Source organism: Beta vulgaris, chromosome 1, assembly GCF_026745355.1.
Source record: "Beta vulgaris subsp. vulgaris cultivar EL10 chromosome 1, EL10.2, whole genome shotgun sequence".
NCBI classification, from domain to species: Eukaryota; Viridiplantae; Streptophyta; class Magnoliopsida; order Caryophyllales; family Amaranthaceae; genus Beta; species Beta vulgaris.
Genome location: NC_079202.1, coordinates 56617807 through 56688737, shown reverse-complemented (window position 1 = coordinate 56688737; position 70931 = coordinate 56617807). Strand labels below are relative to the sequence as shown.

Below are 70931 nucleotides of genomic sequence, written 5' to 3'. Positions count from 1 at the left end.
AACCCCAACAGTCCAGCTTCATGGTCGGAAGGTGCAATCGTTGCCAATATGCCAAACTTAGCATGGTATAAGAACATTTAGAGATGATTCTATGCTTTTTATATCTCATTAAAAGATTTTTACAAGTATTTAGATACCTAACCTTTTTAAGATAATAACAAAAGACTATTATAGACATGAACTCTTACTCCAATTCCTTGTAGAAAGAATTAATCTATTGCTTTCATCCCCCAAACTTTTAAGAATTTATTTCTAAAAATCATTCTATTACTTATCATGTCATTACATCAAATTTTCCTCAATTGACAAAAAGTTACGAAAAGTAACAACTCGAAGCATCGTCCGGGACACTCACTTGTAAATATATTTAAAAAAACGGTTTTTTCACCAAATGCCCCCGAGTTTTCACGAAATTCACTGGGTACCCCCGCACTTTTGAAAATACACGGGGTACCCCTCAGTTTCAACATAATATACCCCAATACCCCTAATGACTAACGGCGTTAACTGTCGTTAACTGTCGTTAACTGTCGTTAGTCATTATCCCTTATTTTGCTGTTTTTAACCCTAATTAAGCACTAACCTAACCCTAATCCTAACTCTAAACCCTAACCTTAATCCTAACTCTAAACCCTAACCCTAATCTTAACTCTAAACCCTAACCCTAACCACCCTCCCCACCACCCCTAGCAGACCCCCTCCCCAACCCCACCCTACCCACCACCCTAGCAAACCCTCCCTCCCCCAACCACCAGCCCCCCCTCCCCTAACCACCGACCGCCCCCCTCCCCATCCCCCGCAGCTCTTTCCCTAACCCCCTCGCAGCCGCTCATCCCACCGAGCCCCCACTAGAATTTCGATCCCCTCCCTCACCTCCGACGAGTTTTACCCCCCCACCCCGTCGAGTTCCGATCCCCTCCCCCACCTCCGTCGATTATCGCTCCTTCCTCATTGCAGCCACGCACTGGAAGTGCTGATTCAATCCCAGAAAATCGAAACTTGACGGGGGTGCGGGGAGGGGATCAGAACTGAACGGGGGTGGGGAAGGGGAGTGAGACTCGTCGGGGGTGGAGGGAGGGGAGCGAAATTCCAATGGGAGTGGAGGGAGGGGAGTGAGACTCGCTGGGGGTGGGGGAAGGGGCTGTGGAGGGTGGGAGGGTCGGCGGCTGGGGGTCGGGGGACGGGGGTCTGCTGGGGTGGTGGGTAGGGTGGGGTTGGGGAGGGTGGTGGGTGGATGGGGAGGGTGGTTAGGGTTTAGTGTTAGTGTTTAGGGTTAAGTTAGATTAATTAGGGCTAATTAGAGTTTAATTAGGGTTAAGTTAGGTTAATTAGGGCTGATTAGAGTTTAATTAGGGTTAACATTAACGGCAGTTAACCCGTTAGTCATTAGGGGTATTAGGTGTATTATGCTGAAACTTAGGGGTACCCCGTGTATTTTCAAAAGTGCGGGGGTACCCGGTGAATTTTGTGAAAACTCGGGGGTATTTGGTGAAAAAACCGTTAAAAAAATGTTCCTAAACAAGGAACTGTGCCATGTGACGCTCTAGGGAGTTTAAGTTCATGTAATTTATGTACAATAAAAAAAGTTAGAAATTGCATAATATAGGTTTTAATCTCGTGACCTCTAGTTCATATGCTAAAGTTTTAATCATTAGACTAAATTGTATTTAGTATTATCATTCTAAAGCATAATATTAATAAATGTAATTTTTTCCTATCCTAAATATTGTCTGGATTTAATAACTAGTGTCTATTGAGAAATTGTGGTTGTATTGTAGTCTTGTAGACATAGTAGTCTTGCAGTGGAACATCCCCAAAGGCCAAAACTTTTTCATAGGAACCCATATTAAAACATACTAATCCAGTAATCCTATTCCTATTATCTAGTAAGGGAAAATAATCAGTAAGAGATGAGTTCAACTAACTTCTGTTGGTTAATCAGTAGCAAAAATTCATCTTCTTTATCATCTTTCCGACGCTCTCAATCATCTCCGTACCAAACATGTCCTTCAAATTCTACAAGTTGGGTAAAAACCCATCAACATAAAAAACCCAAGAATTGCATTATAGTGAAATCCCTTCAAGTTCATGGAGTGGATGAGTTTCTCTCTCCTCTTCCTCTTCCTACAATTGAACCAGAAACTGTAGAAATTGAACAAGAATTGAGCGATTTTGAGGAGGAAATCGAAGACCCAATTTCTATTTCTTCAAGAGAGAGACAAGAGGAAGAAGAAGAGGAGGAAGATAGACGCTTTAAGCTTAGAAATGGAAAAGAGGTCATTTTCTTACCTTTGTTTTTCTTTTTATGTTGTTATTTTTGGTTTTGATTTGCTTTTTTTTGCTGAATGTCTTAAGTATAATGTAGATGAGATAATTCACTTTTCTGTTTTGCATGGTTTAAATTTGAATAGTTTTAATATTTGGGGTTAGGGGAAAAAGTTCAACATTTGGAGCTTATGAATTTGTAGTTATAGGAGTGAAACTGGAAATTGAGGCAGCTGTAATATTGTTCAATGTTCTTAGAAAATGAAAAGTTCATTTTATTTTTCCTCTAGTTGGTGATCAAATTCTGATTGTTATTTGACCAATATTCAAGTGTTGAATCCCATTTGGAGAAAGAGGAGAGACTAAATCACTTTATAGCTTCGGAGTTATTCCTCCTATCACCAATTGGTTTTAAGATGGAACCTCCTTGGGCTTGTAAGTGGGCTAAAACTCTCCTCCTCGTTATTGGGTTACCCAGGCCCATTTCATCTAATCTGAAAATTAACGTCAAGTACTAATAATTGAGAAAGTGCAAATTTATATAGAATATATGCCTATGTATCATGGTACCTTTTGTATGTAGCAAGTAGTAATGCTAATAAGTATATACTATGATGTGTGCATGGCAGAAAAGGGGTGGGGGGTGGGGGTGGGGGGTGGGGGGTGGGAGAGGGATTGATGATGGGTTATTTCCAAATTCCAAATGATGGGTTAATCATAATAAGCTCTTCGAGGTTGAAAGGACAAGGCTTAAAGAGCCTCTATGAAATTGTATTGGTAAAAGTTGGCGCCTTTTGTGTACCCATCCTGAATACAGCTTTGTAAGAGTATTAGGGTAATGCTGTGTATGGCTTTCTGTTAAGGAAGAGGGAAGGTTAATCAATGTTTACAAGGCTTTTGGATAGAGTGGCTGTCTGGTTGATGACTTGATGTGGATCTTAACCATGCCGAGTAGAAATCTGCTGACTCTTTGGCAAAAAGCCTTGTCGCACCATGTGCTATTGCTTGAGGATCTTGGAGAAAAAGCCGAATGGCTTAACATTGTTGATATTACAAAAGTAAATGTCGAATATTAACTTTGGTAATATATATTATGTAAAGATATACACCTAGTCATGTTTGGTATATATATTATGATAAACTAGCTTCCGATTAGGTTTGGACTCTATCTCTGCATGTATACTTCAATATACAGCAAACCACATTTGGGGACTCTTCTCATGCTCTCAAAATTGTATTTTCAGGTTCTTGCGGAAAGAGCTTATCTTGTGGGTGTAGAGCAAAAGGGTGTTAAAGTTAACTCTTTTGGAATAGAGGAGTCTCTGAAAGAATTGGAGCAACTGGCTGATACAGCAGGGCTTCAAGTTGTTGGCTCTACTTATCAAAAGTGAGTATGTTGTGGGTTTGACTTCTGCATATTATAGTTACATGCTCAGCTGCATGTTGTTAGGGCAGAGCAATCAAGGTTCTATAATGTTTTTAGGTTCAACTATTTTAAACTTTGTACTTTCACTAATGGTCTTCAATTCAATTAAAGGCTTTAGAATTTCTGTTTTAACTTTATATGATCCGAGATTGTTAAACGCTCCCTTTCTTAGTGTGTAATGACTTGTGAGTTCTTGTCTGAGGGCATTATCAGTTTGAACTCAGCCAAGTGCATTCTTCCCTTTATATTTTCAATTTTGGTTATGAAAAATGATCGGTAAATAACACCAGTTTCTGCTGTATGATTTAGGCTTGCTGCTCCAAATCCAAGAACATACATTGGCTCTGGCAAGGTTTCTGAGATCAAGAGTGCAATTCATGCATTGGATGTTGAAACGGTGTTATTTGATGACGAGCTTTCACCTGGGTGAGAATGGAACTTTTAACTGATATTTGGTGCATGTTTTAGTATAGCTATGAACATTTACACATACTAGCTTAAGACTGATATATTTAGATTTATCATATATTTAATAAATTGTTAATTTGTTTTCCGAAGAAGGTTTTGATTAGACTCTAATTCCAAAAGGGTTGTATATCTGAGTGGTAACAATTAGCAAGTAGCAGAAGATCCTGTCAGACTAGTCTTCCCTCATCAATATCCTCCAAGATTTTTATATCTAGAATTCCAGATGACGTTGGATATAAATTATAATGATGCGATGTTGCTAGTTTATCTTGACCTCTTTTTAGAGTTGATTGAGAGTTGGGTCTTAATGACTAAATTGCTTTCTATTGAGTGATTAATGTGTAGTGGCATTGAACAAATATCTTGGTGGGTGTAAACTTTGCTGTTACTATATATGTGGAATTGTTTGGTCCTAACTGTTAGCACATTGCAGGCAATTGCGTAATTTGGAGAAAATATTTGGAGGAGATGTTAGAGTCTGTGACAGGACTGCACTTATTTTGGATATCTTTAACCAGAGAGCAGCGACACATGAAGCTGCTTTACAGGTAGATATCTCTATGAGTTCAAGTGTGAAAATGGAAGTTACTATACTGGTGTTTTTTATAATGATTATAATGTTATGCTTCACTCCAAGGTTGCACTGGCTCAAATGGAATACCAATTACCTCGCTTGACAAAAATGTGGAATCATTTGGAGCGTCAAGCAGGAGGCAAGGTGAAAGGTATGGGTGAGAAACAAATTGAAGTGGACAAGCGTATTCTAAGAGACCAAGTAAGTGTGTTTGTAGAGACCACTTGCAGCAAAGTATACATATTTTATTAATTATGTGAGTGGAGTTTTAAGATCAAGATGGCACCCTGCCTTTCATGGTGTTGTTTGAGGCCGACTTATCTTTTCTATAGTTTTGTCCTTTTGCTGATATATTCTTCTATCCTTTTTGTTTCCAGCAATTCTTTTATCGCTTATTTCTAACAAACTAATAGTCTGGAACGGTAATGAATTATGTGTGTATTTTGGCATGGCAAATTCTAAATACATATGCAATTCTTTAATGATTTACAGGACTTCCTGAATACCCAATCACACATGATCTCCATAATAATTTTGTTTATGTTATTATTACTCTATTCTTTGATCTAGCCTTGGATTAGTACAATCTCACTGAGAACAATTTTTAAAGCTTTTGTGAATCTTTATTGGCATGCTTAGAAAAATTAATGTTGAACTTTAATTCTCATCAAATGTGATGCTAAAAGTCACTTGTATCTGTCTACATGGATTCTTACCATAACCTTCTTTCTATTTGTTTCTAATTTTTTGGTAGATTGGTGTTCTGAAAAAAGAACTGGAATCTGTTAGACGTCATCGGAAGCTGTATCGAAATCGTCGTGTCTCAGTCCCTATTCCAGTTGTATCTTTAGTAAGTTGATGTCTACTTGGAGCAGTTGTACAAAAATCCTTGGAAAATATCTATCCAGTGTTGATGATGAAGCTTGCATTTATTGTGAAACTAAGGTAGGATATACAAATGCTGGGAAGAGTACATTGTTAAACCAATTGACTGGAGCTAATGTGCTTGCTGAGGATCGATTGTTTGCTACACTTGATCCAACAACCAGAAGGGTACAGGTTAGTTCGATAGGTCTAGGGAATTTTCCTTTAGTTTATTTTCATTTTTATCTGAGCAAATATTATGAGTTAGGACATGGCACCTGTATTAATCTTCTTAAACCTATTTATCTTTTGTTTGTTTAAATTGGTGTCTTAAATTATGTCACTAGTCACTTCCAAGTCTTAGCAAACAGCTCATTCTTTATGTTCTTTGGTTATCCTGAAAACTTAACATTTAGAGCGAGTTTGCAGTTTGAACATGTAAATCTCAAGCTTAAGTAGCTTTCTTGAGATTCTTCTTTTAGAAAATTAATTTTTTGGAGTATATTGTTGCTATAATTGTACAACTGAACGAAAGTGAAATACTGTCTTCTGCTGACCACTCAATCATTGTGATGTAATTGCCTTGTCTCTTGCTTTCAGATGAAGAATGGGAAGGAGTTTCTACTAACGGATACTGTAGGATTCATTCAAAAGTTACCAACTATGTTGGTGAGTCCTCTCCCAGTAGTGTGAATTATGTTTCAAACTCTGGTTTTCTAAATTGAATTTTGTAAGTTACTTGTTCCAGGTTGCTGCCTTTAGAGCCACTCTGGAGGAAATAGCGGAATCGTCACTTTTGGTACATGTGGTTGACATTAGGTATCAATTTGATCTCATGCTTGGATTCAACTCTTCTTTCCCTCGTCATCTCATTAAGATGCTTTTGACAGTCATCCTTTGGCTGAGCAACAAATTGATGCTGTGGATGAAGTCCTGTCAGAATTGGATGTTTCGTCAATACCAATATTAATGGTTTGGAACAAGGTACGAAGAGAAGCTCTTCTGGATCTTAAAAACTGCCTCGTTGTCTCTCTTTCATTACTTATATTCTTTTGGAGAGAGTCTGAAATTTTAATATTTGTCCAAGAACCTTCGAGATGAGAATGCGGTCAGGATTCTGATCAAAATGAGTGAACGTCTGAAAAGGCCCAACCTTAAACATGTAAATTGTGGTTTCTGAGAATCAGATAGTGGAAAGGTGGTAAGCCCTTCCGAGTTCTGTCAACCACCCTTATGGCAAAGGATCAATTCTCATGGGGAGTAACTTTGAGGCAGTTATGGAAGGCTTTTGAATGGGGTTATACTTGAGAATAGGTTGAGATAGGTGCCCTCACCGGCCACCGAGGGTCTATGTGTATCAACCCCACCAAAAAAGCAAATATTGGTTCGTAGAATTCTCATATATTTGTGAAACTTTTGATTTATATTCCCAACTTTTAGAAATTAATTGTCACATCGAAACCTAATACAACCTTTCCTTAAAGCCTAAAGTTAGGTATTATGTCATACTGACGCTAAGTAGGCTTTCCTTTGTTACTGTGATTTTGTAGCTTGTGTTAGGCCTGGATAGTGTTATGGTGTAATTCCCTCTTTTGATAATGATATCTTAAATTCCTTGCCCAAATTTTTTTTTTTACCATCATTTCATTAAAATATCCCTTGTAATTAGTATGATAGTTGTTTCCTTCCTATCCACTCTGTATCATTCCATTGAAGTTGATCTATGCACGGAAATCTAATCATAAGTTATTTTTATATCGAATATTTGGCAATTACTTTCACATTAATGAAAAAGAGAATGCGACAATTTTTCCGGACATCCAAAAATTATGTTCTTGTCTATCATTTACAGAGGGAGTAATTACTAGTTTGAAATTTCAATTCTTGAAAGAAAAATATGATGTTTGGTTGTATAGATAGTATAATATTCTCTACTGTTTGTCTCAGGTTGATAAGGTGAGTGATCCAGAGAAAATTAAGGCAGAAGCGGAAAGACGAGGAGATGTTGTCTGTTTATCAGCTTTGAGTGGTGATGGACTGGATGATTTTTGCAAGGCAATTCGGGAAAAATTGAAGGTTGCTTTGATATCTTATTTTGTCTATTGACAATTGGAAGCTATAATACCTTCTAAGGGTCTAAGTTCCATTCCCCAGTTTGGATTTAGGCCTAGTCCAATATGATAAAAACATTAATTCGGTTTTTGGATTTGGGGTCGAAATCCAATCCGAATTCCTTTAATTAAGTCTATTCTGATCTAATCTGGATTGAAACTTGGTAGTTCTGATCCAGTATGAAATCCATACTAATAAAATTAAATTTTTTTTTTGTGGGTGTTTTTTTGGGGGGGGGGGGGGGTTAATTGCTAATGGACCCCTTACTCTCTAATACAGGCTGATATATTTATATATAAAAAAATCATTACTACCTGCTCTTGAAACAGTTATTAAGAAACTGGCTTTGGTCCTAGGAAGTGTTGCGTTTGTTAAAAAACAGAGACTTATATTTTACAGAGAATCTCTTCTGATAATTTTATCGAATTAGAGGAAATAAATTATCCTTATGTTCTCATTTAATGTTTTCTGTTTTTAGTTAAACAAAATGAGATAAAGTTTAGATGTTGTGTAAATTTACAAGTTTGTTGCAACTCTACAAGTGCAGGTGGTCGCAAATCTCGCGCCCAATGTATAACTCAATGAAAGAGGATTAAGCTCCAAGATAACTTAGTAGAAAACCTATATGTTTTTACAATTTTAAACCAGTTCAAAGTATAGAGGGCAATGCTATAAGTTCAAAGTATAACTTTGGAAAATAAAGGTCTGATAATAATGTAGCAGTTGTCACTTTAAATGGAAGATGGAAGTTGAAGGTAGCTTCTGTAGAGTTTAATGACAACTAGCAAGCTATCATGCCAAATTGTAGCTAGTATTTTCTAAGTTATATTCACAGCTTCCATGCTTTGCCTAACCACCGTGTTTGTGTTTCTGTGACAGGACTCTATGGTGTGGATTGAGGCATTGGTTCCATTTGACAAAGGAGAACTTCTCAGTAGCATCCACCAACTTGGAATGGTAGAAAGAACTGTGAGTGAATTTCTCCTTGGGCTTTGACCTAGTATTTTTTCAAATAATGCCACCATTTGAATAAGAGTACAACTATTTACTGAACTGTTCTCCACTGAAAAACAAACGAGCGGGGGCTTATTATGTAATTTCAGTTTGGAGTGAGTCCCACTACCCTCCTCTTGCTTGTGTTTGCAGAGGACTTGTTCGCTATATAACTTTTTTCTTAGAATATAAGCGGTTTAATGGAGTTTTTTCAAAAAAAAAAAGAACTGTCGAAGAGTTTCATGTCCCATAAATAATGTATCTACTGGTTGTTGCTTGCTCTTTTAGGATTTCACTACAGAATGGATTGAAAAAAACCCTCTTATGTGCATTGTTCCTACAATCTTTTGAGATGTGAATGTTGGCCGAACTGCTAATTTTCTGGATTCTGTTTAGTTTTACTCTCGTTTCTCTTCTACTTAAATCAATCTTAATCAGTCAAAGTCGGTTTTCGTTGGCAAAATATCATTTTCGTTTTTAAAATCAGTTTTTGGTAACTAAAAGTCGTTCTTAATCAATAAGTTTCATTAATAGCTCATGAGAAAGCACTACAATTTCAGTGGAAAATAAAAGATCAATTAAAGAGAGTTTTAATCAGTGCAATTTAGATGTAATCACTAATAAACAGGTGTATAGAAGCATACCTTGATTATCAATTTACTAAGGCATTTCATGGGAAGTGTATTTGAAACTCATTCACTATGTAAAAATTGTGAATGAAGCAAACATGTCCTTGTCATATATTACTAACCTCTAGGATCAGATCCAAGATATATAACTACTGATTAGAGAGCCACTTAATTTCTGAGTCTTGATCTCTTATTACAGGATTACACAGAGAACGGGACATTGATCAAAGCATTTGTGCCACTTCGCCTAGCAAGGCTCCTTACTCCGATGAGACAGTTGTGTGTATAATCGTAGATTCAGTAGATATGTGACCTGGAACTCGACCTCCCAGATTTTACACATTTTCTTCAACAGGAATATTATGTTAAACAGGAGCTGTAACGATCAACGAGGGAACGCAACGCTTCACTTCTGTACATAGTTTCATCTGCATTCTTCAGTGTACATAGTCTTGAAATCATGTTTTGTAACATAGTTGGTCTGTTATTAGACCGTCTGGCACAATTAAACCACAAACTTTTTTCTTATGTATCTTAGTTTACGTTTATGATGTTTTAAGTATATTTGCATTACTTTTAAACTTGGTTCCGAGGGTTTTTTATATAAATTTTTCATAGGTTAAATTTATGTCTAATTTTTGCTTGACTGAGGGCGTGTTCGGCAACAGTAGCTGTGGTGGTAGCTTTTAGCTATGAGAGTAGTTGTTAGTTGTGCTGTTAGCTGTTAGTTGTCCAAGTAGCGGTATAAAATATTGATGTTCGGTAAAAGAAGCTGTCAAAGTAACTGTTTAAGAATAACCAGTTAAAAACTCAAATAAAACTTGAACATATAATTTATACACCACTAAAAGCTACCCCAAATTGTAGCTTTTGACAAACACTATTAAAACACCACTATCTCGTCGAACACTATTATTTTTTCTAATTAGTATTTTGACCGAGTCAAGACACTAAAAGCTACTTAAAAAGTTTGTGCTGAACACACCCCAAAATTATTAATCTAATTGGGTCGGACTATTTGATACAAGAACTTTGCCATCTTACCAATACTACACCTACTTTTAGTAATCAATCTTTCTTAAAATTGTTTAGCCCAATTCATCAATCTCTTTCAGTTTTGAAAATGTAGTCATATAACTACTGAATTATTTGCTTTTAACCAACTTTGGTCCGCCCTGAAGACTTTATTGTTCTACTATTGTTGGGGATGATGTAGTTTGTGTTTGTACATCTGCTGCATGAAATCACTTGCTATTTCTCCAGATTGCCGAACAAGTCAACGCGTAAATACAGGAAGGATATTAGTGCCAAAAAATTGTTCTTATTTGTGAAGTGAAATTCATAGTTCAGTTACTTGTTAACATCTTTTGTGGGGTTTTGTGATGCAAATTTAGCAATGAAGCCATGTGATATGACATGTGACGTTGAAAAACTGTTAATACTTGACCAAGCATAATGTTAAATGGAGCATAGTAATAGTGTAACGAATTTTGTGGATGTCAACTAGCTTAGTTGGTTAAGTTTTAGTAGGTGGCGCCTAAAACCTGAGATCAAATTTCATCTACATCAACGGTCCTTGTGGCTCTCTCTATACCAAGGACGTACAAATAGATTTGTGATATCTAACTACATATCATAGCTTAAAGATTAGTAAAATATAGTAAATGAGGTACTCTATATGTGTCTTCGGTCTAAATGCTAACATACTATACGGTGTGATCAAATTAAGGAGAAGAATCTTGACTAGATTTCAATTCTTACATTTTGTTAGCCTAGTATTAGCGAGTCAAGTGCTTGAGAGTAGGGATTAGGGAAGAATGGTAAAAGATTCTCCACCCCGAAACGTTCTCAATTTCTCATTTGATAAATCCTAACCTAAAACCTCTAATATACTTCCTCCGTTTAGAAATAGTTGCACCATTTCTATTTTGTGCACTATTCACATCTTACACTTAGATTGTCTTTGGTGATTTATATTTTAAGAAAAACATAGTCATGTGGGATCTTGTTAGATTTGTCTCGATGTAAATTTTTTTAATATCAACTTTTTATAATTTTTACTTATTGATAATTAAAGATATTAATGGTTGAAATCATACATCGGCATGCGTGAAAAGTAGAAACGGTGCAACTATTTCTAAACGGAGGAAGTATAAGGTAAGAATTTTGCCAAATGAGTCAAGCCTTACTTGATAATCATTTTACATGTATGTTTGCACAGATTCATCAATCCACATTCCCTATGGCCTAGGATTTTTTTTTTCGGCATAAAACAACTAAACTGAACTGAACTGAATTGATATGAAATGAATAGTGATATGTGAGAGTAAATGTGTTGTCTAGAGCTGAACTGAACTGAATTGAATTGAATTGAAAATAAGTCGGGAAAAACATGCCCCTATACCATGTGGTTTATACTCCCTTCATTTCATCGTACCCCTCCTCGGTCCCCCACCAATGTTTTCGTCCCTTAATTAAAGGGGACACATCGTGCATAAATCGATTAGTTAGCTCAATCAACGTACTTACCACTTACCAATAATAATACTAATTACATGTTAAGTATGAGAAAATTCCGATTAATCCGTGAGTTAAAGCTCGACAACCCTGATTTTTCCGTCCACCAAACACAATTTTATAGTACTTTAGCCTCATTTATCAATTCACTAGATCACTGGAGCAGGTGAAACTAGACCACCGACTACAAGTCACTACATCATGCACTAATCATTAGCATTTAGCTAGCTAGTGGAGTAAGTTTCAATGACCAGCCGAATAATGAAGTAGCCCAAACATAGGCTAATTAAATCTTATATCTACTACGCTACATAATATTTCTTTTATAATCATTGTTCTTTATAATCTTAAATCTTGTTGTCATATGTAAGATAACTTGGTCTCGCACCTTGTTATGTGTAGAAATAAGTACTTTCTGATCCTTCCCTTCAGAATTAATAGATATATACGCATGTAAAAATTTAGAATGTATGGAAAAAATTGTCACTTATATTATATTTAGGAAAAAGATTGTTACTTATATACATTATGAGAGGCCGATTGAAACAATGTAACAACTAAGTTTGCACGAAGGGAAAAAAATTCCCAAGGAAATCACTAGTTTACAATACTTATATGGTATATTCAAATTGTCAATCAATTTTGTTTTTGTCCTATGATCTGTTGTGATTTGTGACTTAGGAATCATATCATGGGGTCCAAAGTCCTAACCTTAGCTTATGATGGTGTGTTAATACTTCCAAATGAAGCAGGTAAAACCAGAGCACTAACAGTACTATCCCAAATGGAGTAGAGGAATCACTTTGATATAGTCATACAAACAAAGTCATACTATCAATTTAGGAAAAATCTAAAAGTTTTGGTTAGATTGTAAGATCATAGTAGGTTGATTTCTTTACAATATCACCCACTCTTTTCAGTCTATAAAAACGAACCATTTTACTACTCCTAAATCCAACAGTTCTACACTCAAAACAGAACTTAGTAGAATAATAACTTCCAACTTTTTTCACATATGGCTTTTAAAATGCAAATAGTGCTTTTGAGTCTCCTCTGCTTAACATCAACTTTCACAGTCACTCTAGCACAGCCTGGTTATGGCTATGGCTGGGGCTGGGGTAGCCGCGGTGGCAGTGACTATAGTTCGCTCTCTTCGTACTTCTATGACTACTCTTGCCCGCAAGCCAACGACATTGTCATTTCGGTCTTAGAAAATGCCATCGCTAGAGAACCAAGGATGGCTGCTTCTTTGTTAAGGCTACATTTTCACGACTGCTTTGTCCAGGTTTGTAGTACCTCTTTTGTGTGTGTGCGCGCGCGTGTTTTATGGTTAATTCATTTGGTGATTGACTATTTTTATTAATGTTTACAGGGATGTGATGCATCTATACTACTAGATGATAGTGCGACATTTGTTAGTGAGAAAAGAGCTAAGCCAAATGCCAATTCTTTGAGAGGTTTTGAAGTCATAGATGAAATCAAAGCCATGTTAGAAGATGCATGCCCTCAGACTGTTTCTTGTGCTGATATTTTGGCTTTGGTAGCTCGTGGCGCCAGTGTCTTGGCACGTAACTAAATACTACTTCCTCCGTTTTTTTTATAAATGCTACATTTTTCTTAAATGGAAATCTCATAATAGATGCTACATACTATAAATGGATTCCTTTTCACCATAAAAATCTTAAAATACTATTAAAAAGTTGGTGGTCCCCCACCTTCTCTTTTAAAATACTCATACTTCTTCCTTAACAAATGTTTTTTTATTCAAAAAGTGATGGTTCCCTACTTTCTCTCTCTACCTTTCTTAAAAACCCTCCACTTTCTCTATGTAGCATGTATAAAAAAATGTAGAAAGTACTTGGTAACACTGTTTTTTTAGATGAGCTAAGGGCAAATGTTTGTGTTGTGCTCCAAGTTCTATTTGTGTAGAACAAATTTTTTTTTGGTTTGAGTTACTTTAAATGTATGCATAAACGCTATTTTCTTGTGGATTTTTTATCAACAGAGTGGAGGACCAAATTGGGAGGTTCCATTAGGAAGAAGGGACTCAAGGATTGCAAATATGAAGCTTGCAAATGCTACCATTCCTCCCCCAATTTTGACAGCCCAAAAGCTTCTTGCAAATTTCAATCAACAAGGCCTTAATGAAGTTGATCTTGTTGCCCTCTCAGGTAACTATTTCCAATTATCTTAGAGTTCTGGCCTGGCGTTTAGGCCATTTCAGTTCAAGGACTGACTGACCCTAGACGATTTTTAAATCTGATAGTTTTGCAATAATTTGCGATCTTTCTAAATTTTGGGAGTTATCAAGTTGATAATTTATCGATTTTGTTGGTGTATAAATATCATAGGAGCACATACTATCGGAGTGGCGAGATGTACAAGTTTCAAGAAAAGGTTATACAGTCAAAATGGTAACAATCAACCAGATGTGAGTCTAGAGAAGGCCTACTTAAATGGATTGAAGTCAATTTGCCCTTCATCAGGGGGTGACAACAACATTTCCCCAATGGATTATGCAACTCCAAGAGCCTTTGACAATACTTACTACAAGCTCATTTTGGGGGGCAGAGGACTTCTTTTCACAGACCAACAACTTTACTCAGGAAATAATGCCGACCTTTCTCAATTGGTCAAGTCTTTTGCGGAAGATGAAGGGTTGTTTTTTGAGCACTTTGCTAGCTCCATGATTAAGATGGGAAGCATAAGCCCTCTCTTAGGATCTAATGGTGAAGTTAGGAAGAATTGTCGTCGTATTAATTAATTAATCAATTCATTATTGAACTTGTATCTCTTAATTAGGATTGATTTGGGTTTGGGTTTGGGATTTATTGAATTCACGTCAAAGTTGTGAATTTTTATGAAGTTCTAATTTGTGGTTTATTTGTTCGATCGAAAAACAAATTTGTGGTTAATTTGTAGCATCGAGTTACTTTCATGGATTCCTAAAATTCTTATGCAAACTAATAAAAGGGTTTAAAGTTTGATTTACTTGTCTTGTATTTAATTTATATTTATATTTGTTGCAACGGAAGTGATTAAGCAAGCAATAAACACAAGAAAACAAATAAAGAACACACAAGATTTAACGAGGTTCACTTACAATGCGATAGCCACGTTCTCAAGGCAGGGGAAAACGATTCTTTCACTATGAATGAGATGATTACAATTACAATAGGCAAGATTCAATTGAATGGGTTTCCAATTGGATCTCAAAGACTCTCTCTAATCTTCTCTATTGTGTTTAGGCTAATCTCTCTCTAATATTTGTGGTGGTATGATCTAAATATGAGTTAACATATTTATATGAAGTCTAGAATACAAGCCCTAAGTCGACGAATAAAACGAGCGAAGTAAATTCCCTCGCGCTTCGCGTGAAACAGAGTGAAGCTCGCGATCCCCGATCAGAGTCGTGCTCTGTGTGACGGCCTCGTGATTCCCTCGCGGCCATTGTCGCGACTCGTGACAGACTTTCTTCCGCAATTAAGTCACATCCTCACAAATCTCCACCTTGACTTGCATCTACCACACAACTCCACTTCGAAACAATCAACAAAACACGTACCTCTTCAACAATACACGAGATACTCTTTTGCCCTCTTGGTCTTGCATCTTTAACCCGATGTTGGACTTGCCAACTTCGTCCCATGGTCGGGATTGCCTCCACCTTGATGCACAACCTCTCACAAGGTCATATGTGACTACTAACGTTCAACAAGTCCAAGCAAAGTTTGAACTTGCGAACTGGAACAAGCTTGGTGAACATGTCAACTGGGTTGTCTGCAGTTCCAACTTTCTTCGCCACTATCCTCTTCTCACTCCTCAAAAAGTGATACCCCGCATCAATGTGTTTAGTTCTATCATGATGCACCTGATCCTTGGCAAGACATATAACACTCAAGCTATCATAATACACAGTCGCACGATCATGGTGTAGACCCAAATCACTGACCAAGCCACATAACCATATACCTTCCTTTGCTGCAACAGTCAAAGCCATATACTTAGCCTCCGTAGTAAATAAAGTCACTGAAGGCTGCAATGTAGCCTTCCAACCAACCAGATAACCTCCTAGAGTGTATACATATCCAGTCTTCGATCTTCTAATGTCTATATCACCAGCATAGTCCAAATCAGAATATTCGGTCACCTAACACTCAGCATCATTCCCATAAATGAGACCCACATCTGCCGTTCTCTTCAAATAGCTGAAAATCCGCTTCACAACCTGCCGGTGTTTCTTTCCTGGTTGAGTCATAAACCTGCTAATAACACTAACATCATGTGCTATATCTGGCCTAGTGCAAACCATAACATACATCAAACTACCAACAACACTAGCATATAGAACCTTAGACATGTACTCCTTCTCGTCATCAGATTGAGGAGAAAGAACAACAGAAAGACGAGCATTTGCAGCAGCAGGAGTATCAATAGATTTCGCAGTACTCATACCAAACCTGTCAAGTACCTTCAAGATATAACTTTTCTGGGAAAGGAAAAGTTTCTTCCGACCATGATCTCTATAAATCTCCATGCCTAGAATCTTCCGCGCTGCTCCCAAATCTTTCATGTCAAACTCAGATTTCAGAAGCTTTTTCAACTTCAAAACATCTAACTTCTTCTTTGCTGCAATAAGTATGTCATCAACATATAATAATAGGGACATATAAGAATTGTCCTCCACCTTGCTATGATAAACACAGTAATCATACGAACTCCTGTCAAATCCATGCTCAACCATGAATCTGTCAAACCTCTTATACCACTGTTTAGGTGACTGCTTAAGTCCATACAAGGACTTCTTCAGCCTGCAACCAAACTTCTCTTTTCTTGGAACAACAAACCCCTCTGGCTGACTCATCAGAATATCCTCCTCCAACTCCCCATATAGGAAAGCTATTTTCACATCTAGCTGCTAAATTTCCAGATCAATATGTGCTACCATTGCTAATAGCACTCTAATAGAAGTATGACGAACCACTAGTGAGAAAATCTCATTGTAGTCGACCCATTCCCTTTGACTGAACCCTTTTGCAACTAGTTTGGCTTTGTATCTGACACTTTCACCCTCTGAAGTTCCCTCCTTCCTCTTGAAAACCCACTTGCAACCAATCACCTTACGACCCTGTGGTATCCTCACGAGTTCGCATGTCTGGTTCTTGTGAAGAGACTTCATATCCTCACTCATAGCAACTAACCACTTAGATGATTCGTTACTAGAAACTGCTTCCCTGTAAGACATTGGCTCAGGTGATGACTCAATATCATTGGCTATATGTAATGCATAACCAATCATTTCCTCTACACAACAATTTCGGCCAGAAACATTCCGGCCCTTTATCTGTTCAATCAGTCTCTGCGTCTTCTCTAGGTCGTTTCTGACCTTCAACAACATTTTTCTCATGATTAGACTCAAGTTCAGTTGTATCATCAACAACAGCTCCATCACTCTGACTAGTCTCCACAATGGGAGAATTCACCAGAAAACATCATCCTTCCCCTGAATTCGAACCTGCACCTGTGGAGTAGGTTTTGAAATAATTTCTTTCTCAGATCCTTCAGCTGTGCTATCATCAGTTTCACCTGCAGGTTTGTTAGCAGATACAAACATAGTGTTTTCATCAAAAGTATCATCTCTACTAAGTATAACACACCCTTCTGATGGGGACCAAATCTTGTAACCCTTTACACCATCTCCATACCCCAAAAAACAACCCTTCTTAGCCCGTGGTTCAAGTGTACCTTCATTCACATGATAATAGACGATACAACCAAAGACACGCAAAACAGAATAATCAGCACTTCTCCCAGACCATACCTCATAAGGTACCTTGCAGTTAATACCTGTATGAGGGCCACGGTATATCAAATAGCATGTCGTTTTCACAGCTTCACTCCAGTACTTCCTAGTCAACCCTGCATTAGAGAGCATGTATTGAACTCTCTCTAGCAAAGTCTGATTCAAACGCTCTACAACACCATTCTGCTGTGGTGTTTTCCTGACAGTGCGATGTCTCACTATCCCTGTGTCCCTGCAAAGCTCATTGAATTCATCGTTAACAAACTCAAGACCACTATCCGTACGTAGCCTCTTAATCTTCTTGCCTGTCTAATTTTCTACTAAGACTTTACATTGCACAAAAGTCTTAAAAGCCTTTCCATTGTGCTTTAAACAATAAAGCCAACAGTACCTGGAGAAATCATCAATAAAAGTCACAAAATAGGTGAATCCTCCTATACCTTCTACCCGAGCAGGCCCTCAACAATTTGAGTGAATATAATCCAGCGTAGCCTTAGTTGTGTGCAGCCCCTTGCCAAACTTAGCCCTATGTTGCTTCCCCAACACACAGTGCTCACAAAACTCAAGGTTCTTCACCTTGTGGCCATCAAGAAGATTCATCTTGGATAATATCTACATCCCACGCTCACCCATATGCCCAAGTCGTATGTGCCACAACTTGGTCATCTCCTCAGGACTCGTAGATGCAACATTAGCAGAATCAGTCAGAATACCTTATAACACATACAAAGTACCCAATTTGGTGCCCTTAAGCACCAACCTCGAACTTTTTCACACACATAGTTCCCCAACCGAGCCAGAAAAAGTAAACCCTCCTTCATCCGAACCAGGATATTTCGATAGATGAGATTTGACTTAATGCACGATAGCTTAACATGCATGTAGGATACATGTATCTTGTTTTTTATATATAGATCGATAGATAGGATAATATAAAATATATAAACATCATTCTCAAAATTGTATGAAATTATAGTAATGGGAATAAAACGTTTATTGAGACGAAAAAAAAACACATAACATAGAGTAATTGTTACAACCTATTGTGTAACAAATTAAACTATAATACATAGAGATTTGATTATAATAATTGTCCAATTAAAAGCAAGTCACCGATGAAGCTAAAAAGTTCCTTTCTAACAAATGATTGTTAATTTTGCACATTTTATCTTACAATGAACTTTTCTTTCTTGCACAAAAACCTAATTATATTTGACGTTAAATCTATCCCAATATTAATTTTTTTAGTAATTTTTTCTTATAGTTCACCTACTACTTGCTTCGACAGAGGATAATGAACCAACAATATACCTTCTTCTTTTTTATAATAATTTTGGGCATGTAATAATAATAAAAAATACTGTAAATTCCTTAGCTTCCTAGTATGCCGTTTACATTATTTTATACAAATTAACTATGACCATAATATCTTTTCAAAAAAATAAAACTATGACCATAATATATTTTATATATATAAAAAAGAATGATATAGAGTAAACTAATGAAACTAATGACAAATTGTGTTACAATCACGACAAAAATAAAGATGATAAATAATGTTAATCATTGCTAAAAAAAAATCTAATGCCATTCCATGCAAAAATGTTAAGCAATCACGTGATATATGATACACTATTTCATTTACGCAAGCCATGAATAACCAATTGATCTTCCCATTTGATGTTGCGACTAATTCACCTTTTACAGAAAATTGGATGTTGTTGTAAACCGTGAATGACGATGCTTGACATAATTTTTTTTTCTCAAATGATGTATGAAGACGTGTTTAGGGTTTATGAATTTTGATGTTGTAGTGAAATGCAAATATGATTAGGGTATTTATAGTGCAAATTAAAGGTTTTTTACTCGATTTTTTTTTTAGAAAAATTAATAAAATATTATTAAATCACGAATTTTCATATTAAAGCTTGATTGAATCAATCCCTAAAATTACGCCATCCAAAAATTAAGAATGATTTTGATTTAGGTGATCAACTACATGATTGAAGATTGTAATTGCTTATTTCTATGTGTAGTGAATCTCTAAAATTTTCGGCCAAATTTAAACATGAGATTATGAAAACTGACCTTGCCTTTTTTTATTCCACATACGCTAATCATCAATAATTACTTCAAATCACCTCTAATTAAGACAATTAAATTTCCGAAATCTTTTAATTTTCGGATTCCACCAAGGCAAATCCTACATGGACACTATAGATGATAGTTTTAGTTTCTCGTACTCTAGAACTGCTCGATGATTATGAGTTTGACACATATGATTTTTTATTTTGCTTTAGATAATAATATATAGATATAAATTCTAATTGTCAAATACGGTAATTAGAGATGATGAGGACACATGAGCAATGATATTCCATACTGGATATGTGCCAATACCATGGCATTTATGTAATTTTTATGACAAAAGTAATTTTAAAAAATTATAATTTTTTTCATATTTTTTTTTTGGGGCTTGTTAGTTGAAATCTTAAATCATATCTGGACTACATCAAATCATATCAGTTCGCTATTAAATCATATCTGAGCTATATCTAATCATATCAAATAACTAATATGAGAAAAGTTGTCTCATATCGAATATGGGACTATACTTTCTCGAGGACACATGTAGTTAATCCCCCCTTACCGCCTCACGTGATTTCGCAGAAGAAATATCATGGCAAGGCATCCCTCTTAATTGCACATTTTTGATGGCTTACCGTTATAGTAGACAATCTACACCTCGAAATTAGAACCAATCTATACATACTGATCCACAAGTCCACATGAGTACTCCACTACTCCAGCAGTAAAAGCATTCCCTATTTTCTCCATTTTCCTCAACATTATATCTTCTCTCATCACTGCCTATCATTTGCTTCAACATTATATCCTAAAAGTCAGCAACTGTGCAAAAATGGCAGATTAGAATTCAACCCAGAAATTAAAAGAGGTATTGTTAAATGACTTAAATCATATGCATTTCTATTTTGTTTCCTTTTTTCCTTCTTTCAAATGTGTGATTAATTAGATTTAAAAGTTTGAATTTGTGTTCATTTATGCTTATTAACCTGTTAAGTATATATATATTTTTGCTTTTCCTGGGGTTTGTTTATTGTTTGCGTTTAGAATTTATGGGATTTCAACATATTGCATTACTAAGTTACTGCCTTGCTCAATGCAAAAATTGGCATAATGGGTTTGTGAGTTTTGATTTGGGTGAACAATTTAAAATTTTGTTTTCGAAAATTGCTGATTGATCAAGATTCACTAGCTTTTATTCAGGAGTTTGTCTTATAAAAGACCGCCTACTTTTAAATTAAAATAAGGTAATAGTAAACTCAATATTAAAAAGAGAATTAACCAAATAATGACTAGCTTAATTTTTTTCGATAACTAATTTAATTCTTTTAGTAATTAGACCGTTTCTTTTAATAATTTTTGTTTGTTAAGATCCACTCCGAATAGACAACCAATCCACAGAAAGTGGTCAATCGTTTGATTTTTGGTTCAGTGTAATTAGCTCAAGAGTTACATGTGTTCTTAGCGCGCTTTTAGGAACCTTTAAACTTAAATCTCCTTTTACTTTTTCCAGTATATTTTATTACAACTTTGAGATCCGTTAGAAATGAGACAATGCACATGCTTGAGAAAGTGTTGACTTGCTTATATCCTAAATCTCACCTTTTTGGGCTTTTGTTAAAGTTCCCATCATTCCAAGAGTTGTTAAAGTTCATGTAATTAATACCAAGAAAATAATCATATTATTAGATAACCTGGACTAATACTCTTGCGGGCAATGCTATATCTATCCGGTGGATAGTTAACCTACTAGAAATAGAGCATTAAAAAACTATTAGAACTGATGAGTTGGATTCCACTATTTATTTATTTCTATTATTAGTGGGTTGTTGACCCATTGGGTAGATAAAGTTTTTTCCGTACTCCTACTCTTATTTTCTCCTTGTTGTATGACAAGAAATTGAGCCCATGAAAGAAAAGGATCCCATATAAATTCTTGGCTTACCTAAACGATACATATCTTGAATTAGTAGCTTATGTACTAAGTACTTTTCCAGTTAAATCTTGCCTTCAAGTTGAAAGTTTGTGAAGGTTGATCTTCAAAAGAAAACATAATTTTTTCTGATATGGCAAAGTCTTCCTCAGTTAGATATACTCAGGTTATTTCTAAGTTCCTTGAAGATTTACAACTGTATCTTCACCTGCTGTTATTTATAAGTTTTTTGAAGATTATGGGATTCTTTTGTTTATTCTTAAGTGTGTTATGAAAGCAGGCATACTACATTATTCACTTGTTCTGATATGTACGTCTTGTAAAAAGTCTTGTACTGTTTCCTTTCACCTTCAATTAGAACACAGATGCAGTATTCCATTTGTTTTCTTGAGCTTTGAGTTTAAGAGTCCTCGTCAATTATATCAATATCAAATTGAGCAAGATATTTGATTTTGTCCATTTAATCCAGAATTCAATATTTGCGCTCTTTATTCTCGTATGTGATGATTTTCGGAAATATCTAAATCTTCAGTTCTTTTTTCCTTGTTCACAGGTATCTTTAGCCAATTTGTCTTCCAGAGCTTGCTAGCAGTGCTAACTTTTTGTCTGCCAAAATGACCGTGAACAATCTAAAACTGGGAGTACATGTGGTTGGTGCACATGATCTTATGCCAAAAGATGGGCTAGGATCATCCAGTGCATTTGTGGAGCTACATTTTGATGGACAAAAATTCCGAACCACTATTAAGGAGAAGGATCTCAATCCAGTCTGGGATGAGAGCTTTTATTTCAATATATCTGATCCATCACTTCTCCCCCATCTTGTTCTTGACGTCTATGTTCACAATCACAACAGAGCCACAAATTCTAAGTCATTTCTTGGAAAGGTCTCCCTGAATGGGACTTCATTTGTTCCACATTGTGATGCGGTTGTCTTGCATTTCCCCCTGGAAAAGCGTGGTATATTCTCTCGCATTAGAGGAGAGCTTGGTCTCAAAGTCTACATCACCGATGATCCTACCATTAAGTCGTCCAGCCCAATTTCTGCTGCTGAAAATAATGTAAGTGTAAATCATGCGCAGGCTCCAAAATCCGAAGTGAGACATACCTTCCGTCATCTACCCAACACCAATCATTCACATTCGCATTCCCAATCTCATAACCATTCTCATCATGATCATCATCATGGTTCTTCTGCAGAAGTTACTCATGAGGCAACTTATCAACAAGTTGAAGAGATGAAAATGAAAGCTGAAGCACCGCCGCACAAGATTGTCAGGATGCACTCTGCTTCTGCTGCACAACCAGTCGATTTTGCTCTTAAAGAGACCAGTCCATACCTCGGAGGGGGACGAGTTGTTGGGGGACGCATTGTTCATGCAGACAAAACTGCAAGCACATATGATCTTGTTGAACGGATGCAGTTCCTTTATGTCAGAGTTGTGAAAGCCCGTGATCTTCCTAATATGGATCTTACTGGTAGTCTTGACCCTTTTGTGGAGGTGAGAGTTGGAAATTATAAAGGGGTGACCAAGCATCTCGACAAAAATGATCATCCAGAATGGAATGTGGTGTTTGCCTTTTCAAAGGATCGACTGCAGACCTCGGTTCTTGAAGTTAAAGTCAAGGACAAGGATTTAATTAAAGATGATTTTGTTGGCATTGTAAGGTTTGATTTGCATGAGGTTCCAACCAGGGTTCCCCCAGATAGCCCGTTGGCCCCTCAATGGTACCGTCTTGAGGATAAGAAGAGTGAAAAGGTAAAAGGCGAGTTGATGTTGGCAGTTTGGCTCGGCACTCAAGCCGATGAAGCATATTCAGAAGCATGGCATTCTGATACAGCTGGTATTGATATTCAATCCTCTACTGCTTCTGCACTTTTGCGCTCAAAGGTCTATCACGCCCCAAGGCTATGGTATGTTCGTGTAAACGTTATTGAGGCACAGGATTTGATACCTACTGAAAAGAACAGATTTCCAGAAGTTTTTTGCAAGGCAAACATAGGTCATCAGATCATGAAGACTAAATCTGTTCAAGCTCGTACGATGAACTCCTTTTGGAACGAGGATCTAGTATTCGTCGCTGCAGAGCCGTTTGATGACCATCTGGTTATCACTGTTGAGGATCGTGTGGCTCCTGGGAAAGACGAGATCATTGGGAGAGTCATCATTCCCTTGACTCAAATTGATAGGCGAGCAGATGACCGACTCATTCCTTCCCGCTGGTTTCACCTTGAGAAGCCGGTTGCTGTGGATATTGACCAGCTGAAGAAAGAGAAATTTGCTAGTCGGCTTCATATTCGAGTGTGTCTTGATGGAGGTTACCATGTTCTTGACGAGTCCACTCATTACAGCAGTGATCTACGCCCCACAGCGAAACAGCTCTGGAAGCCCACAATAGGTGTCTTAGAACTGGGTATCTTAAACGCTGAAGGACTCCATCCAATGAAAACAAGAGATGGGAGAGGTACATCAGATACATATTGTGTTGCAAAGTACGGTCATAAGTGGGTTCGGACAAGAACTCTCGTTGACAGCCTCTCTCCAAAATACAATGAGCAATACACATGGGAAGTTTTCGACCCAGCAACAGTTCTAACAGTGGGTGTATTTGACAATTGTCAAATTGGAGGGAAGGAATCAAATGGAGGAAACAAGGATGTAAAGATAGGGAAGGTGCGGTTACGTATTTCTACCCTTGAAACAGGTCGTATTTATACACATTCTTATCCCTTGCTCGTTCTTCAACCAAATGGGGTCAAGAAAATGGGGGAGTTGCATTTAGCTATAAGGTTTTCCTGCACTTCATTTGCTAACATGATGTATCAATATTCCCGACCCCTTCTACCAAAAATGCACTATGTTAGACCCTTCCCAGTAATGCAGCAGGACATGCTGCGTTTCCAGGCCATGAATATAGTTGCTATGAGGCTTGGCCGAGCTGAACCTCCCCTTCGGAAGGAGGTGGTTGAATACATGTCTGATGTGGACGCCCATCTCTGGAGTATGCGGAGAAGCAAGGCAAATTTCTTCCGTCTCATGTCAGTTTTCTCGGGATTGTTTGCTGTGGGGAAATGGTCTGGTGATATATGCATGTGGAGGAACCCAATTACCACGGTCCTTGTCCACATTCTCTTTCTTATGCTTGTTTGTTTTCCTGAGCTGATCTTGCCAACTGTCTTCCTCTATATGTTTTTGATCGGGGTTTGGAACTATAGGTACCGTCCTAGGTACCCTCCACATATGAACATTAAGATCTCACAAGCCGATACTTCCCTTCCTGATGAGTTAGACGAGGAGTTTGACACATTTCCCACAAGCAAGAGCCCGGAGCTTGTGAGAATGAGATATGACAGGTTGAGAAGTGTAGCTGGAAGGATGCAAACCGTGGTGGGTGACATTGCAACACAAGGTGAACGGTTCCAGGCTCTCTTGAGCTGGCGAGATCCACGTGCTACTGCCATCTTTGTGACATTTTGCCTTGTAGCTGCTATTGTGTTGTATGTTACGCCGTTTCAAGTGATTGCTGCTTTGACTGGGTTCTATGCCATGAGGCATCCTAGGTTTCGTTATCGCTTGCCTTCCGTGCCTATAAACTTTTTCCGTCGTCTACCTGCTAGGACAGACAGTATGTTGTAAATTTGTGATCAAATGTTTTCAGGCCTATCATCCTAGATCTTTAATTTTTGAACCGTTGGTTGAAGTTATTATTGTAGTATTTTACTTAAAGCAGACAATCCAGACATTGTGTTATAATACTGTGCTGCTGTCTATGAGATAACTAACAAAAGATCTAAGCAATATAAGGAATTTTTCAATTTGATATGTAGTTGCAATTTCCTTCATGTAGATGTCGTGTACAATAGAGAAAATGATTGGAAATGGTTCGTGCTGGGCGTTAAAAATGTTACATTGACTACCCATTTTAGGTCATGTTCTTTTGAACTTATTTTCAATTTAGTTAATTTCAGTAATGACTTATCATCACTTCTAGAGCCAACCCATTTGAGATCTTTCATAAATTTCCATAATTTGTCTTCTGGGTATCTGGGTCAATACCCCTTTTATCAACTATTTACGCTATAACACTCGATGGCAAGTCAATCTTCTGCTCAATCCAAATCAGGGTACGAGTTCGTTGTCAAGGTTCGTTATACTTATCTGAGAATCACCTTTTTCCGCCTAATTCACTCTTCTGTTTGTAAATTGTAATTGCTTCTAATATCATATATTCATATGGAGTAGCTCTTACAACTTACAAGCTCCAGTTTTGCAGCTATTACAAGTTATACTTCTTTTAGGTTGGAAATTAATCTTTGTGCGATAAACTTCTGATTTTCTCAAAGTTAGTCGCAGTTTTTATGATGTTGGTGATAATTCATATTTATATATAGTTTTTAGTTGCATTTAGGTTGCATTTTAGAGCATTTAGTTTCATATTTAGGTTCATTGATGCATTATATTCTTAAGTTATATTTTTCTACTCCTATTCGTATGTTTTCTTTTTTTTGATGAATTTCAGGCATTGAGGATATATTTGGAGTATGATTAATTAAGCTTGAGGATTAGGAGCACTTGGAAGGAAGCTACAATGCATAAGGATCGTCATAGATATTTTATAGTACGAATTTGAGCGAAAACGAAGCGGAAAATCATTAGAAGAAATGTGAAAAAGGAGTCATGTCTACTCTTCTGATCATAACTTTTGATGTGCTTCTTAAAATCGAGTAATTCCAGCAGATTTGGAAACTAGACTTGAAGAGCTTTCCAATGATAGGTGGCACGCCCCGAGGAGACTTTTAGTCAAGGAGTTATGCCTTTCGGAAGATTGCACTGATTCTGCTGGAATATGCCACGCGTACGCGCGGATCACTAATCCGCGTATTAATGATTTATTTAAGATTTTCCTTATCTTGTAAATTACTTTCCAAGTCATATTAGGTTATTGAATATTTATTTAGATAGGTTTTCATTCTCTCTCTCACCTCCCCCTCTCACGTTACTTCTTAGTTTTTAGGTTTTAGTTTTTCTCTTCCTTTTCTCTCTAGTTTTAGTGTAAACCCTAGTTTTTTATTTTTCATTAATTCATGAGTTTATTAGTTTCTTTTTGATTTCTTTATTATGTTTTCTTTGATTTAGATTTCATTTTTATTTCATGATAGAGTAGTTTCTTTTATCTATGGTTAAGTTGAACCCTAGTATGATTTAATTCATGATTGTTTCTTTAAATTTCATATTAATTATTAATTGTTCTTGCTTAATTGATTGTGCATATGCAATACTAGATTAGGGATAACTAGTATTGTTATGATTCCATTGTCTTGATCACAACGGGAGTTGGATTTTGACGGATTTGAGTATTTCAATTAAGGCATGAAGTTCTCCACGGGAGTAGGTAGAATGGATTGTTAGGAAGTTAAAGTGCCGTGTTTAATGTCTTTAATTTGCATGATTCCACGGGAGTAGGCTTGAATGCATATTAGAGAAGCATAGATACTCGGGAGAGGCTATGGTACTTTATAGGGTGTACTTTTCCTTGTGAACATTTAATTTATTAGTTTGGGGTAGAAATTATTTTGTATTATTTCGTGCTAGTGGGGATACTTAACTGTAGAGTCTTTTATTTATATATTGATTAGTATAGTTAATTCGACCATTATTGATATTATTCTCCTTTAGTCTTACCATTATTTAAGGCTAATCATAGAACAACTTTCTCTCTGTGGGATCGACTCTGACTTACCCTACTACATAGTTAGGAGGATTAGTTAGGTTATTTATTTTTGTTAGGTGCGCGACACGTATCAAATTTTGGCGCCGTTGCCGGGGAGACGGTTTTGTTTTAGTTGTTTTATTGTTAGTGAGACTAAATTGTATATATTTTTTTCCCTTTTTGTGAATATTTTTATTTATTTATTTTTTAATTTTTTTTGTATCATGGAGTCATGCTATTTTGATGATGGGATAATTTTTTGCTAGGCAACATAGTAATAATTTTTGGAATTCTCATGTTTACAGTTTTGATGCATCATATCAAAATCCTCCCAATTTTTGCATGAGTTCTCCTGAATTACCTCATATGCTATGTGAATCCCATGTATATGCTAGTAATTCTAGAGCAATTTTTTCTTTTCCTCAATATGAGAATGAATTGTTTTGGAAATATTATCACAGACTTGGTGATTTTATAGGTCCTAATCATGGAATTGAATTATGGGATATGTGCCTAGTGATTTATGAGGGATTAAATGAAGAAACTAGGATGGTGGTAGAATCTAGGTGTGATGGAGGATTTCTATTCCAATCGCCTGATTATTGTTGGGATTTAATTGAGTGGTTGGCTAGAGATACTTATGAGTGGGAGATGTCTTCATCTGCTCTTTCACCCCAAACTTACATGTCACCACCCCCTTATTGGTCTAATTGTCAGTCTACTTCTCATGATTTTTCTTCTTGTGATGTGCCATTAATAGATGGTTTCGACCCCTCTTCCCAATTTGAATGTCAATCTGCTCAGAATTCTAGCCCCAATCTGTTTATTTATGATGATAATGAGGGGTGGATAATAAATGAGAGCTATTGTGATGATGAAACGATTGAAAGAACGACTAATGTGATGGATGTTTTGCTGGAGGAAGAATTCATAGTTGAAATTTCCTCTTTGGAGGAAAGTCAAGTTGAGCGTGAGGTGATTTACGAGTCTTTATTGGTATCACCTATTGTTTTTGAGTCTCATGTTCCATTCTCTGAGAAACTTGATATTATATCTTCTTCCCCAATATTATATGCCTCACTGCATCATTTCTTTCTCCCTTTTGAATGACTTCATGATAATGTAAAATAATGTACAATTCTTTCTTTTCCTTCTTGAGTCATGTAAAAAGACTAACAATTTTTCTTCTTTTTGTAGTTTCAGTAATTTTTTAGTACTAATTTTTTTAATTTTTCCTTTTCACTCGTATATAATATGCTCTGAGATGTTTGCAGGAACATATGATAAGCTTCTTCGAGCATTGAACTATTATGAGTGGTCTACTAATCCTAAACGGTCAAGCAAGACTTTAAAGTTGCGCTTCTCGGAAGGCAACCCGAGTTTTGACTTATTTTCTCTTTTTTTTTCTTTTCTTTTTCTTATTTTTTATTTGATTTTTGACTTTGTTTCATCTTTGTTTCTAGTGTTTTTAACCACTTTGATGTGTTTTCTTTAGGTGGAGCGAGTTTTTTTTTAAAAAAAAAACAAAAATCTGCCCTACCCAGCCCGCTGGCCCATCCATGGCCCTGCTACTTCCTTCACAGATCACCCCACGCGCCACCACTGGCGCCACCATATCCTTCTATCACCGGCGACCACCTAGAATCGGCGCACTACCCTCCCCCCGTTTCTTTCCTTCGATTCCACCTCCCGCCTTCGCACCATACCAAACTCTCCCCTGTTTCTTTCTTTCGTCCACGCCACCACGGCCCTACAACCGACCACCACATCGCGACAACCCAGCCAGCCCTCCCATGTTTCTTTCTTTCGAACACTCCTCTCTGTCATCCTCTGCTTCACTCCGTTCCAGCCCCGCCGGCCTCCTGCTCGCCGCCAAATCGGCGCTAATCGCGACCCACGCCACCACACCTGTCGCCCAGTATCGCACCACACAGCAGCGAACCCGACCACCGGCATCTTCTCCTCCCCCTACCCTTCGCCCCTGTGCGCCATCCACTCTCGCCGGATTCCACTGTACCCCCACCATCCTCCCGCCTTCCTTCTTTGGCCAAGACGATTTCCCTCTGACCTTTTTTTTTCTTTTTTTTTTTTTTGCTTTTCTTTTCCCCCGCTTTTCTTTTCTTTTCTTTTCATTCGAATTAGTCTGATTTTATTTATTTATTTATTTTTTTTCATTTTTTTCTTTTATTAGTACCTTTTCTCATAATCATCTAATTTTTTTTTTTCTTTAATTGATGATTGTTGTAGGATTTGTGCAAAAGGCAGCGAAAAGTTAGTCTTCAAGAACTCATGCAATATGATTTTTAAGCTTATTCGATACTTCAATTGGGTAGTAAGCTTTTATATTTTGTATTGTTAATATTCTTGATATGACCTTAAAATTTTTGCTTGGATTTTTCTTTTGATGCCCTCTTGTTGCGAATCTTTCCAACACATTGATTGAATTTTTGGATTGTGGGATTTTTGTGGTTTTTGTGGTGTTGTGGCTTTTGGTGGGCGTTTTTGGTGATTTGGTGATCTAGGGGTTGGTTTTCGTTCCTTTTCTGAACTGGTTTATGCAGTGAGGACACTGCATATTCTAGCTTGGGGGAGGAATATTCTATCTTTTATTGCTTTTTAGTGTAGATTTCATTGCTTTCGTAGGATGTTGCACGGTTTGTACTGCTTATTAGGAGTGGGAGTTTACGTGTAACCAAAAAAATTGTACTGCTTTCTTAGTTGCATTAGCATATTTCATCTCATATTAGATTTCATCTCATTTTAGTTGCATCTATGAGACTACTACTAAAACTTGTTGAAAACCTTGTTGATATTTTACTACATTTGTTGAGTGTCACTCATCTTGTTCATGATACTTCATAGCACGATTGTTTCGCAACTGATTGTTTGTGGTAAGATTGATTGATCTCTCTCTGGCTCGATTTAACATTACTATGCAGACACCTTAACCTAAGTGAGCTTTTGTGCCTATAAACTGACGTATCTGTGTCAGTTATGTTCTTTCATGTGTGATTAGTTCCTTAGTTGTTGCATTGATCTTGACTTTGACTTGGTACTCCTTGATATTTTATAGTGCATACATTTTGATATGATTGAGGCGTTTCATTTGATGATCTTAGCTCCAGAGTTATTCTTGTTTTCATATTATCTTAGATCAAGGTTCTACATTAGTATCCTCCCCTTCTTACATGAGTTGTAAGTATTTGAGTCAATAATGTATCTGGAAAAGGTTAATTGAACATCATGTCAAGAATTTGAAGTATATCATTTAGTTAGAATCATCTATGAACAACAACAGGATATTGTAATTGCTTGTTTCTATGTGGAGTGAATCTCTAAAATTTTCGGCCAAATTTAAACATAATAGGAGATTATGAAAATCGACCTTGCATTTTTATTCCATAATTTACGCTAATGATCAATAATTACCTCAAATTACCCTTAATTAAGACAATTAAATTTTCGAAATCTTTTAATTTTCGGAGTCCACCAAGCAAAGGCAAATCCTATGTGGACACCCTAAATGATAGTTTTAATTCCTTGTATTCTAGAATTGTTCGTGAGTGTGATCTTGACACATAGGATTTTTTATTTTTCTTTAGATAATAATATAGATGTCAACATCCATAATCAAGACCAAAGGAGAGAGGATCATGTAGTCAGCCATTATAAGTTATAACGGAAACTTCCGCGCCGAAAACTTAAAGCTGCATGCAATTAGTAACGTAATCATATGAGTGGTCAACTTTCAGAATGTGTTAAATTAAATGTAATTTGCATGAATTCAGCCGTGTTACATCTCCCAATCATTACGTTTATAATCATAAGACGTTATTGGTTAATCACGTCATGTTGATCTCTATATACTTATATAACTCCCCAATTTCCAAAAATCTGACATTATTTGTTCTTCATCACTTCCAAATTATATACATTTTACATCCACAAAATACCCAACTCATAAGTCATAATAATGGCAACTCAAAGCTCCCATATTCCTACGATCATATTCTTTGTCATTGCATTATTTTGCTTCATTAGCAATTCTAATGCTCGCTTATTATCGGAGAAATTAATGTGGAAACGACAAATAATCGTTGATCAACTAGGCAAAGGCGATTATAGAACAATACAAGATGCAATTGATTCAGTTCCTTCTAAAAATGTAGACTCTACTCTTATTCTAGTGAAGCCTGGAATTTACAAGGAAAAAGTTACTATACCTGAAGATAAGCCCTTTATAATGCTTAGTGGAAGAAATGCCTTAGAAACTACAATTACATGGGATGATAGTGGAGATATTCTCACATCACCTACTCTCTCTGTCTTTGCTTCTGATTTTGTGGCTAGATACCTTACTATCCAGGTAACTTTTAAGAAAATACGCCTTTTTTTTTAGCATTACGTACTAATCATATGTAATATATCCGAGTGCGTACTGTGTGTAACATATTACACTATACCTTGTTGTGTAACATCATAATATAGAATTACTAGCTAGGTCATTCTTTGAATTATTTCAATTTGTATATAAAACACTATATGGTTAACACAATTATTCTCCACACTTGTACATTATTTAAGGGTTGATATATCTCTATTATATAAGGCAACACATGGGGGACACCAAAAAATAGAAAAAGAAAAAAAAAATAGAGGATAACTAACTATTTCATTTGAATGAGGGGGGAAGTAAGACATTTAAACTGAATATCAGTTTTTTGAAAAAATAAAATCTAAAGACGGTTATTCTACCCAATTAATTTTATTTTCTACTTCATTTGTTATCACACATTATCGCACACATTGCGTGCATGTAAGACTAGTGTATATTAATTTAATATCTTGCAGAATACATTTGGGCCAGGGGAAAAAGCAGTTGCCTTGAGGGTTTCGAGCGTCAGGGCTGAGTTTTATGCATGCAGAATTATATCATATCAAGATACACTTTTAGATGAGCAAGGGAGTCATTTTTATAGCAATTGCTACATTGAGGGAGGGACTGATTTCATTTGTGGTAATGCAGCCTCTATTTTCCAGGTAACTACAAACTATATACTAATATGATTTTGGTTGAAACTAATTACCACTAGCCTTACATGCACGCAATGCGTGCGATAGTATATGATAGCTTATGAAATAGAACATGAAATTAATTGGGTAGAAAATTATCTTTACATTTTATTTTCTTAAAAAAATTGATATTTAGTTTAAATATCCTACTTTTTTTCCTTTTTTTTCATTCAAGTGAAACAGTTAATTATCTACTTTTTTTTCTTTTTATATTTTTTAATTTGATGTTCCCCATGTGTTGCTTTATATAATAGAGATTATCGTGGCAAGACTAATCAACTTTTATTTTTGGGTGGTTGTAGAAATGTCGTATACATTCGATTTCAAATCAAAATGGAGCAATAACTGCACAAAGAAGGATGAAATCCGAAGAAGATACAGGATTTTATTTCGTTGATTGTAAGATTACTGGTATAAAAAGTTTCACATTAGGAAGACCATGGGGACCTTATTCTCGAGTTGTATATATAAACAGTTACTTGTCCAATACGATAAACCCTCATGGATGGGATGATTGGGGGAAATCCTCCACACATAGGTATGTTCAACATCATCTATTCTTCTTTGTTTTTTTGCAAAAGGTTGATCATGTAGTATTATTAAGTAGCTTAGTTAAATACTAATTACAAGTTTACAATCCAAAAAATGTTCTAATTCGGGGTGAATGGCCCAACTCGATTAGTTGAGTTATGTAGTTACTGGGTGTGGCCCATCATCTGATTATTTATAAACAAAAAATATGGTCTTTGGTCAACTTGGCACTATATAAAACTTATACTCTTTCCGTCCCATAATATAGTGTCTAGTCCATTTTTGGTGGGTCAAACTTCAAAATCTTTGACTGAATATTCTCATTTGTATATATAAAAAAGCATATTCATGTGGGATTTTGTTAGATTCGTATCAAGGTGTAGTTTCATAATATCAACTTTTTATATTTTTTTTATTAATACGGAATTAAATATATTAAAGGTCAAAGTTACATCTTAGAGACCATGCAAAAAAGAAACAAACACTATATTATGAGTCGGAAGGAGTATCATACATCTGGCCTCTGGGTGTACTGTACATTCAATGTTAAGACTATATTGATCTGTTTTATTTGCCAAAACCCTTTCCATGATTATAGGCTCTAATCATCTATTTAGAATTCGAGAGTATATTGTTATTTGTAATGCAAAAACACTTGGTTCGAATTATAAGATGAATGCTAATTCTTTACATGTTTTTAATAAACAGTTCAGTGTACTATGGTGAATACAAATGTTATGGTCCGGGAGCCAACAGATCAAAAAGAGTTGAGTGGTCGCAAACCCTCAATTCCGAAGAAGCCACTACCATTATTACGAAGACCATGATTAGTTCCAAAACACGGATCAAAGATTGATAAACTATGATTTGATACATCAAATTACTTCTTTAATGTACATGTCTTCTTAGGGTGATTGTACATAGCTTAGAGTAAATGAACCAAGTTTTTCTAATCTTCTCAAATACTCCCTCCATTCCTAATAGATTTCCCATTTTTCCTCTTCATATTTGTCAATGTACATTTTGTATCATTAATATCTTTAATTACATATTAGTAAAATTATAAAAATTTGATTTTTATAATGTACTCAATGAGACGAATTATACAGGACCCCACATGACTATGTTTAATCTTATTGTTAGGAAACGGGGTGTTGTAGTTTGATTTAATGCGGAACAAAATCAATTGAATAATAAAGATGAGAAAACAATAAAGATGAACAAACAAAGAACACAAGGATTTACGTGGTTCAGTCAAATTTGAGCTACGTCCACATATGGAGGATTAGAGCTTCTTCACTATAATGGAGAAAATCAGAGAGAATAATACAATGAGTCCTAAATTTACCAGAGGCTAAAAGTATTTCTAAAATTGTGTCAATAATAATGAACACCAAGAAGCCCTTTTATAACGTAAGAAACCCCATACAAACCCTAAAAGATAACTTAAAAACGAAAAAACCGAAACCCGCGTAGCCGTCAGTCCCCCCGATCGGGCGGTCGATTTTACCCAAACAATTAATGTCTCGGGCCCGATCAGGGGACGTCCGTCCGGTCGTGTTCGCGACGGACCCACGTTGACTTGAAAAACGATCAAACAAGATAACTTCACCTTAAATCAAGAAGCTATGCAAGAAGTTATGCTCACCCAAAAACCATAGAACCTCCACCTTAAACAAAATTCCATAAACCTACCCATTGGAGGCAATCCAGAAAACGGACATCTTCTATAATTGTGTACCGATGCGTCTTCGAACACAAAATCCGTATACAAAACCATCACATGGCCTAGATCGAGAGTATAAAGTCACCAACGTCAAGCATGCTTCCTCAAATTGACCAAACTCTCTTCAAACATTTCTTCATCTCGATCAACAACAAACTCAAAGGTAATTCTAGAAACTGAATTACAACCATAATTTCTAAATTGCAATTGTACTTAATAAACACAAAAGTACCAAATTTGAGATAAGAAATAGCATAACTAGAACAAAATCTAATGCATAACCAAGATTGCTAATTTATTACAAACTCAAAAATAATCTATCATAGACTCAAAAAAAAAAAAATATCCACACGGTTTCTCGTTTTACTAAGAGATCTCAAGAGGGCACCAAACATAAAGAGATCGTAAAAACCGCAGCCCTAAATCTTGTAAACCTAAAGTGCAGATCATCATCCACTACAAAAAAAAGCTCGTATAGCAACAGAAAGTTAGGGACGGATTAAAATCCGTCCCTAAATTAGGGACGGATTGTAGGATCCATTTCTAATTAGGGACGGATCCATAAAGCCGTCCCTAACTAGCGACGGATCCTAAAATCCGTCCCTAAATTTAGGGACGGATTGTAAAATTTGTCCCTAAGTACAATCCGTCCCTAAACAATTAGCTCCTTAAACCTTAGGGAAAACAATTGCCTTTAATGGGAAAATTTAGCTACGGAAATGAAAATCTGTAGCTAAATTAGCTACGGATTTTGATTTCCGTAGCTAAATTAGCTACGGATTTTCATTTCCGTAGCTAAATTAACTACGATTTTTCATTTCCGTCGCTAACTTTAGCAATTTTAGGGACTTTCTACGAACTTTCACAAAACAATTTGATTTTGAAAAATTAGCGACGGATTTTGAAATCCGTCCATGAATTAGCGACAGATTGTCAAATCCGTCCCTAATTTAGCTACGGATTTTAGAATCCGTCGCTAATTCTTCCAGTACATATAAACAGATCTTACCGATACATATTAACAAGTTCGTATGCAGAGTAATTGGTTGGACCTTTAGCTTATGACTTTGAGGTTACGAGTTCGATTCCGGAGAAGAGCGCATCCAGTTCGATTACGAGTAGGGACGGATAACAGTTAAATCCGTCGCTAGAAATTGGTAATTAAGAGTAAAATCACCACAACATTTTTTTTTAATTTCATTTTAGGGACGGATTTGTAATTTCCGTCCCTAAATTTAGGGACGGAAATGAAAATCCGTAGCTAAATTTAGCTACGGATTTTCATTTCCGTAGCTAAATTAGCTACGGATTTCAAAATTCGTAGCTAAATTTAGCTACAGATTTTTATTTCCGTCCCTAAATTTAGCTAAGATTTTTATTTTCCGTCCCTAATTTAGGGACGGATTTAAATTCCGTCCCTAAATTTCCGTCCCTAATTTAGGGACGGAATACAAAGTTCCGTCGCTAAATTGATTTAGCGACGAAGGTTTTAGGGACGGACAGAATCCGTCCCTAAAACCGTCGCTAATTCAATTTAGCAACGGATTTTGCCTATTTAGCGACGGATTCTGTCCGTCGCTAAAACGAGTTTTTTTTGTAGTGATCAAGAACAACGTCGGCAATATTGGCAGATTGATCCTCATTGGGATCTCCATTTTTCTTCTTTAATTTCCAACATTCAAATTTAATATGACCCTTCACATGACAATAGTTACAGGTTTTGCCAGAATTCTTTCCACCATGAGCAACCAAAGCATTTGTATGAGCAGAATTATTAGATTCATTAACCAATTTATTGTCAATAAAATCTCTCTGAGTTAAGGTCTCCTTAACGTTCTGCAAACTCAAATTATCTTTACCATATAATAAGGTATCTCGAAAGTGCTTATATGAAGGTGGCCTGGTAAAGAACACAACAACCTAATAGTCATATCCTCATCATCGATGTTTTGCAAATTCATAATTATAGAGAAGAATTCATCTAAATGAAACTCAAGCGGCTAAACTGTGGATGAGTGATCCTATGCGAGGGCAGTGGCGGATCCAGCAATCTGGGAATAGTTGGTCACACTCTAGGTAGCACGGAAACGCATATAGGGACGGTCATATGGGTACAGGGATAGAAAACGTCAAAATTAAAATTTTAAAAATGGGTACAACATAAATTCAGCTAAAAGAAAAAAACAACTTAATTAACTTGTAATTGCAGAACCAAGGCTAGCACTATATGCTAGTTACAATTGCTCTAAACTTGCAATATATACGAATATACGATTCCGAGTGAAGTCACTTTATCTCCATAAATAATCACATCAAACTATTGATGTATCAACAAAAATCACAAAATACCCCCAATAATGTGAGATTTGTATTGAGAAGTGACTGCAACTTTCTTCATCTTCTTATCAATGGCGTCGCCGTGGGTCCATGGCTGCCGAATTGAAGAAATAAAAACTCAGTATAACCTAGAAATCAGATTGAAGCTAAAACCCCAAAAATGTCACTGTAACCAATCTTAGACACTTAAAATGCTTTCTCAAACCCACCCACTATGAATATCAAGGTTTTCCCAGCTAAAATACACCCAATAATCTAATACTGTAATACATATACGATAATCGGATAATATATAATATACTATAATAATAACATACACAAACTTGTTAAAAACTACCTTAATCTATGTAGAAAACATAGTCAACAAGATCACAAAAATAATCTTAATTTCTTCAGAGCAAAAAAATGCGAATACAAATATACAATCAGGCTTCCAAAAAAAAAATTAAATTAAATGCGGCTTATGCAAACAACACTTCACCAATTTCTTTAATGAATTGAAGTTAAAAGAGATGAATTTTTCGATAGAATAGTTGTGGAATTTCAAAGATTTTTCTTTTGAATAACCAAAACCAAACATCAAATACAACAAATCGAAGGATTAATTGACCGAAAAATCAATGAAAATCTAATGCAAAAGCAGAACCCTAAATATATGAAACTGAAAATTTGACAAGGCCTCCAATTCATTCAATAAAATCAACAACCAAATCAATTAATTTAACAAACAACAACAAATCCAAGAATTCTCGAATCAAAATCATCTAATTTCAAAAAAGTTACGTATAACGAAAAGCCTAACCTGTGAAAAATAGGAGATTCAACTTTCAAGAGGACGATTCAAAGAAGAAGAAGAAGAATTTCGCCGAGTTTCACTTCACTAATCACCACAGTTACGAGTTTTCCCCAAATTCTAGGGTTTTGAATGATAATTTTTTATCTCTGAAAAATGCAAAACGAGTATCAATCGGTAGATCAAGACGAGATGATAATTTTGGTTGAAGATTTGAATGAAAAAAGATATTCATGTAAACAAAATTCAAGAATTTTAGTTAAAAACTTGAGGTTGAAGGAGAGAGGAAGAGAAAGAGACGTGAGAGAGAGAAAAGGGGCGTTTTTTTTATTTTGGCCAGTGAAGGAGAGAGAGAGTTAATTTTTTTTTTCCCAAAATAATAGTTGGTCACGTGACCAACAAGGACCACGTGTAGCTCCGCCACTGTTAACCCCTGACCCTAACCTTAATTTAACCTAACCCCTAAACACTAACACTAACCCACCACTCTCCCCCCTTATCACCGGTGACCATACCACCGACCACCGGACACCAGACTTCACCACTCCTCTTCGCGCTCCCCACAACCGACCCAGCCCACCAGCCTTCCCTTCCTTTTTGCATGCCCCAACAATGAGCCTTCTCCTTCGACCCAACCACCAAGCCCAGCCTGTCGATCCCTAATCAGAAACCCCAGTCCCTTGGTGTTTAAACCACCAAAACAACAACAGAGCAACAAACAACCGCATCAACAACGGGGGAGGCGAACGCCAAGCGGAGAAGAGAGAGAGAGAAACGCCTGCTTCACCACTACACGTGGGATCGACCATCTACTTCATCACTTTTTGTAACTCTTTATACAAACAAAGTAACCATCTTCTTTTAGTAAACTTCTTGATTGTTTGAAAAGCACTACTCATTTAAATGTGTGATCATATTTACAAGGTGAATTAAATACTCTTACTTATTTAAATTTAGTCATTTCGCATTTCACTTTAACTTTTGCACTATTTACATACATGTCTGGCTTTGAAATATTTTGTTATAGTAAATTAATACAAATATAAATGTTATCATTTATATATAATAATATATTAAATTTGTATTGTATATTACTATTAATTAATGGTCATAAACGTGCTAGCAAATGGATAATCAAAGTGACATAGGTGAAAATCTTATAAACTAGCAGGCTTTCGCTCCAAATTCAAGTTTGGTTTTGCGGATGACTGTTTTGGATTTTTAGGGTGAGGATATTAGGGATATTTTATGGCAAGATTCAATAAGACTCAGCTATATTTGAGCAAAATTTTGGAGAGTCTTGAGTTGGGTTTTAATATTCAAGACTCCTCTCAAGGCTCTTGCCATGCAAATGAAATTTTTTTGGCCAATAAAAAAAAATATCATGTGTCTTCTTCTTTTTTGTGGAGTGAGTTTGTAGAGAGTCTAAGGAATAAAATATAAATCTAGTATTTTGGCCCAAGCGATGCCCCGGGTCAATTACAATTATCAAATACTCTCTCTATTTTTTTTATCTTTCTCACTTAGAATCTTGACATTATTCATACTTAGAGAGAATCTTCTCAATTTTTTTTCAATTTATAAGAAAAATTATAGTCATGTGGGGTCTTGTTTGATTTGTCTTAATTAGTATAGTACATTATTAATATTCAATCATTATAATTTACTAATATATAATGAAAGATATTTAAGTTCAAAGATATGCATTGGGAGATGTGCACAGGAAAGTGAGAAAGATAAAACAAAAAAATAGAGGGAGTATATTATTATTGGTAAATTTCATAATTGATTCTATTAGATTTTGGTAATATTTTGTCTAGTGCGGAATTAGAAAATGGATGTTATTGCTTTATAAGTTTTCTTAAAAAACCTTCCAAGAAATTGGGGATAAAATTAACAATTTCAATAGAATTTGGGTAAGAGAATAGTATTACTTAATAAAAGGGTTAAAAATCAAAAAGTTTGTCTACATGTTTTTATAATTACATACAATTATAAGACTTTATTATGTTTTACTTTGAAACATTAAGCATTGAAATTGTAATGGATTAGTGGTTAAACTCTCACACTTCATTTCATTTCAAAGGTCATGTGGTCGAATCCTCGTAACTACTATACATTGTTAATATATTTGATTGATATTATAAACATGTATATCAAAAGCTTGAGAAGAGTGTTATGTGGCACCGTTACTTTGATTGGAACGCCTTTTAATATATTTGTAGTTGAATTTGAGGGATAAACTCACCGGCCTGGTCCATCAAGAACATAATCCATGATAAAATAAATTAAGGGATAAGGTTCAAAATATTATTAACCCAAAGGAAATATTTATAGTACATAAAATCAAAGTGGAAAGTCATACACCAAGGACTCTTAGGAATAGAGTTCATTTTCAAGGAACTTTTTAGAGCTTAAGGAAAACGATATCTCTGATTAAATTACAAACCTCAATGTACGTAAACATGAATAGCAAAGATATTTCGAAGAATAATACTTACGTTTGAAATGAATATAAAATTTAACTAATTCAATAAAAAATGGTCTATCAACAAAGAATTATACTAGTATGTAGTATGTACAGTACAATAATCATTCTAAAAACATATATGAACGTACATCAGAATTTAGATAAGTAATTCTTATTGTTAATTAATGTTTGATCCGTATTTTGGAACTAATCGTGGTCTTAGTAATTAAAGTAGTGGCTTCTTCATTACTGAGGCTTTGCGACCACTGAACTCTGTTCGATCTGTTGGCTCCAGGACCGTAGCATTTGTATTCACCGTAGTACACAGAACTGTTTAAGTAAAGAAAAATGAAATAATTAGCATCCATCTAATGCAATATAAAAAAGAATATACATGGTATATTGTACATATAATTTACTACCAGATGATTAGAACTTATAATAATGGGAAGGATCATGGTAAAAAAATTCCCGATTGAGTTAGCCTAATGCATTTATTTAAGACCAAGATTAAAGAAGATCTTGAAAATAATTCAACACCGGGCCACTCCCTAAATTATATAGCTCGATATACTAATTGAGTTGGGTTGTACTGAGATAGTTTTACAATCAATTTCTTTTAACATAAGGAGAATGATTCAAACGTCAATTCTCACAATTTTTGATTTGATATTTGCGCGTCAGGTGTTTAAGAGTAAGGGGAGTATAAGGGGATCTAAGACTAGAGAATCTAAGATAAGGATCTTGCCAAATAACCAAGTGCACTACTTGCTGCCCTACACAATCAACAAAGAAGTCAAATTTCAAACGTACCTATGTGTAGAGGGTTTGCCCCAATCATCCCAACCATGAGGGTTTACCACATTAGACAAGTAACTACGTATAAATACAACTCGAGAATGTGGTCCCCATGGTCTTCCTAATGTGCAACTTTTGATTCCCGTAACCTTACAATCTACGAAATAAAATCCAGTGTCTTCTTCCAATTTCATCCTTCTTTGTGCCGTTATAGCTCCATTTTGATCAGAAACAGAATGTATACGACATTTCTGCAATCGAAAATAAATTTTAATTAGCTGGCCGGTACGACAAGAATATAAAATATCTACTTCCTCCGTTTTTTTAGATGTTACACTTTTCAAATCACGGACTCCTAGGTAATTTTTGGAGAGGAGAGAGATAGAGAATGAAAAACAAAAGGGTCCCATGTAAACATGTGATAGGAGAGGCATAGAGAGAAATTATTACCCAAAATAAAAGTGTAACATCTAATTCAAAATTTCCTAAAATAGAAAGTGTAACATCTAAAAAAAACGGAGAAAGTATTTAAATTACTAGAGGAGTACACAATAGTAGTTACCCGGAAAAGAGAGGCTCCATTGCCACAAATGAAATCAGTTCCTCCTTCAATATAACAATTGCTATAAAAATGACTTCCTCGCTCATCTAAAAGTGTATCTTGATATGATATAATTCTGCATGCAAAAAAGTCTGCTCTTTCGCTCGTAACCCTCAAAGCAACTGCTTTTGCACCCGGCCCATATGTATTCTGTTAAACAATTACAAAACATAAAAAGGGTTAGATACAAGATTCTTACTACATACTCCACGAAATTTGAGGCTCAATGAATGATCAGCTAATAACTAGCTAGTAAAATGTACTTCTATATAGGATGATAATAAGTTGATATATGGGTTATGTTGAAATCCATTAAGTGCCCACTTGTGAGTGTCCCACATTGAAGAAAGAGGAGAGAATAAAACCACTTTATAAGATAAAGAGTTACTCCTCCTATCACCAATTGGTTTTAGGATGGAACCTCCTAGCTTGTAAGTGGAGTTAAACTCTCCTCCTCCTTATTGGGTTACCCAGGCCCATTTTTAAATAATCTGAAAATTAACACGTTATTTATGGTGGGAATTTTACTAGCGTGAAGCTAATTAAATATTTTAGGAATCAAACTTTAAAAACTTTGACCAAATATTTTTACTAATGTATAAAAAGAACATATTCATCTCAATGTGTAAATTCGTAATATCAAATTTTTATATTTTTTACTAATAAGAAATACAAGATATCTTAGGTCAAAGATACGTCTTGGAGACTGTGTAAAATGAAACAAGAACTATATTTTGGGACGGGGGGAGTATAAAGCTGATAGTATACGTAACTATTAATGCTAAAAGGAGGCATAATATATGCTTAAGATTTACCTGAATAGTAAGGTATCGAGCCACAAAATCAGATGCAAAGACAGAGAGAGTAGGAGATGTGAAAATATCTCCACTATCATCCCATGTAATTGTAGTATTTAACGCATTTCGTCCACTAAGCATTATAAAAGGTTTATCTTCAGGTACAATAAGTTTTTCCTTGTAAATTCCAGGTTTTACTAGGATAAGAGTGGAGTCTACATTGTTTGAAGGAACTGCATCAATTGCATCTTGTATCTTCATATAATTGCCTTTGCCTGACTGATCGACAATTATTAGTCGTTTCCATGTTAATTTCTCCGATAATAAGCGAGCATTAGAATTGCTAATGAAGCAAAATAATGCAATGACAAAGAATATGATCATAGGAATATGAGAGCTTTGAGTTGCCATTATGTGTATGTTGGGTGTTTGTATTTAATGTCGAAAGTGATGAAGAAGAACATGATATAAGATATGGAATTTGGTGAGTATATATATAGAGAGAAATCAACATGACGTGATTAAGTAATAATGTCTAATTATTGTAGTGATTGACGATGTAATAGTAACACAGCTGATTTCTTGCAATTTACATTTCAAACATTCCATAAGTTGAATACTCATATAATTACGCTACGTACTAACACTCATATAATTACGTTACTAATTGCATGGACATTTAAGATTTCGGCGCCGAGATTTATTTCCATTGTAGTGGCTGAATTCTCAGGATCCTTTCCAGTTTTCCCTTTTGATCTGATTATGGATAGTTAACAAATGCTTATTACTGCCGCAAAAGATTACTACGTAGAATAATAGGATAGAGTTTTGTTATTCATCCTATACGGTAAAAACATTAAATATTTCTCACAAATTAGAATTATAAGTTCCAACTTTCTTTTCACGACCACGTACTCTCTTCGTTCTTTTTTCTATTGCGAAAATTGAATTTTTTACACTATATATTCCCTCATTACCCATTCACTATCTATTGTGATTTTTACGTATGGAAAATATAGTCATGTGAGGTCTTATTAGATTCACTTCGATATATACTTTCAAAATACTTATCAAATTTTTATAATTTTTACCAAAAAGAAATTAAAGATATATACTAATAGCCAAAGTGCACATTGACAAGCGTGAAAACTCTATTATTGCAAAAAAAAACTGAGGAAGTATATGTCAATCAGCATTCAAACTCTTTGACATTTTTGCTTTTACGTACCTTCTTTAAATGTAGCCCTGAGAGGAAACTAGTTACGTTTAACATTTTCCACTTCAAAACGACAATGTTATTATGAAAAACTACTACAACATAGGGGTAAATTGTAATGTGAGCTACACGCACACTTTTTGGAAAAATTAAAAATAGCAATAGAATGAAAAGTATGTAGAGAACAGAGATTTCTATGAGCAAAACCTCCCAAGCCTAATAGGGATTATTCGCCTTCTCTCTAAACACAAACCCTCTAATCTGCCTTCTCTCTAAACACAAACTCTAGATATTCGCCGAAGTTTCGGCGCCGCCTAGGTCTCCAGCGAGTTCCCCTATTTCTAATAGCCTTTTCTTCCGTTTTCTCTTAGTTTTTCCTAACCTTGGGGTCCGTCTTCTCCAGTTCGTACTCCCCCTCCCCTCTCGCGTCTGGTGGCATCTCTTCCCCCTCCCCTGCTACTTACTCAATCGTCCTTTCCCCCTCCCCTTGTACTTCCTTGGTCGTTTGTTTTTTCTTTCAAGTCTTTCTTCTCCTCCATTCCCTCGTTGGTCTTTGGTCTTCTTTCCCTATTCCCCATCTCTAGTAGCGACACACCACCGCTCCGCCGTCGCGTAGTTCCCCCTCCCCCTAGTGTTTTCGTCGGTCTTCCCCTAGTATTTGAGGTAGTCGACGAGTTAGTCACCTGGTTTCGTGTCTGGGCTTCCCCTCCCCCCCTTGTTTCGTGGTCTGTTAGTGTTAGTTTGGGCGTCCCCTCCCCCACTCCCCTCCTCGTGGTCTCTGTTTTGCTTCCCCTCCCCCTTCCCCTGCTGGTTGTCAGTTTAGGATTCCCCCTAGTTTCGTCGGTCAAGTTGTAGGGTATCCCCTTCCCCCTCCCCCCCCCTCCCCCTTTTAGTGTTATGTTGAGTTTACCCTTTCCCTTTCCCCTTCCCCTGGTTTACTCTTGGGCTCCCCCCTCCATGATAGTGTTGTGTCCCCCTTTCGGTTTCTTGATGGTTCTGCATTTACCTCCCCCTTTCCTCTAGTCGTTAGTCTCATCTTGGTTGTTTAGTTCTTTGTTGTTTAGTATTGTTTTGTTGTTTGTTAACTTAACCTGCTTGATAATTTTGTTAATTGTTGAAAGCAGTCTTTGTCTTCAAGATGTTGGATTTGGTTTATGTGGTTGGTTCGAGTTTGCATGGGAAGCAATTTCATGAATAGGGTTTGTTTTATCTGATTTTGTACATTGGATGGTTCTTCAAGATCTAACAATGTTTAGATTTCAATCTCGCTTGGTTATGATTTTTTCAATCATTGCCTTGGCAAAAAGATATCTGAAGACGCTCCCCAATTTATCGATTGGGTTTATAGCGCGTCAACTCATTTGAGCTTCTCATGAAAGGAGAAGGGTATTGAGTTACAAAGGAATGTGACTCTTTCAGGACACCCGATCGTAGAATCCCATGTGACATAAGGTCATTGGGATTGGTCCTGTTGCGAGTTTCTAATCTCGTTGTTACTTTGTTGCCCCGCTTCTGAAATCAACCCTCTCCTCCCGCTCCTTTCGTCAGGACTCTGGCGATCGTCATCCACCAGCAGAAGAGTTTCACTACAATTATCTATCAACTTAAGTCTCCAAATCGAGCAGTTTTATCCTAGTTTAAGTTATTTATGTTTTTGTAACTGTTATGTAAGAGCGAGTATCACGCAGTTTAGTTTCTTTGTGTTTGTTTGGTTGTATTAGCATCTCGTACTTCCATTTTTAATTAATGTACATTTACCCAATTGAAAAAAAAAAGCCTAACAGGGATTTAGCCACAAAGAATTTTAACCCAATTCTTTACTATATGCAAGAAATTAAACATCATTATCATATATAGCAACATTCAAATTAATTTCTATATAAACTCAAGTTTCCAACAACGATTCCTCTCTTGGCTAGCTCTTCGGCTTCATTGAAAGCCACTAACCTAACATCAAGCATCACTCAAAGTCTCAAACCATGCCTTTTTGCCCCAAATTCATAATTATAGAACTGCTGTCAATGAACGTCTAATGGAACAATGAACTAGATATGGTAAAGGAATAATTGAAGGAACATTAAGCTATTATTATGAATCGATTATTGACGAAAGCATTTCATTTAATCTTAGAGTAAAGTTAATTTTGTCTTCTTCCAATTATAGTGAAATTAAAATTATTAGTTCATCTGAGGTGAAATAATGTTCCAAATTAGGTTTGAAGCAAGTCATGACTTTGTTGTTAATTAATAATTGGATAAGACAACGATACTCCGCGTTTCTTTTTTCTATATGTTTATGTTGATGAGGGCTGAAGAACTGGAATTTGGTGGAACTTAGTTAGATGGCTGTTTCATTACTTTAAACAAGTGTTTGGCGTATTTGTTGATGGAGAGCGTCAACATTTCGCTGTCTTAATACTCTTGGTTGTACGTACGCCGTAGCGTAATGTTGCCAAATATGTTATGACATTCAGTGCATCGTTCTTAGAAATTGTACTTTTGATCTCCCTTGCTTGTATGCCGCTGGCAACTAATAAAAAGGATTAATGCATGATGCATCGAATATGAATGCAACGATATAGTTAGATTTTAAATTAAGTCTGCATGAGTATTGTTGTTGTATGATGTAAAGCTGGTGTTTTTTTTTTCTGTCACCCTCTAGAGAACCCTGTAATAGTGTAATAAGATGAATTTCCTTTAGGGTGCCCTCGCACAGTGGCGGAGCTACACGTGGTCCTTGTTGGTCACGTGACCAACTATTATTTTGGGAAAAAAAAAATTAACTCTCTCTCTCCTTCACTGACCAAAAAAAAAAACGCCCCTTTTCTCTCTCTCACGTCTCTTTCTCTTCCTCTCTCCTTCAAACTCAAGTTTTTAACTAAAATTCTTGAATTTTGTTTACATGAATATCTTTTTTCATTCAAATCTTCAACCAAAATTATCATCTCGTCTTGATCTACCGATTGATACCCGTTTTGCATTTTTCAGAGATAAAAAATTATCATTCAAAACCCTAGAATTTGGGGAAAACTCGTAACTGTGGTGATTAGTGAAGTGAAACTCGGCGAAATTCTTCTTCTTCTTCTTTGAATCGTCCTCTTGAAAGTTGAATCTCCTATTTTTCACAGGTTAGGCTTTTCGTTATACGTAACTTTTTTGAAATTAGATGATTTTGATTCGAGAATTCTTGGATTTGTTGTTGTTTGTTAAATTAATTGATTTGGTTGTTGATTTTATTGAATGAATTGGAGGCCTTGTCAAATTTTCAGTTTCATATATTTAGGGTTCTGCTTTTGCATTAGATTTTCATTGATTTTTCGGTCAATTAATCCTTCGATTTGTTGTATTTGATGTTTGGTTTGGTTATTCAAAAGAAAAATCTTTGAAATTCCACAACTATTCTATCGAAAAATTCATCTCTTTTAACTTCAATTCATTAAAGAAATTGGTGAAGTGTTGTTTGCATAAGCCGCATTTAATTTAATTTTTTTTTTGGAAGCCTGATTGTATATTTGTATTCGCATTTTTTTGCTCTGAAGAAATTAAGATTATTTTTGTGATCTTGTTGACTATGTTTTCTACATAGATTAAGGTAGTTTTTAACAAGTTTGTGTATGTTATTATTATAGTATATTATATATTATCCAATTATCGTATATGTATTACAGTATTAGATTATTGGGTGTATTTTAGCTGGGAAAACCTTGATATTCATAGTGGGTGGGTTTGAGAAAGCATTTTAAGTGTCTAAGATTGGTTACAGTGACATTTTTGGGGTTTTAGCTTCAATCTGATTTCTAGGTTATACTGAGTTTTTATTTCTTCAATTCGGCAGCCATGGACCCACGGCGACGCCATTGATAAGAAGATGAAGAAAGTTGCAGTCACTTCTCAATACAAAATCTCACATTATTGGGGGTATTTTGTGATTTTTGTTGATACATCAATAGTTTGATGTGTTAATTTACTTTGGAGATAAAGTGACTTCACTCGGAATCGTATATTCGTGTATATTGCAAGTTTAGAGCAATTGTAACTAGCATATAGTGCTAGCCTTGGTTCTGCAATTACAAGTTAATTAAGTTGTTTTTTTCTTTTAGCTGAATTTATGTTGTACCATTTTTAAAATTTTAATTTTGACGTTTTCTATCCCTGTACCCATATGACCGTCCCTATATGCGTTTCCGTGCTACCTAGAGTGTGACCAACTATTCCCAGATTGCTGGATCCGCCACTGGGGGTTAATAGTGGCAAAATTGTCAATAAAGCTATCTGCGAGTTAACGTCTGTTAGCAAAAAGGGTAGATGGTGCACAGTTTTGAAAACTCGAGTGTATATAGTGACAATCTGAAACATTGAAGGTATATGGTGAATTTCGTGATTTGTCGGGAGTATTTGTTGAAAAAATCGTTGTTTATAATATGGACATATGGTATGTTAAGAATTCACCTAATTTCCAAAAACATTAAAATACTTGGTATATATATCAAATTTGTTATGAGAAGGGGGACACATACTTGTGAATAAGGGATTATGAGTATGATTGACTTAATTATATTGTCTTCTAGAATGTTTACTGTATAAGTGGTTGTTTAATTTTGTTGTCTTTAATTAAATTTCCTAAGAATTGGCAGAAATGTGAATATCTTCTTGGTAAGTTATTAATTACTAATAGTTTATAGTTAAATTGGCTAATACTTCAATTTGCAAATCATTCATTATAAACCTTCATTTTCTTTATTTGTAAGTAGCTAGTTGCCACAAAACTGCATGAGAAGACGCTATGCATGTTTTTTTTTTTTTTGACATCGAGAAAATTTGCATTAATTAAAATTGAAAGTACAATCTAATGCTATTACAACTAAAAAGAAGATAAAGCAAATGAAACTAGAAGAGCTTCATTTGCTCTTACATACTCGATGAAATAAAAACAAACTATTACATATTCAGACCAACTTAGACTAATCTCGAGCGATAATAAAAGGATGTGGGACAAAGGTCGTGATGAAACAGACCTGGAATGAGAGGAAACTGGCCTATTGAAAGACGGCACCAAAACGATCTTCAAAAGTAGATTGCCGCAACTCAACTAGTAGCTCCCAAAGTCTACTAGCCACAAAATCCCAAGGCCCTTGAAATCACCTCCTTTGGTGACTTCTGACCCTTGTACAAGGGTAACTAGAGTTTAGTCTCGCAAGACTGAAACTCGAAATGCGTGGAGGACATAACTTGCTCCAAATTAAATTGGAGTGCCTCCCACAAGATGCATTTTTGAGGTGTGATGACTCCAAAGGTCATCACTAGAAATTTGGGTGACTTGTGTTGAAGAAAATCACCCAATCGACGACGGATCCGAAGATCCATCCTTGCAATCTCAAACCTAGAAGATCTAACCACAATAGGAATAAAAGGATCATCACCTCTCATCTTACCCAATAATACTTCAACCCCTATAGATGCATAACTAGATCTAATTAAATAACCCTAAATTAAAATGGAAAGAAAGAACATAAACAAGATACCCAAAACAGAACAACAACCAATACATAATGCCACACCAAAACCAACACCATAGAAACTGCTGATATCTTCAGGGGCCAACAATGGAGTCGTGAACAAACCAACGAACTGACAACTAACACTAAAGGGGAACGGGGAAGGGGACACTAACACTAAAGCTCAAAACAGAGCAGGGGAACGGGGAGGGGAACATAGAACTAACCACTTTTGAAAACAAACGGGGGATCGGGGAAGGGGAAACCTAATCCTAACTTCAATCACTGAGAACTAGGGGTATTGGGATGGGGAGCTGACCCTAAAACTATGACAACGCAGGGAGGACTCACAGCCTATAGGACACCTTGGTGGGAAAATCGACACGGAGAAGGGGAAATCTACTCGACTACAGGGACGGGGAAACTATGACGACAAAGCGGGAGAGGGAGGGGAATGGCGACGGGGAACGGGGGTAGGGGAGGGCCACAACTAACTCGAAAGTAAGGGAGGGGACGTGAAGGGGGGACGATGGCGGAGGGGAACACGACGAAGGGGAGACAGACGGACGCGAACTGACGATGGGGCGAGGGAGGAAACCAGCGAATGGAAAAGACAACAAACTAAACAACCTTTAAACTGAAAAACTAAAGACTAACCGTCGGAAGGTGGTGGAAGCAGGCTCGCCGGCGGCTAAGAGAACGGTGCGCGCTCAGCCAGCCACCAGCGAGCCGGCTCGAGGCGGCGCGGAGAGGTAGGGTTTTTGTTGTTTAGGTTTCGGGGTATTTTAGAGATAAAGAAAAGGTTTCTGAAAAGAAAAGAAAAGAAGATGCTATGTTAAAACCAGTGGGGCATTGTATTAAGAATATAACGCAGTAACACATAATATGATAACATGGCTCAACTAGGGGTGTTCACAAAAAACCGAAACCGAAATACCGAAAAATCGGTCTAAATGGGTGGTTACCGTACCGACAAAAAAAAGTTCGAACGGTACGGTTACCGAACCGAAAAAATTAGCGGTTAAACGGTACGGTTACGGTTATGATTTTTGAGTAAACGGTTAACCGAATAAATACCGAAATCTTTTTTTCTCTATTTAATTGTTGTGAAATATTTTCAAACAATTACATTAATTCTAATATTTGTTGCTAAGTTACAACAATTAGAGGAAGTATGTAATTATTTAGAAACTCTAGTACTAATATAAACATTGTAATTAGCAAATAAAGTGAATTCTTAGTGTTAGTTATGTTTTTCCATTGATTTATTATCCACTTTATAATACATTTTATATTAGAGTATATATAATATTAAAATATATATATGCACAAAAAAATTGAAAATATATATGTACATTAAGTAAAACATAATAATATAACTTAAACAACGGTTAATGGTTAACCGAAAAACCGTACCGAAAAAATGGTTAACCGTTTAGGCGGTAACCGGTTTAAACGGTTACTGTTACGGTTCGCAAAAAGAGCGTACCGAAACTTCCGGTTACCAAACCGAAATATTGTTTCGGGACGGTTAACCACCCATGAACAACCCTAGGCTTAACCATGCATTTTATTTTTATCTTTTCAATGTAATTGAGCATTAAGTGTAACAATCATATAAACGAGACCAAACCCAAATCTTATATATCACCCCCATATTCCCATAAGAGTTTACCTACTAAATAAGATGGCATTCACATGCATTGTAATAATTGTATAGATTAATCACGCCATATTAAGATCAGATTCCTCTAACTCTTATAACCCGAATCCAACTAAGGGAATAGTGGATATCTTTTTATCAGTTGGTTTTATGAGAGACCGCTTGTAATTTAAAATTAGGCAACGGCCTAAGCCCAATATTACGAAGTGAATGAACCACCTTTCTAAATATAGTAACTAATTTGATTTACTGAGTAACCAGTTTAATTTATTTAGAAAATAGCTTAATCCATTCTATAATCACATTCTTCATTTAATCTATTTAGTGACCGACTAGCTTAATTCATTTAGTAAGACTACCAGTTAGTTTTTAAAATTTTATGTTGTAGTTCGAGATTTAAAGAGAAATAAAGGATGAAGAAGAGCAGGGAAGACTGTTGGTGCGAGATGTCTAAGGATAATTTTAGAATACAATGAGATAGAATGGCCTTGTTAGGAGAATATAAGCTTAAATTGTCTAATTTTATGTTAATATTAAACCGCTTAGTCTAATAATTTGTTACGTTGCTCTCATTGAAGACTCAAATTAAAGCAATAGACCAAAGGATTCTCTCTTTCTATATTATTTCTAGAACATCCTAGTCTTATCTAGGTTGAGAAAGTATTGGCGCATACCCGGTATGGGCCAACAGTGTCCATACTGGGGTATGTTAGTAATTTTGCCAGAAAAAGACAAAAAAAGTTGACGTAATGGCAATTTAGACAACTCTGATCATGTAGGAGAGAAATCAGATCAACTATTATATGAATCAGATCAACTACAATGTGAATCAGATCAACTATAATGTGAATCAGATCATGAATGTATGTAAGTAAAATCCAAAAAAAAAGTTGTATTTATTTACAACTTCGCCACGGTATGGACAAACAGTGTCCATACCGAGTATGCGCATATCAAGGCTCTATCTAGGTTTGGTCTAATTTGGTCTCGACAAGAAAAAGTTATTAATTACTAAAGGTAAGTTGAGGAGAACATAGGAATTGGTGTTGGTTCAAGCGGTGAGTTTTATCATCTTCCCTAACAACGTTTAGAATTCAATTCCTACCCCAAGGTGATGAAAGGTGGGAGGGGAAATCTAGCTTGCATGTAATTGGTGTCTGGGCGGAGACCGTGTGCAAGGCAGTTCAGAGTAGTTAGTTTGTTGATCAAAATTTTAGCTAGTTAATGATTCTATTGATTTAAGATCTGTATCTCTATTATATAAGCTAAGGGGGAGCAATGATATCCCCCTTTGAATTTACATATTCACCCCTTCACAGTATAAAACCAGTACATACATAAACTCGCTGCTCTCACCCCTCTTCTACTTTCTCGTGGGGAAAGGAGTGGGAGGACAGAAGGGAGGAACTGTGGTGGTTGGCTGGTTAGGGTTATTTTTTATATTAAACTGCAATGTGATGTACAATTTTTTTTGTTGGTTTACAAGCGGCATACAAGGGTCAAAATCCAAATTGAAGAACGATGCACTGAATGTCTTCCATATTTGGCAACATTACGCTACAAATGAGTGTTAAGACAACCAAATCTTGACATTCTTCCCTCGAGAAAAATGTTAAACATTTCATTAGAGTAATGAAAAAGTCTATCTTACTAAATTCCACTTCTTCAACCTTATCAACTGAAAAAAAATAAACAGAATAGTGGGTTGTTGTCTTATCCAATTATTTTTGGACAACAAAGTCTATGGATTGCTTGAAACCTAATTTAGAACATTTCACCTTGGTTGAAGTAATGTTTTTTCTTTCATCATAATTGATGTCTTCTTCGTTATTGCCCTTTAAAGAAGTCAATAGTCATACATCCCACCAACTTATTTTGATCAATATGCTTTTTAACCTAAACTGATAGATTGTGACTCAAACCAAGACTCGAAAATCAGAGTCAACCCTTTTTTTTAATGAAGTCAAAGTTGAATTTTCCTCAGCTATGCGGTAAATATGTTTTATAAAACTCCCTTTTATTTTAAAATCAGTGTCTTTAAATTTAAATTTTTCATGTACATCTCATCATTTTCAGTAGTATAACCCTCCCACGAATCCTAAATTGTATATCGTCCTAGGAATCAGAAGAAGAAAAAAAAAAAACTAACTTAAAGAATAAACTAAACAACTGAAAGGATAAATCAATTAATTGAAACTAAAACTAAAACTAAAACTACCTCATTTTAGATTTAAGCTTTCCCTGTTATTATCAATAGAAGGGTGGTTAATGCAAGGTCGTTGAAGCGTATGAAGAGACGAGTCACTACCGAGTTACACGACTTTCTTACTTTTCCGGCGCCGGAATCCGGCGACAGACTCGCCGGAACTCCGTTTCTATATTTAACATTTGCGCCGAGTCGACTCTAACTAGTAACACGATTAGGCTCTTAGTCTATTACAAATAATGTGACATCACATTAACAACATGAAGGAGGAACAATACAAAATGATGGTATGGAGAAAGAAAAAAAGAAACGTATACACAAAATTCACAACCCACAATAACAGAACATGATTACTAAAGTAACTAATTATTAAAAGAGTGAAAGTTTTGACACAAGGTGGCGCATTAGTTGCTAATTAACCATACTAATCTCGTTTTTTCACCAAACGTGGCTAACGTGTGTTACTAATCACGCTGACCTTTTGACGACTCCTCTATTCCCAGCAACGTAACCCCCTCTAATCTCAACTTTCAATGTATATGTATTCCCGCCGAAAACTTGCAATTAAATGCTTTTTCTGCTAACTTTTATTTTATTCTTTCCCTTTGTCAACCGCAACATAACGTACCCCCTTTAATCACACTATATATAAAACCTTACAATAACCACATTATTATTATTATTCCATACACCCACCTCTAAATTTTTGTTTACTTACATTCATCAATTCTCAATTCATAGGTTACATAAATAAATTTGTTACACACCCGCAGCCCTTGCATAGCAGCCCTCGGCTTTTTTCCTCTAGTGCTAGAGAATCATATATTATACAACCGTCGAAATTTATTAGTACGTACGTACGTACACGATGAAAAATCATGGGTGTTTGTTGATTTTGTTGTTTACAATTGGTTTTTGTTTGGAAATGGCTTCATTTGGTAATGCTCAAAGAGTATGGAAGAGAGTTTTAACGGTTGATCAATCGGGGAAAACGGGACAATTCGTGAAAATACAAGATGCAATTGATGCAGTTCCATCTAATAATGTTCATCCTATCTTTATAAGGGTGGAGCCAGGAATTTATAAAGAGAAGATTATTGTGCCTCAAGATAAACCCTTTATAACGCTTAGTGGTAGAAATGCATATACTACAGTTATTACTTGGAATGATGGTGGTGATATATTCAAATCTCCTACTGTTTGTGTTTTCTCTTCTGATTTTGTGGGACGTTACCTTACTATTCAGGTAAATTATTCTATAACTCAATATTTGATGAGGGTAAAATTACCTACTACTTCCTTCTCTGTTTGGAATTACTTGCAACAATCTGATCAAAATGTAAGCTTTTTGGCCAAAATGTTGCCAGTAATATGAAATGGATGAAGTATTTTTTATTTTCTCTTATAATTAAAATTTTACCCCTGTTTTGCAAGTAAAAATTTGGAATATAATAACTATGGATATAATTGGATAAGTAAACTATCTTTTTTTGACAACTTATATGTAAAATTTGATGAATTCTATATAAATTGATATACAACTATCGTGATTGGTGCAAAATTATAGGTGTTACTTGAAATAGCGTGCTCCCTCTCAAACATGAAAGCTCAAAAGATTATGTGTAAAGCATGTGAACTTTTTTTTTTAATGTGTGCGGGAGCACCGTATTCCTAAAAGCATAATATATCTATATTATTAATATATATAAAAACGTTCTTAATAAACAAGACACGGTGTCACGTGGCGCTCTCTAAGGGAGTTCTACTCCATGTAATTCACATACAATAAAAAAATTAGAAATTGCATAAGGTTTAATCACATTACTTCAAGTTTATATACCGAAGTCTTAACCACTGGCCAAGTGATATTTAACCAATTAACCTTATCATTTTTAAGTGTAATATTAATAAATGAAAATAATTTCTAATCGGGACATAGCGTAGGTCTAATAACTAGTAGACAAACAACTGATAATCATGTTTGTGCGCAGAACACATACGGTACGAGAGGCAAAGCAGTAGCATTAAGAGTAAGAAGCGACAGAGCTGTATTTTATGCTTGTAGAATTATATCATACCAAGATACACTTCTAGATGAAAGTGGTAGACATTTTTACTACAATTGTTACATTGAAGGAGCCACTGACTTCATTTGTGGAAATGCAGCCTCCCTTTTCAAGGTATATATACTAGCAAACAAATACACTCAATCACTTTTTATGTGCTATATTGACATCTTAACATATAGTATAATCAATGAATATTGTACTAATTGGAATTTTGGGCGATATATAAAATTGTACAGCAATGCCATTTGCATTCAACTTCAGAATATAATGGAGCTATAACAGCACAACGTAGAGTATCAGAAGAAGATGATACAGGATTTTATTTTGTGGGATGCAAAGTTACCGGGATTAAAAGTTGTACATTAGGCAGACCATGGGGTCCTTATTCGAGAGTGGTTTTCACGCGAACCTATATGTCTAGTGCGGTGCTACCTCAAGGATGGGATGATTGGGGCAAAACATCTACCCACAGGTAACTCTTTGTTTCGATTTATTAAAAGCTTTGAAATGAAATGTGACGCACTCTTTGTTAAAAATAGTCACATTTCTCTTGCGTTTTACTTGTTTAGTTGTGTCACTTGAGTGTAAGTTAGTTTAGTTACATAATACTTTAATTAGTATGCTTTAATAAACCTTTACATGCACATCCATATCTATATTAACTTAATTGTTTGTTTTGGATAATGATGCAGAACTGCATATTATGGTGAATACGAGTGCTATGGTCCAGGGGCTAAAAGAACAAGACGAGTTCAGTGGTCACTTAGCCTCTCTAATCAACAAGCCTTACCCTACATGACTATGAATTTGATGAGTGAAAGAACATGGCTTAAGGTTTAACTTAATTCACATTTTCACCACCCTTGTACTTTTGTTTCATATTCTTTTAGATAATGCCCACTTTGGGAAATCACCTACATTGTAATTTTGTTAGTGCGAATTCCTTTTGGTCTTAACAATTCATTTCATAGTTGTTGTACATTACAATTATAAAGTAGCAAATAAAATTTTCGCTTACACAGTTTCAATCATAGATTTATATTTGCTTTTTTGTACTAGTAAATTCTGTCGAATTTCGCTAGTGTTACCAATTGATGGATTAGCCGGAACACTACCGGGGAAACATTGATTGATTAGTAGGCTATAAAGAAGAACAAGTGTACAGTCTATTTAGTTATTGTAAATTTGTGATCTAGAGAAAAACAGCACGTCTTGTGTGTGGTCGGCCACACGCGAAATTACAGGTGTGGTCGCGCGCGACATGTTGTCAGTCCGTCAGCTCATTTTCAAATGGTCATATCTCAGTCGTTTCTCATCGGACTCGAGCTTTTGACCAAGTGGTTGAAAAGTTATCGAGCTAAATTAATTGAGGTTAATATTGTGAACTAATGAGGTTACTCATATGAAAAAACGAGGCTATTTTTGTGAAACAAATGAGGTTACTCATTTGAATAAATGAGGATAGTAACCAGTTTATTCGTTTAAATAAATGCGGTTACTTTTGTCAACCTTTGGGGTTACTCATATGATTAATTGAAGTTACTTGTATAAATAAATGAGGTTACTAGTATGAATTAATTGGGTTACTCGTAAGATTAAATGAGGTTACTCGTACATTAAATAGATGAGGTTACTAGTATGAATGAATTAGGTTACTCGTATCAATAAACGGGGTTACTCTTATGCATGAATGGGGTTACTCATTTAGATAAATGAGGTTAAATTCCTTTAACAAGGCTTAAGAAAGATGGCCCTAAATCAAATTCCGATTTCTTATCTTATTTATTTAGAAAATAAAACAAAACCGAATTAGAATATAATTAGGTACAAATAGTAGGTTCTATAGTTAAATTATAATTGTAGGTTTACTCAACTATATGTTTTGGTAAATAATATTAAAAAAAATACTTTTAACTTTACTCTTTATATTTTCTTATTTGTAAAACTAACTCCCGAAAATACGGAGTATTACATTTTGTGTTGTGGTGCGTCTCCCCTTACTCCTCCCCCTTGTGTTTTGTCGTTTCCTGGTTTAGTGCATTTTCCCTGTTCTCCTTTTAGTGTTATTGTTGTTGTTGGGGTTGTGGTTCGCTTGAATGGCGCCGTTGTTAGGTGTTGTGGTTGTGAATTAGGTGTGGCCGGTAGACCTCATAAACGCCAGCAAAGTTCGTCTAGTAAAGTATCGTCTGCGAAGGTTGTTTTTGGTTATGGTGATCAACTTCGGTTTGTTCCGTTATGCAATCTGGTTTAGTCTTAGTTTAGTCGTTTCCAAATCCATTTATACTTGTCATTTTATTTATGATTGTGCTAGGGTGATGTTTAGTAGTACTAGGTGGGCATAAGAAGGATCTCAATTTCCTATGACGAGGAATGATCTAGGAAGTCCGATCTATAGCGAATATGCTATTGGAATTTGGCATTGTTTGTTTCAAGCAGCTTTAGGAGTCCGAATGTTGGGTAAGATTAGAGGCAATTGTCATTCTAGGATAGGTATTATGTCTGTTGCGGCTCGATCTTTTGGTTTCGGGATTGCAGGATCGGATCATCATATCCAAAGAATGGGCTAATTCAATCAAACCAATTGGCCCCAAGTTCTTGTGATGTATTTAGGAGTCATCACATATCAAGAATGCATCTTTTGGGAGGCCCTCTAATATGATCTAGGAAAAGTTTCGACCTCCACGCATTTTGAGTTCCTACCTTACGGGGTAAAACTCTAAATACCCTCAAAACGGGGTCATCATAAGTCACTAAATGATGTGGCTTCCTTTATAGTTCAATCAATAAAATCCTATGAATAAGAACTTCTGCTCAAGAACCTTGGAATATATCATCTGGTGAACAAAGGGTTCAACAAGACGAAATGAAGCAATTTATCTCTGAAGATCGCCTGAGTTCAGCATGTCAACATATTTTCTCTCATCATATTAGGTGTTTTTCGACAAGACATATTACCCAAAACCACCAAAAGTCGCCCAAGTTAAGGTTCATTTGGATTCAATCAGCAACAAGTTGATTCTTCTTAGTAGGATATGTAAGAGCTGATGAAGATCACCTTAGTGTTTATTTGCTTTATGTTTTATGTTTGGTTGTAATAGCATTAGGTTGTAATATCTTTTTTTTATTAATAAAATTTTTTGCGATGTCAAAAAAAAAATCCTTTTACTAAGAACTCTCACTATTTATCTCAAAAGGTTCTCTTGAATTTTGGGATCGGATGCAAATATGAGCGACCTAACATCCCATTCTATAGAGAAAAAAACCCACCATTTTATTCCTACTAGACTAGGAAGCTAGCAATATATTACAAGGACTCATATTAGAAAACACAATAATTAGGAAATAAGCTTTCTTGAATTAACTTCTACTATCATAATTAGTATCATTTAATAAATTAATAAAATAAGATCAACTGATATTTCTAAAATAATTGGACACTAAGACACAAAAATCTCTTAGCTTGAAACTACCGTCATCCAGCTACTCGCTCAAACAACTTACATAGCCGCCCTAGGCAGAATCCCTAAAGCAATCCAAAAGGTCTTCCAACACGATGTGCTTGAGCAACAAGGCTACGTTTAGGCACATTGACCCCCCCCCCCCCCCTCTCGACATTTTTTTTAAAAAAAACGTAAGATGAATTATCTTATTAGAGTAGAACTCTGCACGGGTCAACAGGTCCAAGTTATAGACACTTTGAAAATAAAAGGAAAAGATAATAGAACGTGTCCTTAGTGAGTATTGAACCTCCAATCTAAAAGTCGGAAGGTACAATCATAACCACTAAGCTCAGTTTAGCTTGGTGACCTGCCTGCCCACATTGACAACCTCTTCAAATTTCTCACCTCTAATTACGTAGCTTTTGACTTCTTTCTAATCACTACCATATTGGGCTTCACTCAACAATTTCTCCCCTTAAGCTAATATCATTTATCACCTAAACTAACGAGTTATTACGGCTCGTTGTGACAAAGTTGCCACAAAAAAAAGCCTCGTCCCAAATGCAAAACTCTCTATGATGATAAGCATGTAAATACTCCTCCTTCCGTTTCTACATCCTTCGATAATCAAGGATGTCTTGGCTTAGTGATTAACATTAAGGTGCTGTGAACGTTAGGTCATGTTCGAATCCCCCTCCTTTATTGGTTGAATCTCTCAACATTTATACTATGTAGTTATTGAGATTTGAAGTGAAATTATTCCCTTTATAAACTTATTTTAGTTAATATGTCACTCATAGTCTCATCCCAATCTTATTTCAAATTCTTACCAAATAATGAAAACACTTATTTATCCCAATCTCATTCTTTTATCTCTTAAATTCCTACTCCTTATTTCAAACACAATTGTTGCTTCAGTTGGTATCTACAAAATCACCTATGTTTTTTTTTAATAGGACACATATGTTTAATTTAAAATTAAACAATTGTCTAATTTTAGTTTTATACTCCAATTATGTATTTTTTATAATTTTTAAATTTATAAAAATACAAATATTGTGGATCAAACTTATGTCTCGACAAGTATGAAAAGTCAAATGTTATATCTATTAAAAAACGGATGAAATATTATAATAGACAGTCTATTCAAATAATTTATTTTGTGGCTTATATTTCTAGAATAAATAAAGAAGAGATTTCTATTTAAAGAAAGGAACTTTAATTTGGTATTTAAGGAAGGTATGATTATGTATATCTTATCTTTAATAATATTACTATACCCAACATGCATGCATGGTGCTTGGAGACGAAGATTTTAAAAACCTATCTCATGTAATGAAGCTCACCTGGACTTTGAAGGTGATGATAATCTAAATTATCTAACCCTATCCAAACAAATTTGCCAGGAAAAATTGAGTGAAGCTGAAATTTTCCATTGCGGTGCTGATATATTTATTTACTTCTATTCCCCTCTTAAGAAAACCGCGTAAACTAGTTCTTAAAAAACAATTAGAGTCCATCCAAAACGTTATACGCCGGTATATGCAAATTTGGATTGACTCAAATTTTTGGGGGGTCAACTAAAGGACAGTCTCCTCGTAACTTACATTTTGGCAAGAAACAAAAAAGGATGATAAAATACTATCAGTTAGAGGGTAACTTGGCCTTTATTAATTGTAATTTATAAACTCATATTAGTGTATAACTTGTTATTGATAAACCAGTTCATGTTTTTGAGTCATTTGTTTAGAGGTGATTATGGACCGGGCCGGCTTAGGCCGAGTTCGAGCTGAACCAGGCCATGCTTAAAAAAATTACTCATTGGTCGGGACGGGTCAAAATTTTGTACCCAAAGTCCGTTATTTCGGGTCTAAATGAGCGGGTTTTTTGGCCAAAATCGGATCGGATAAAAAAAAAAAATTTTGGTTACCCAAAGCTCGTCCAAAGCAAAAGAAAAAAATCGGGCCGGACCGGTCCCGGCCGCAGACCAAAAATTATGTCCAAAATCCTCCTAGAAATTAGGTCAGGCCAAAATGATCAGCTCTACATTTGTTACCTACAAAATAATTAATGTGAATTAAATGTAACTTTCGCCAAAAAGTAAGACTATCATTTCTAGAAAGTAAAAATTGTCCCGATTTGCGTATTTTTGTACCTACTTCTTTCAAAAAAAAAAGTGCAAATTAATATTTATAAAAACACATATTTGTATATTTAGAATATTGGTCATTTATAAATCAACTCTTATTTATATATATTAAACACTTGTTATTTACAATTCAATCTCTATTTGTGTGTTAATATGCTACAAAACATTATTCCTAAATCGCGAGTAAGTTGTCCTTTTTAAGAGCAACTCCAATAGTTGTAATTTTGGACCTGCTTGTAATATTTGAAAGCAGTGAGCAAGTTGCTCAACCATTGGAGCAAGATAATTGATACCTGCTTGAGAGTAACACCTGCTCCACCAAGCTACTTCATTGACTTTTAAAAGGCAATATGCATGGCTTGAAATTGGAAAAAAGGAAAGGTGATGCTCACACTCCATATGATTGGTGAATGCTTCTCCATCCACAATAAAGGTACAATTTTTTTTTTTGTTTCCTATCTAATTATAATTGAATAAAAAATTAAAATTGAAAATATTGATTGAGATATGGGACCATTTAAGCAACAATGTATTGTAGCTCACCATTGGAAGACTTTGTAGCTAGAAAACAATATTGCTTCAAAAGCTGATGCGGCAAATCAAGCTACACGGTGTTATAGCTGACTATTAAAGTTGCTCTAACTGATAGTGTTTTACCATCCCTTCGGATGAGCTAGCAATGAGCTTGAGACAAGTTGTTACAGCTTGTACGGAAGATGGACATCTGTATTCAGGTCTATGACTATTAGCACATAGTTTTCAGATGAGCATGAACATTAATATAAGTCCATAGTTTCTGCAACTTGAATTTACTGCTTAATAGTCTAGTAGATTAAAAATAATATCTTGTACGATATTCATCAATCAAATGGATAGAGATAAAGACACACTATCTAAAATCAAAAGGATATACCATCATGTCACACCAAAAATATACTAAAATAAGATAGTAGATAAGAATCATATTAGTGGGACCTACTATATTACCACTTGCTTTGTGATCACCTTTATATACCAAAATCTTTTTAGTAAATATTCACAATTCCAACAAATATTGAGTGTGTAAAAGTATAGCAAAGAGATTAAACAGAAAATTTCAAGACATGGGTTCTCTATTGTCTGGATGGGATTCTCCAATTCAAGATCCAAAATTTGGTATGTCCCAATTATTTCATTAGCCTTCTTGTTTCTGTTATTACAAGTTTTCTGTTTTTTTGTGTCCATCAGTGGATGATTTGAATAGTTCACAAACTAGTCAAAACTATATTTTGCAACGTTTTTGACTTTTATACTATCTATGCGTCAATTCTGTAGTACTTCATTCGTTTCATTCTAATTTATATATTTACAATTTTTTATGCATGTCAATGCAAAATTTTGAGAACATATTAGTTTTGTATTTGTAAAAATTATAAAAAGTACATATTAATATTTTTTTCGGTTTTTTATATTTGTAACATTTTTTTTTTATTAAATTCAATGCAAAATTTGGGTAGGAGAGAGGTAGAGAGGAAATAAAAAGAGGGATCTGCGTGATTGGAGAGAGATAGAGAGAAAGAAAAAGCAAAAATAGAAAGTGTGGTAAGTAATTAAATTAATTATTTCTTTTTTAGGAAAGTGTTGTATCTAAAAAAAGGTAGAGGAAGTAAAAATATATGCTATGATGAATCTAACAAGATTATACTTTCATCCGTGTATAAATTATAGATGATGGTCAAAGTGAAATTTGTGAATATTTTAAAATATTAAAGTATAACAATTAAAATGAAACGGAGGGAATAGTAGTTTTAGAATACGAGATGTTAGATATTTTTTTAAATAGATATTTATAAGATTCAATTTTTAATAATTTCACACATAGATTATTAAAGGTACTATGTAAAATTTTGTGTCATCTCCTAAGTCCTAGGTAGCAAATATAGTTATTGTTTAATGTTCATATAGAGTTGGTGTAAGCACATAAATTTACTAACACAGACTAATCAAACAACATATATAATTTACAGAAATACCACCAATCGTATCATAATTGGTCTTTATAATGGTTCATCATTGAGGATATATATGTCATTTTCTATACTGTTAATGTTGCATGGCCATCTTGATTCTTGGATAAGAATTGACCAACTTAATTTTGGTTTATATGTCAAATTCAGCATCATTGATGAGAAATAAGTCACTTACCAAAGAGAGGATTGAAGAATACTGGAAACACAAGAAAAACACAGAAAAAGAACATCTTAAAGCTATATCTGAGGTTGAGGTATGATTTTGTCTTCTCTTTTAGTTCATCAAATTCCTCTTTGATTCGTTTTGATGTTTAATTGTTTACAAGTTTACACTAATTTGGCAACAACAGGAGAGCTTAAGTGAAGATATAGCTCCAAATGAGCTTATAAGATCGAATTCCTTGCCAATGATTGGTAGAAAGAACGGTAAAAGCATATTAACCAAGGAATCTGAAATGGAACTTAAACATCTTGGAAATTGCTGGTAAGTTTAGTCTCCTTTTATTTGAGGCAAAATTGGCCTCACCACCACAACTTAACCTGCAACACCAGTAGTCAAAGTACCACAAAATATTGTCGAGGATGCAGTGAGCCAGTGAGTGCAGAGGGGTAGATGAGGGTGTGCAAGGAGTCTAGCTAACAGCACAGGGCTCCTAAAATTATAAAAGCCCAAAATAGATTATTTTGAAAATTTTACTTCATATTTGAACAACTTTCCATTTTTAGAACTCTAACCTTCTATCTTTATTTTCTATAAATTTAGGGGTCCAATTTTCATGTTAGAACGGGACTCCAATATCTTTAAGACGGCCTTGCGTGAGTGTTATAAGTGATGGCGGAGCTAATTTTTTGCCCATTGTGGCATATCCGTGATGATTTTTTTTTTTCATTTTCCTTTTTTTTTCTTTGACTTATCCTTTTCTTTTCATTAATCACGCGAGCATGTGTAAGAAAAGTTTAGTTTCAGTGTAATTTATGATGCTAGCTGCGTCCACGTTAATAATTTGTGGTGTTTTGGCTATTATCCACGCTATAATTTGTGGTGTTAGAGGTAATTTTGTTATATATTTGATAATGTTCCATGCAACGCATAATATTGACGTCAACGTTTTTGTGGATTGATAACTCAGGTGGACTAGAAGCAATTGGGCATTCCTAAATGAACCACCAGTAATAGAAGGAGAAGTGCCTAAGTACAAGTATGCCTCACAGTATCACATTGCTAACTTGGCCTCACCCAAACTGGATACAAGAATTAGTAGCATTTGATTCTAGAGGTCATTCAGTGTCGTTCTTTATGTAATATACATCCTCGGTTCTTTAGATGCAATATTTGCCTTTTTGGTGAGTAAAAAAATAAACAAATGTTACATCTTTAAAGAACAGAGGTGGTTATAGTCCTTTGTTTGTGTCATAATTCATAATTCAAGTTGTTTTAAGTGTTGACGAGATCGTAACCTTGTTTAAGGCAGAACTGAAATTGTTCGTGAACTTAGTATCTGTATGATATATGTATATTGTGTAATATGTATATTTTGGAGGGTTTTTTTTACGGGTATTTTGGAAGGGTTTGTGGGACGATATTTTATGTTATGTTTGTATTGTGTGTGTATGTATGTAAATCTTTAAACTAATAGTACAAATCTACAATTGAGGAGTTTTATTTCTACATATAAACGGATTACTACAAGCATCACCAAATCAAAGTCTAAAAAATTGTCATACTATCCCATATTCCCAGCATCTAAGGCTCTTGAATTTCTGGTTGAAGCAAACCCTCTCCTTCCCCTCCAATTTTTACTTCAATTTGTAACATTGTAAGGATGAGTTAAGCATACATTTGGGACTCAAAGTATTGGGGTTTTCACGGTTTGAGAACTAATTTTTTTTCGCCGTTTAGGATTCGAAAGTTTATTTATATACTTCCTCTGTTTCTTTTTACTCGCTACACTTTTCATTATGGTAAGTTTTACATTACTTGCTACACTTCTTTTTTGGGCAATAAACTCTTTCTATCTCTCTCCTCCCACATGGATCCCTTTTCTTTTTACTCTCTACCTCTATCTTCTCCAAAAATTGCCTAGGAGTCCGTGAAATGAGAAGTGTAGCGAGTAAAAAGAAACGGAGGAAGTAGTAATTTTAACCCTAGTTAAGCAATGGGCTCGTTATATAAATTAATTCTTTTTACTCTTTAATCCTCTTTGTGGTTCTTCTCCCAAAACAAAAAACGTTGCACTTCAATCAACTTCATTGACATAAAAGAAGTGCATTAACTAGCCTCTAAACGAAGAAACTTCTCTCTCTACTTTTTCTTTTTCTCTGCCTTCTCTCTAAAAAAACTACTGTAACCCTAACACTCGCCGGAGATCCAGTGCCGCGCAGGTTTCCGGCGGGTCTCCGGCGAGTTTCGTTGCTTTCTTTTCGCCTTGTCTGACAGTTTTGCCGGTTTCTCGTCTTTCCCGTCGGGTTTTTAGTCGCTTTTCTTCGCTTTCGTCGGCTTCTTCGTCTCGCCGTCGTTTTTTTCCGGTCGTAGCTGCTCCCTCCAACTCCTCTTCGCCACCTTCCTTTCGTGGCCGCATCTCTTTTCACGCCTCCGTGCCTCCACCATCTCCCCTCCCCCCGTTTTTTCGTGGTTAGTGTTTCCCCCTCCCCCCTGTTTCATGTTAGTGTCTCCCCCTCTCCTAGTTGTTCGTTTTTTGGGCCTCCCCTTCCCCCTCCCCCCCTTAGTGTTGTATCGAGGCAACAATCAAGTTTTAGGGCTTCCCCTTCCCCTCTCCCTTAGTGTTGTATCAAGAAAAGGTAAAGTTACAGGGCTTCCCCTTCCCCCTCCCCCCCTTAGTGTTGTTGTGTCGGGTTTTAGTGCTGTGTTGGTAGTTTATTTCCCTTCATCTGGAGTTTCTCTGGCTCTTTGAGGTGCGTCTCCTTTTCCCGCGTTAGTTTAGCTTACTATTTTCATTGGCGAGGTTTCTTTGGTTGGATTACAATGGAGTTGTTGATTATTATGGTGCTGGTAATTGTTACTTCAATCTGGTTATGTAGTTGGTTAGGGTTTATTTCATGTTTGGGGTTTGCTTCTTCCGATTTTTCCAATCGGATGGTTCTTCGAGATCTAACCTTGATTAGATTTCATTCTCGCTTGGCAATGATTTCATTATCATTGCCTTGACAAAACGAAATCTGAAGGCGGCCCCCCAATTTCTCAATTGGGGTTACAGCGCGTCCATGAGCTTCTCCTCACCGGAGAAGCCTGTATTACTCTTTCAAAAGGGTATTACGTCACACAAGAATGTGACTCTTTCAACAAACTCGACCATCGAATTCCGGGTGACAGAAGGTCACTGGCATTGGTCTTGTTGCGAGTTTATAATCTCGCTGGTACCTAGTTCCCCCGCGCGTGAAAATCAGCTTTTTCCTCCTACTCCTTTTATCCGGATTCCCGCGATCGTCATCCACCAGAAGAAGCGTCATCCACCAGATCGAGCAGCTTTATTTTAGTTTATGTTATTTATGTTTTTGCAGTTGTTGTGTAAGAGCAATTTCCGCTCAATTTCGTTTTTATGTTTTTTTTGGTTGTTTTTAGCATTAGGATGTAATTTCGTTTTTCATTAATGCAAATTTCTTCGATGTCAAAAAAAAAAAAAATTAATTCAATATCCATTGAAGCTTAATATATTTGTACAAAACACACGAAAAAAAGAAAAAAAAATACTTCATTGAAACATCTTGATCGATATGGCAAAGATCGTAATAAATGGCTTCGGGTCAGAGCGGGAGCTTCATATTGTTGCTCCATGTGTTGGACGATTTAGGACCCGCAAATCAATCCATCAAAATTTATTCGATTCTTTTCAGTTTAACTCCTCTAAATGGTTCTTCTCTTATGTCCCTTCAATCCAATTACCTGCAATTGTATGTTTATTTTGTATGTTTATAAGAAGAATTATTAGTAGCTTAACTTTGTTTTTTGTTTATAATTTTGGTAATTTTGTATGTGGGTTTTGGTTATTGGTGATTAATTATTGATTCTTTGTATTGTTTTCGAAGTGCATGATTTTTTACATTTGGTGTTTGATTTCTAAATTGCACTGACAACTTTTATTTTTTCGATTCATCAAGTTTTCGAATTTGTTGCAAAATTGGTATTTTTATTCAAGGTTGATGAACTTTAGTAGCTAATGTTGTTTGACCTTAATATAGAGTGTGTTCTGGGTATTTCATATTTGTTACCTTTACCTATTTTAAAATGCAAGAAATTAGGGAGATTGATTAGCAAGGAAAATTCTTAGTGGGTTGATTTATGTTGTTCGGCAGCTGAATTACATGACTTGAAATTCGAGAATAGAAGAGGAAAAATAATTTAAGGAGTTGCAATAGTGAGCTAGTAGATAAATTAAGATGAGAGAAGGTTGTGTGAAAAAATGAGAATAATTAAAATTGGGTGATGAAAAAATTACAAAAAAAAAAGTTTCCTACCTAAGATAAGTAAAAGTGAGGTTAGTTAGTTGGGTTTCTAACCTTAGGTCTCTATAGGGGAAAAAAAGTTGTAGGCTTTAAATGGGGAAAAACATGAAAGTTGAGGTCATAATTGTATGCTTAACTCTGATAAAGATAAGTTTCATATTTTAATTAATAAGATAATGAAATAATACATTTGACTATATAATAAATGGAATAAATGAATAAAAAGTACGTAAAAGGCATGTAATTGTATAATCATATTATTACGTTATATTCCCTTTGATCGATTCGTTTCTAAATATTTTCCCCTAATCTTCCATTAAAATGTTCTAATAAAGTTCTTTTTCTAAATATTTTCCCCTAATTTTCCATTAAAATGTTCTAATAAAGTTCTTTTGAGAAGGAATATTACCTTCGTTCCACAAAAAATGTATGAGAGAAAAACAAAAGTAAGAGAGAAGTTTCAAAGGGAAGAGTGAAGTTCCAAAGAGTAACAAAGAAATTACAAATAGTAGTTATTCTGTGAATTACCCTCAAATTCTTTATAAAATAATACACATTTAAGAACGAAGGGAGCATAACTATTTGATATTTTTACATAATGACTCTCATGTCTTTGATATTTTTAAATTCATTATTGTAAAAAATTCCACACATATAGACATACTCCTCTAATATACCACCTCTACTTTTTTATTTATCGTTCTTAATCATCATTACATATGACGTAGACTTATTATTAATGATACTTTTTATTTTCTTTTTTTTTTTTTTTTTGCGACAAGAGCAAACAGGCGAATTAAACTAATTTACCTAGCCTAGCCGCTATTGCTAAATTGTGCGCTACGACAAGATCTTCTCTACGAACCTTCTTTATTTCCCATTGAGGAACTCTCCGACACAGAGCCCTGAAATCATACATAATCGTGGCGATCTCAACTGGTTGATGAAGACTTTTTGTTGCACGGACAACCTCCGTTGAACCTGAATGAACTTGTATATTGCGGATTCCTTTTGAGTAAGCTTTGTAGAGTCCCCGATACACTGCGAGAGCTTCAGTTTGTAGAGAGGAAGAAGCTGAAACTATGGCGTTACCCTCAAATATCTTTTCACCATTCATATAGGCCGTCCACCCTATTCCCGCTCTCGGATAGTTTAGCTTATGTCTCTTCCAAGCTCCATCTACCAAAACTTTGCATGCTTCTTGTTGATCAGTATATAGAATGGGTGAGACCCTCTGATGGGAGTCAGACTCAGATAGACCCCCATTAAATTGATGTCCTTTTATTCTATTACTTTCGTCAAATTCTTCGAGAAGGGTGTTCTTCTTTTGTAGTGTAACAGACGGGTGTTCGAATAAACTCTTAAACACAACATTATTTCGATGAAGCCAGATTGACCAGAGAGTAGTAACAAACTCTCTTACCCTCTCGGATTTTAATCCGTCTTCCCGCCAAAAAAGTTGTAAAAAATTCCGGATCCAATCTTCAATCGGAATGTATTCACTTGACCGAGTATTAATTCCAAGTGCAGAAGCAAACCATATTCGAGAAGAAATATCACAGTCTCTGAACAGGTGCCTTTCATCCTCTGGAAATTGATGGCATATGCTGCAGTTAACACTGATGGGAATGTTGCGCTTTGCTAAGTTACAATTGATGGCTAGGGCTTTTTGGAGAAGTCTCCAGATAAAAATCTTCCATTTGGGTCTAAGATCAGAAGCCCAGAGTTTACTCCAAAACTTCCTTTTAGTACAAGAGGATTCAAGGCCTCCTTGCAGCCCAAGAAGGAATGCGTAAGCATCCTTTACTCTAAAATCCCCATGCTTAGACTCACTCCATGCAAAGTAATCTTGAATATGCTCCTTAGGAATGTAGGTTGTCAGGATCCTAATAGACGATTCTGGCATAAACAGCTTCCAGATGAGCTCAGAGTTCCACTTTTTTTGATTAGTTACCATTAAATCCTTAACGGTGCGAATCCCACTCTCTTGCAAATGAATTCCAGGTTTAAGCTTGATGGGATCTCCTCTTACCCAATTATCTTCCAGTATTATGGTGTCCGAACCATCTCCTATTATTTTAGTGAACCCTCCCACACAATCTTGAATAGCCCTGCAGAGGCCCCTAAATCCCCAGGAGGCTCTCACTAATGTTGACTTATTGAGGGTCAAGCTGACTGGGGATGCCTTATATTTTGCTATATACATTTGGGATATCAGAGTGTGACTTGAGTTATGAATTCTGACTGCTTGCTTTGCAAGTAACGCTTTGTTAAAGAGATGAACGTTTCTTATACCTAATCCTCCGCTACCTTTAGGTAGTTCCAGAGTTGACTTTCCTTTCCAGTAGATCGGTTTTTTTCACTTGTACCAGCCCACAGAAATCTTGCGAAAATGGAGTTCAACTTATCTGCTGTAATCTTTGGAATGAGGAAAGTGCTGAGAATGTTGAGGCTGAGCATAGAGAGGACGCTGTTAATCAGGATGACTCGCCCAGCAAGCGAGAGGGATAGACTGTGCCAACTTGAGAGCTTTTTTTCAACCTTCTCTACTAAAGGATTGAACATTCTGGAGTTCCTGCCATTCACTTCGATGTTTGCACCTAAATATTTCCCAAGTGAGTCTGCAGTTGGGGTGTTTACTAAATTTCGCATCTGTTGACGACAATTTTGAGGCGTATTCGGACTGAACATAATAAGGGACTTATGATAGTTGATGACTTCCCCTGATAATCTGCTGAATTTCGACAAGATGCTCTTCACTCCATCACAAGATTTTGGATTTGCTTTGAAGAAAATTAGAGTCATCTGCAAAAAAAAAGGTGAGACACTGAGGGACCCATTCTGGTTATCTTAAGTCCTTCAAAGGATTTGTCAGCCATTCCTTTAGTAACATTCTAGACAGTACATCCATAACGATAATAAAAAGATATGAGGATAATGGGTCTCCCTGTCTTAGGCCGCAAGTAGGTGTGAATCTAGAAGTAGGCTCTCCATTGACAATGATTGAGTATGACACTGTAGTTACGCACTGCATAATCCAATGACGACACTTATTTGGGATTCTCATTTGCGACAATAACCAATCCAAGAAGTCCCAATCTACTTTGTCATAGGCCTTAAACATGTCGATCTTCAGAGCCGCCAGGTGCTGTTTGCCTTTTGTGTGCTGTTTGATATTATTGACCAATTCATGAGCGATTAAACAATTATCAACCATGATTCTCCGGGAACGAAGGCATTTTGGAATGGTGAAATCAACTCCTTCAATATTGGTTTAAGACGGTTGGAAATGACCTTTGATATGATTTTATAAATGACATTACATAGGCTTATGGGACGAAATTGACTTGCTTCTTCCGGTCTTTCTGTCTTTGGAATGAGGCAGATGTTGGTGTAATTCCATTCCCTGAGCATGTACCCTGAAGAGAAGAAATGAGAGACCGCTTTCCAAACGTCATTACCCACGTTGACCAGTATTGCTGATAAAACAGTGCTGGAATACCGTCTGGCCCGGTGCCTTAAGGCTTCCCATTTGAAATACTACTAGTTTCACTTCCTCAAACGTGACTGACTTTGTCAAAGAATTTTGCTGTTCGTCAGATAATTGTGGTATCAAACTCCGTATTGTGGAAAGCTCCTCCCAATATTCACTGCCATGATGACGCCTTGATAGATCTGAGCAAAGTATTCCATCATCTCCATTTGGATTGCCTTTTG

At 35.7% G+C, this 70931-nt stretch overlaps 7 protein-coding genes and 1 long non-coding RNA gene across 9 annotated transcripts; 6 read left to right on the top strand and 2 right to left on the bottom strand.

Moving 5' to 3' along the window:
* Nucleotides 1-1860: 1860 nt before the first annotated feature.
* Nucleotides 1861-9955, top strand: LOC104889285 (uncharacterized). The gene is made up of 13 exons (XM_010674482.4): nt 1861-2276; nt 3510-3652; nt 4001-4117; nt 4593-4707; nt 4797-4934; nt 5488-5583; nt 5679-5792; nt 6198-6266; nt 6346-6416; nt 6488-6581; nt 7545-7673; nt 8589-8678; nt 9531-9955. The coding sequence occupies exons 1-13, from the start codon at nt 1911-1913 to the stop codon at nt 9618-9620; spliced, it is 1632 nt and encodes a 543-aa protein (XP_010672784.2). The 5' UTR covers nt 1861-1910; the 3' UTR covers nt 9621-9955.
* A 2736-nt stretch (nt 9956-12691) lies between these two features.
* LOC104889296 (peroxidase 9) lies at nt 12692-14839 on the top strand. The gene is made up of 4 exons (XM_010674492.4): nt 12692-13133; nt 13221-13412; nt 13854-14019; nt 14200-14839. Exons 1-4 carry the CDS (start codon nt 12864-12866, stop codon nt 14610-14612), a joined length of 1041 nt encoding a protein of 346 aa, XP_010672794.2. The 5' UTR covers nt 12692-12863; the 3' UTR covers nt 14613-14839.
* Nucleotides 14840-20353: 5514 nt separating this feature from the next.
* Nucleotides 20354-25655, top strand: LOC104889300 (FT-interacting protein 3). Its single transcript, XM_010674497.4, has 2 exons — nt 20354-20607; nt 22223-25655. Exon 2 carries the CDS (start codon nt 22284-22286, stop codon nt 25305-25307), a length of 3024 nt encoding a protein of 1007 aa, XP_010672799.2. The 5' UTR covers nt 20354-20607; nt 22223-22283; the 3' UTR covers nt 25308-25655.
* A 5699-nt stretch (nt 25656-31354) lies between these two features.
* Nucleotides 31355-33812, top strand: LOC104890721 (putative pectinesterase 11). Its single transcript, XM_010676298.3, has 4 exons — nt 31355-31747; nt 32233-32421; nt 32757-32865; nt 33694-33812. Exons 1-4 carry the CDS (start codon nt 31355-31357, stop codon nt 33810-33812), a joined length of 810 nt encoding a protein of 269 aa, XP_010674600.3.
* Nucleotides 33813-36831: 3019 nt separating this feature from the next.
* Nucleotides 36832-38255, bottom strand: LOC125499543 (uncharacterized). Its single transcript, XR_007276443.2, has 2 exons — nt 37851-38255; nt 36832-37142 (listed from the first exon to the last, which is right to left on the bottom strand). It is a non-coding gene; the product is annotated as an uncharacterized LOC125499543 (long non-coding RNA).
* Nucleotides 38256-40348: 2093 nt separating this feature from the next.
* Nucleotides 40349-42945, bottom strand: LOC104889309 (putative pectinesterase 11). The gene is made up of 4 exons (XM_010674508.3): nt 42526-42945; nt 41672-41860; nt 41125-41360; nt 40349-40641 (listed from the first exon to the last, which is right to left on the bottom strand). The coding sequence occupies exons 1-4, from the start codon at nt 42916-42918 to the stop codon at nt 40494-40496; spliced, it is 966 nt and encodes a 321-aa protein (XP_010672810.2). The 5' UTR covers nt 42919-42945; the 3' UTR covers nt 40349-40493.
* A 10358-nt stretch (nt 42946-53303) lies between these two features.
* LOC104889314 (putative pectinesterase 11) lies at nt 53304-56177 on the top strand. Its single transcript, XM_010674513.4, has 4 exons — nt 53304-54332; nt 55078-55266; nt 55392-55627; nt 55848-56177. The coding sequence occupies exons 1-4, from the start codon at nt 53955-53957 to the stop codon at nt 55993-55995; spliced, it is 951 nt and encodes a 316-aa protein (XP_010672815.2). The 5' UTR covers nt 53304-53954; the 3' UTR covers nt 55996-56177.
* Nucleotides 56178-61773: 5596 nt separating this feature from the next.
* Nucleotides 61774-64278, top strand: LOC104889342 (uncharacterized). 2 transcript variants are annotated; one of them, XM_048639502.2, is made up of 4 exons: nt 61774-61899; nt 62901-63001; nt 63104-63237; nt 63884-64278. In XM_048639502.2, exons 1-4 carry the CDS (start codon nt 61848-61850, stop codon nt 64020-64022), a joined length of 426 nt encoding a protein of 141 aa, XP_048495459.1. In that variant the 5' UTR covers nt 61774-61847; the 3' UTR covers nt 64023-64278. The 2 variants fall into 2 exon arrangements, with proteins under 2 accessions (XP_048495459.1, XP_010672838.3); XM_010674536.4 differs by having other exon boundaries at nt 61775-61899; nt 62901-63007.
* The last annotated feature ends 6653 nt before the right edge of the window (nt 64279-70931 follow it).

Bases quoted from the DNA above. Each gene is read 5' to 3' on its own strand.
- LOC104889285 (XM_010674482.4), top strand. From the start codon at position 1,911: ATGAGTTCAACTAACTTCTGTTGGTTAATCAGTAGCAAAAATTCATCT. The intron at 5,584-5,678 runs GTAAGTTGATGT...TGTGAAACTAAG, and splicing joins CTATTCCAGTTGTATCTTTA to GTAGGATATACAAATGCTGG. The intron at 6,417-6,487 runs GTATCAATTTGA...TGCTTTTGACAG, and splicing joins GTACATGTGGTTGACATTAG to TCATCCTTTGGCTGAGCAAC.
- LOC104889296 (XM_010674492.4), top strand. From the start codon at position 12,864: ATGGCTTTTAAAATGCAAATAGTGCTTTTGAGTCTCCTCTGCTTAACA. The intron at 13,134-13,220 runs GTTTGTAGTACC...TAATGTTTACAG, and splicing joins TTCACGACTGCTTTGTCCAG to GGATGTGATGCATCTATACT. The intron at 13,413-13,853 runs GCACGTAACTAA...TTTTATCAACAG, and splicing joins CTCGTGGCGCCAGTGTCTTG to AGTGGAGGACCAAATTGGGA.
- LOC104889300 (XM_010674497.4), top strand. From the start codon at position 22,284: ATGACCGTGAACAATCTAAAACTGGGAGTACATGTGGTTGGTGCACAT.
- LOC104890721 (XM_010676298.3), top strand. From the start codon at position 31,355: ATGGCAACTCAAAGCTCCCATATTCCTACGATCATATTCTTTGTCATT. The intron at 31,748-32,232 runs GTAACTTTTAAG...AATATCTTGCAG, and splicing joins CTAGATACCTTACTATCCAG to AATACATTTGGGCCAGGGGA. The intron at 32,422-32,756 runs GTAACTACAAAC...GGGTGGTTGTAG, and splicing joins ATGCAGCCTCTATTTTCCAG to AAATGTCGTATACATTCGAT.
- LOC104889309 (XM_010674508.3), bottom strand. From the start codon at position 42,918: ATGGCAACTCAAAGCTCTCATATTCCTATGATCATATTCTTTGTCATT. The intron at 41,861-42,525 runs GTAAATCTTAAG...ATTGTTTAACAG, and splicing joins CTCGATACCTTACTATTCAG to AATACATATGGGCCGGGTGC. The intron at 41,361-41,671 runs GTAACTACTATT...TTTCGATTGCAG, and splicing joins ATGGAGCCTCTCTTTTCCGG to AAATGTCGTATACATTCTGT.
- LOC104889314 (XM_010674513.4), top strand. From the start codon at position 53,955: ATGAAAAATCATGGGTGTTTGTTGATTTTGTTGTTTACAATTGGTTTT. The intron at 55,267-55,391 runs GTATATATACTA...AAAATTGTACAG, and splicing joins ATGCAGCCTCCCTTTTCAAG to CAATGCCATTTGCATTCAAC. The intron at 55,628-55,847 runs GTAACTCTTTGT...ATAATGATGCAG, and splicing joins GGCAAAACATCTACCCACAG to AACTGCATATTATGGTGAAT.
- LOC104889342 (XM_010674536.4), top strand. From the start codon at position 61,848: ATGGGTTCTCTATTGTCTGGATGGGATTCTCCAATTCAAGATCCAAAA. The intron at 63,008-63,103 runs GTATGATTTTGT...TGGCAACAACAG, and splicing joins AAGCTATATCTGAGGTTGAG to GAGAGCTTAAGTGAAGATAT. The intron at 63,238-63,883 runs GTAAGTTTAGTC...TTGATAACTCAG, and splicing joins AAACATCTTGGAAATTGCTG to GTGGACTAGAAGCAATTGGG.